Here is a 72,089-nt window from a genome sequence, read left to right on the forward strand (position 1 = left end):
GAGGGTAGAACCTTTGCCCCAGAGAGGCAGGGTCCAGGTAGCACCCCAATGTTTGAGGTGGGCGGGGCTGAGAAGGTGGTCTCCTCAGGGTGTGGTATGTTGGAGCACTCACCTCAGTGTTCGGAGAGAAAAGGGATATTGCTTAAGCCTTTGGAAAGTGTGGGACTCCTGCTCTGTCAAGCCCCAAGGATAAAATGAAGTTCTAAAAATGAGTCTCAGAGTTTGAAATCTAATGGAGTTTGCCCTGTGGGTTTTAGGAACTGTTTTGGTCCCGTTAACCCAATTTTCCTTTTTGTTTCTCCTTATGAGAATGGAAATGTTTATCCTATGACTGTCCTTCCTTTGTATATTGGAAGCAGATAACTTATTCTAAATTTCACTGGTCCACAGCCAGCAGGGAATTTTACTTTAGGATAGACCATGCCTATAACTGATTTTGATGAGATCTTGTACTTATGTATCGTTATTGAAATGATTTAAGTTTTTGTGATATTGTGATGGGATGCATGTATTATGTATATGGAAAGATCATGTCCTTGTGGGGTCCAAGGGGTGGAATGTGCCAGTTTGAATGTATTATGTCCCCCAAAATGCCCTTATCTTTGAGGCAGTCTTGTATGGGCAGAAGTATTAGTGTTGATTAGATTGTAATTCTTTGACTGTTTCCATGGAGATATGACCCACCCAATTCTAGGTGATAACTCTGATTAGATAATTTCCATGGAGGTGGCCCTGCCAATTCAGCTTGGGTCTTGATTAATTTGCTAGAGTACCATATAAACTCAGACAGAAGGACTGAGCTTGCTACAGCCAAGAGGGACACTTTGAAGAACATGCTGGAGCTGAGAGGGGCTGCAGCTTATAGAGATTTTGGAGATGGCCTTTGAAAGCAGACTTTGCTCCGGAGAAGCTAAGAGATGACAAATGCCCCAAGAGCAACTAAGAATGACATTTTTGGGGAGCTGCAGCCTAGAGAGAAATGTAACCTGGGAACAAGTGGATGCTAGCCACGAGCCTTCCGAGGTAACAGAGGTTTTCCAGACACTAATGGCCATCCTTTCTCCAGTGAAGGTATGCCCTTAACCTTGGACATTTCATGGCCTTCAGACTGTAACTTTGTAAACAAATAAACCCCCTTTATAAAAGCCAGTCCATTTCTGGTAGTTTGCATAATGGGCAGCATTAGCAAACCAGAACAGACAGGATGATTTCAGTTGTGGTGTTTTCAAATTCACTGATTCCTTCTTTTCCCAGCTCCAATCTGCTGATGAAACCCTCTAGGGAATTTTTAATTTCTGTTTCTCTAGTCTTCAGCTGTTTTTGTTCTTTTCATAATTGCCAGTTTTCTATTAATATTCTGTGTCCATCTCTCATTTCCTGGTTTCCTTTAGTTCTTTGTCCATGTATTCCTTTAACTCTGAACATACTTAAGGTCATTTATTTAAAGTCTTTTTCTGATATGTTCTAGGTCTGGTGTCTTTATTGATGGTTTCAAATGCTTTAATCTCCTCCTTTGCATGGACCATCACTCCTGTTTCTTTGCATGTTTTGTAATTTTTGTTGAAACCTGGACATTTTGATATTTTAATGTTATCACTGGAATTTAGATTCTGAAGCATCTATTCCTTAAGCTTGTATCCAGCTATTATTATGACAGAACTTCCCTTGAATGCCAGGAGCTAGAAAGAAAAAACAAAAGGATAAAAGGAAAACACCTGTCCCAGTCTTTCCATATTACTTGTGCCAATGTTCTTCATAACTTATCCGTACAATAAGTATTGAAAATAGCTCCAGGTCAAAGTGTAGGGGCCCCCTTGATCCTTTCCAGGGAAGTGTCTTTGTCTTAGGCATTCATGCTTAGCTCTAGAAGTTTCTCCATTTACACAGATACAAATATCCCTTCTTGTCTGAGAAAGAAACAGTTTCTTTACGGTCCCAAGCACTGCAGTGTATGTCCTATAGCCAGCACTCACTTGCCCCAAGCAGCCATGACTTGACTGCCCTCCTCCAGCATTCTGTAAGAGAGCTCAGTGAGCTGCTTTCTATACACGGGGCAGTTCTGGGACAGCAAGTCCCTCAGACCACCATCAGACAGATTGGGCCAGGCATATATGCTCCCAATGTGTACCTGGTGGTTACTGGGACCAGGAACCTGCCCTTGGACAGTTCTGTGTTGAGCCAGTGAGGGGATGGGGGATTCACCAGCCAGGGTGCTACAAGATCCTATGGCTTTTGAGTTTCCCTTTTCTTGATTTGATGCTCACAGTTACTGCAAGCCTTTAAGTGCTTTCTGGAACTTTGAGAAATGTTTCTGCCAGTTCTTGCTGTTTTTCAAATCCTCTGAGGGGCTTAGAGTCCTGGAGCTTTACACTCTCCCATCTTCATTAGAGCAAGGCATACAGCCTTATTCCCAAGCTCCTTTTAAAATATTTTCAGTAAAAAAAATTAAAGAAATAATAAATGAAAAGTATGAATTCATGAGAGTGGTTTTATCTGGAGGAGGAGGAGAATGGGATGAGCAAGGGCACTCAAGAGGCCTACAATTTAACTGTAATGTTTTAATTACATCTTCAAAACGCAATTTTATTGATATGCTGACACACCATATAATCCATCCAAAGTATACAGTCAGTGCACACAATATCATTATATAGTTGTGCATTCATTGCCACAGCCAATTTTTTAGCATTTTCATTACTCCAAAATAAAAAATATAAAAATACTAAAAAAGATAAAAAAGGACACCCAAACCATTCTATACCCCTCCCCACCATTATTTATATATATTTTTTGTCATTTCATTACTCATCTGCCCATACACTGGTTAAAGGGAGTGTCCATCACCACATTTTACTATCACTCAGTCACATTCTAAAAGCTATATAGTTATACAGTTATCCTCAAGAATCAGTTCTACTGGATTACTGTTCAACAGATTCAGGTATTTCCTTCTAGCTTTTCTAATACACAAGAAACTAAAAAGGAATATTTATATAATGCATTAGAAAAACCACCAGATTGAACTCACAGCTCAATTTGAGATCTCTCAGCCACTGATACTTCATTTTTTTTCATATCTTTTCCCTCTTTTTGGTCAAGTGGCATTCTCAATGCCATGATTGAGATTCATCCCTGGGAGTCCTGTCCCATGAAGGGGATTGGGTTGTGAGTTTATTTGCAGAGTTAGATGAGAGAAAGAGGCCACATCTGAGCCACAAGAGGTTTTCTGGGGATGAATCTTAGGCATAATTTTAAGTATTTAGCTTCTCCTTTGCAAAAATAAGTTTCATAAGGGCAAGCTCCAAGATCAAGGGCTTGACTTATTATATTGGGATTCCCTAATGTTTCTGGGAATATTGGGAGTTCTCCAGGTGAGGAAGTTTAATATTTCCTCATTTTTCCCCAGTCCAAGAGGACTTTGCAAATACTTTATTAGTTTTCTGCCCAAAGTACTCTGAGGTGCATCAAGGTATCGTATTAACCTGTACAGAATAACAAAGTCTCATTCCCCATTCTAGGTTCCATGAAACCATGTTGTTTAAATAGACTGACCATACAGGTGATGTTAGAAAGCATGCTACAGAGAATATAAATTTTGTACCAAATAAATATCTCAAATAACAGTCAAAACTCAGAAATAGATGTAACTGCTGTAAGCTTGTGGCCTGTGAACCTTTACAATAAGCCTCGTTGAACACTCTGAACTCTTGCATAAATTGCCCAATCTCTGTCCACATTCTATGCCCTGATATATATATTCTCGAATTCAGTTCTCAGCATTTCCTCATTATAGTATATATTAGTGAGGACTTACAATATTGGTCCTTTCATTTCTGGCTTATTTCACTCAGCGTAATGTTCTCAAGTTTCATTCACCTAGTTGCATGCTTCGTGACTTCATAACTTCTTGTAGCCATTCAATATTCTGTTGTATGTATACATCACATTTGCCCTTCTGTTCACCTATCGACATACCCTTAGGTCATCTCCATCCATTACCCAAATTGTGAGTACTACAGCCATAAGCGCCAGTGTGTAAATGTCTATTCATGTCCCTACTTTCAATTCTTCCAAGCATATACCAAGTAACAGGGTTGCAGGAACATATGGCAACCCTATACTTAGCCTCGTGTAGAACAACCACATTACCCTCCAGAGGGGTTGCACCATTCTACTTCCCTACTAACAGTGAATAGGTATATCTCTCTCTCCACCTCTTCAGCACTTGTGCCTTTCTGTTTATTTTAAACAGTTTTATTTGCTCACCATGCAATCCATCCTAAATGAACAATCAATAGCGCCCTGTATAATCACATAAGTGTGCTTTCATTACCACAATTTATGTTAGAATGTTTCCATTTCTTATGCAAAAAAAATTATGAGGAAGAAAAAAGATAAAGAATAATGAATAAATATAAAATAAATAAAATTTAAAAACAGAAACAACAATGGCAAGAATCCTATACTCCTCCCTTATATCCCCCTCTGTTTACGTTAGCTTTGGTGCATTGCCTTTGTTACAATTAATGGAAGGATATTGCAATTCTTTTCATATGCAGCTTGATTCAATTTGCAAGTATTTTGTTGACTATTTTGCATCTATATTAATTAGAGATATTGGTCTGTAATTTTGTATCACTGTGGTATCTTTGTCTGGCTTTGGTATTAGGGTGATGTTGGCTTCATAGAATGAGTTAGCTAGCTTTCCCTCCCCTTCAATTTTTGGAGCTTGAGCAGGGTTCATACTAATTCTTCCTTGAATACTTGCTAGAATTAATATCTGAATTCTGCACTTCTGTTTTTGGAATTTTTTTGGTGATTGATTCAACCTCTTTACTTATGATTGGTTTGTTTAGGTCTTCTGTTTCTTCACAAATTAGTGTAGGTGGTTCATGTGTTTCTAGGAAGTTGTCCATTTTGTCTAAGTTGTCTAGTTGACAACAGTTGCTCATAGTATCCTCTCATCTCTTATTTCTGCAGGGTCAGTAGTAATGTCAGCTGTTCCATTTCTGATTTTATTTGCATTCTCTTTTTTCTTTGTCTGTCTAAGGGTCCATCAATTTTATTGACTTTCTCAATGACCCAACAACTAGTTTTGTTGACTCTATTTTTTATGTTCTCAATTTCATTTATTTCTGCTCCAATTTTATTTCTTTCCTTCTGTTTGCTTTCAGATTAGTTTGCTTTTCTTTTTATGGTTCCTGCAGATGTGCAGTTAAGTCTTCAATTTATACCTTTTCTTCTTTTTTTTATAGGTGTAAGGGCAACAAATTTTCCTCTCAGCACTGCCTTCACTGCATCCTGTAAGTTTTGATATGTTGTGTTCTCACTTTTATTCCTCAATATATCTACAGACTTCTCTTGTAATTTCTCCCTTGATCCACTGGATGTTTAAGACTGTATTGTTTAGCATTCATGTATTTGTGAATTTTACAGCCCTCCTCCTCTTGTTGATTTGCAGCTTCATTCCATTATTTTTGGAGAAAATGTTTTGTATAATTCAATCTTTTTAAATTTATTGAGATATGCTTTGGGACCCAACATATGCTCAATCCTGGAGAATGATCCATGAGCACTTGAAGGGAATGTATATCTTGCTTTTGTTTATTGCAATGTTCTGTGACTGTTAAGTTTAGTTCATTTATCACATTATTCAAGGTATTGGTTTCCTTATTGACCCTCCATCTGGATATTCTATCCATTGATAATAGTGGTGTATTGAAGTCTCCAACTTTTATTGTAGAGGTGTCTATTTCTCCCTTCATTGTTGCCAGTGTTTGCCTCCTGTATTTTGGGACACTCTGCTAGGTGCATAAATATTTATGGTTGTTATTTCTTCTTGATGAATTGTCACTTTATTAGTACATAGTATCCTTCTTTGTCTCTTTTGATTGTTTAATGTTTAAAGCCTAATTTGTCTGATATTATAGCTACCCCAACTCTTTTCTGGTTGCAGTTTGCCTGGAATATCTTATCCAGACTTCCAATTTTCAATCTATTTTTGTTCTTGGGTCTAAAGTGAGTCTCTTGTAGACAGCCTATGGATGGATCCTGCTTTTTTAAATCCATTCTGCTTGTCTATGTCTTTTCTCTGGAGAGTTTAATCCATTAACATTAAATGTTATTATCGTAAAGGCAGTACTTTCTTCAACCATTTTCTGCTTTGCATTTTATGTCTCTCTTTTTACCCTTTTAGTTACTCTTACTGATAATCTTCATTTATGTACTTTCCTGCAATCTTCTCTCTTCTTTCTTTTCGGATCAGCCTGCATTTGTTCCCTTTAATATTTCCTGTAGAGCAGGTTTCTTGTTCATGAACTCTCTGTGTCTATCTGTAAGTATTTAAAACTATCCCTCATTTTTGAAGGACAAATTTGCCAGATACAGAATTCTTGGCAGGGGCAATTTTTCTCTTTCAGTATCTTCAATATATCACACCACTGCCTTCTTGCCTCCATGGTTTCTGCTGAGAAATCTGCACTTATTATCATAGAGCTTCCCTTGTATGTGATGGAGTGCTTTTCTCTTTCTGCATTAAGAATTCTCTCTTTGTCTTTGGCATTTGACAACCTGATTAGTAAGTGTGCATTATGTCTATTTGGATCTATTCTGTTTGGCATATGTTTGCTTCTTTGACCTGCAATTTGACATCTTTCATAGGAGTTGAGAAATTTTCAGTGATTATTTCCTCCATTATTCTTTCTGCCCCTTTCCCCTTCTCTTCTCCTTCTGGGATACCCATACCATGTATAGTCATGTGCCTCATATTTTCATTCAATTCCCTGAGACCCTGCTCTAATTTTCTCATTCTTTTTCCTATCTATTCTTTTGTGTGCAGGATTTCAAATGTCTTGTTCCTTAGTTCATTAATCCATTTTTCTGCCTCTTCAAATCTGTTGTATGATTACATTGTATTTTTCATCTTTTCTATTGTGCCTTTCATTTCTGTAAGCTCTTTATTTGCAAGCTTCTGAGTTCTTTTTGGCCACCCAATTTCTTCTTTATATCCTTCATCTCTGTTGCCATATTTTCCATCAACTCATTTAATTGATTTAGAAGATTCTTTGAATGTCCTTATTTAGTTGTTTCAACTTCTGTCTCATCTGAAGTTTTAGTCTGTGTCATAGTTTTGTGCTTCCTAGTGTGACTCGTGACTTTCTTTTTTAAACTAGTGGCTAGGCATCTGGTTTTCTTGATTATTTTATTCTTTTATTCTTGATTATTTTATTCTGGATATGAAATTGTATCTCATCATAGTTTGGATTTGCATTTCCCTTATGGCTAATGATGTTGATCATCTTTTCATATGCTTTCTGGCCATTTTTAAATCTTTGGAGATATGTCTGTTGAAGTCTTTTGCCCATTTTTTAAATTGGGTTGTTTGTCTTTCTGTTGTAAAGTTGAAATATTTCTGTATATATTTTGCATATTAAATCATTATCAGATATGTGGTTTCCAAATATTTTCTCTAATTATGTAGGTGGTCATTTTACTTTCATGATAAAGTCCTTTGAGGAAAAACAGTTTTTAATTTGGGTGGGGATGCATTTATGTATTTTTTTCTTTTGCTGTTTGTGTTTTGGATGTAAAGTCTAAGAAACCATTGCCTAACACATGGTCCTGAAGTTGCTTCCCTACATTTTCTCCTTGGAGTTTGATAATTCTGGTACTTATATTAAGATATTTCATCCATTTTTTGCTGTTTTTTTGTATGGTGTGAAGTAGGGGACCTTCTATTTTTTGCAAATGGAGATCCAGTTTTCTCAACACTATTCATTGAAGAGGCTTTTCTTTTCTAATTGAGTGGTCTTTGCCAGTTTGTCAAAAATCAGTTGGCCATAAATGTGAAGGGTGATTTCTGAGCTCTCAGTACAATTCCACTAGTTTGTATGTCTGTCCTTGTGCCAGTAACTTGTTTTGATTACCTTGTCTTTGTAATTAGTTCTAAGATCAGGAAGTGTGAGTCCTCCAACTTCATTCTTGTTTTTCAAGGTGGCTTTAGCTATTCAGGGCCCCTTACCCTTTCATATAAATTTGATTGTTAGTTTCTCCATTTCTTCGAAGAAGGTTGTTGGAGTTTTGATTCAGATTGCATTGAATCTATAAATTGCTTTAAGTAATACTGATAATTTAACAGTGCATACTCTTCTAATCCATGAACACAGAATTCCATTTATTTAGATCTGCTTTAAATTATTTTAGCAGTGTTGTGTAATTTTCTGTGTACAAGTGCTTTACATCCTTAGTTTATATATTCATAGATACTTGATTGGTTTAGTTGCTATTGTGAATGGAATTTTTTATTGATATCTTTTTCCCTACCTTCATTGCTTATATATAGAAACAATTCTGATTTGTTGGTGTTAATCTTGTACCTGGCCACTTTGCTGAGTTCATTTATTTTCACTAGGAGCTTTCTTGTGGATTGTTCAGCATTTTCTGCCTATAGGATCATATCATCTGCAAACACTGTAAGTTTTGCTTCTTTTTTTCCAATTTTGATGCCTTTCATTTCTTTTTCTTGTCTAGTTGCTGTTGGAGGAACTTCTGCTTACAATGTTGAATAACAGTGGTGACAGTGGGCATCCTTGTCCTTTTAGAGGAAAAGCTTTCAGTCTTTCACTGTTAAGTAGGATGTTGGCTGTGGGTTTTTCATATATACCCTTCATCATGTTGAAGAAATTTCCTTCTATTCCTAGTTTTCTTAGTATTTCTGTCAAGAAAATGTGCTGTAAATTTTGCCAAATGACTTTTCTACATCATGAGATGATCATGTGTTTTTTCCTTCATTCTGTTAATGTGCTGTATTACATAAATTGATTTTATGTTGAACCAACCATATACAACAATGATAAATTGTACTTGTTCATGGTATATAATTCTTTTAGTATGCTGTTGGATTCAGTTTGCTTGTATTTTATTGAAGATTTTTGCATCTATATTAATATGATATTGGTCTGTAGCTTTTTTTCCTTTTGGTATTTTTTTCAGTTTTGCTATGAGGATGATGTTCGCCTCCTTGAATGAGTTAGATACATATCTCATCCAGGCAGACACAGAGATACCTGACCTTCCCTGTGCATACCTTATCTCTGTAATAGGACACAGACCACCTTAGTCCCATTTTCATGCAGCAAAGTCCCAAGACCCTGGTCTTTTCTTTCTGTTAGGGCTGCATGGGGTACCCCATAGTAAGATATGAAGAGGTTTTGAGAGTTGTCACTGGAATTCATGACAATGGAGAACATGAGATATTGTTTCCACACACCTGAAGAAGATGGTGAAAGCATTATTCATTAAATAGGGCATTTTAAGATGTATTGATAAAACTGTAGATAGAAAGGGAGATCAGCATATCTTATTGTCTTGACTTGATTCTATTATTACAGAAGTATCTGTATCTATCACTTGCCTTACAAATCCTCACTCAACTCCTCCCCAGGTAAAATTAATGAAAATCATGCAAGATAATTACAGAAATGCCACTGTTACTCATTTGCTATCAGGTGTGGCTCAACTACATTGCGTAGCCAAGACATGGTGGAGCTAGGACTCATGCAAGCAGTCTGATTGTAGAGAACACCTTCTTTTTTTAAATTCAAATTTATTGAGGTATATTCACATACCATACAGTCATCCATGGCATACAATCAACTGTTCACAGTGCCATCATACAGTTGTGCATTCATCACCCCAATCCATTTTTGTACATTTTCCTTACACCAGAAAGAATCAGAACAATAAAAAATAGAAGTAAAAAAGAACACCCAAATCATCTCCCCCATCTCACCCTAATTTTCATTTAGTTTTTGTCCCATTTTTCTATTCATCCATCCATACACTGGATAAAGGAAGTGCTATCCACAAGGTTTTCACAATTACACTGTCACCCATTGTAAGCTACATTGTTATACAGTCATCTTCAAGAGTCAAGGCTACTGGGTTGGAGTTTGGTAGTTTTAGGTGTTTACTTCTAGCTATTCCAATACATTAAAATCTAAAATGTGTTATCTATATACTGCGTAAGAATGTCCACCAGAGTGACCTCTCGACTCTATTTGAAATGTCTCAGCCACTGAAGCTTTATTTTGTTTCATTTCGCATCCCCCTTTTGGTCAAGAAGATGTTCTTGATCCCACGATGCTGGGTCCAGATTCATCCCCAGAAGTCATACCCTGCGTTGCCAGGGAGATTTACACCCCTGGGAGTCAAGACCCTTCAAGAGAGGAGGCCAGTGAGATCACATGCCAAGGTGGCTTAGTTAGAGACAGAGAGGACCACATCTGAGCAACAGAGAGGCACTCAGGGGGAGACTCTTAGACACAATTATAAGCAGGTTTAGCCTCTCCTATGCAGTAACAAGCTTCAATGGGGCCAGCTCCAAGACAGAGGGCTCTGCCTGTCAAGCTGTCAGTCCCCAGTGTTTGTGAGAACATCAGCAACAAACCAGGTGAGGAGATCCAACACCTCCGCATCCTCCTTCAGTTCCTCAGGGGAGCCCCAAATATATATTTTTATTCTCCACACAAATTACATTGGGATGTGTTGCTATTTCAGTCTAACCTGTTCAGACCTACCATATCTCACTTCCTATTCAAAGTTCCATGTAATTTTGGTGTTTGAACAAACTGAAAGTAGAAGTTATATTGTTTAGAAAATATAGATCCTATACCAAAAAACAACTCTTCCCTTGGTCTCACATGGAAGTTGAACTTTTAACACACCAATTCAACCTTTACCCTTTGGCCCAAATTGTCCTAGTCTCAACCAGATCTGCTTCATTGCTATCTCTAACTGAAGTCTGGGCTCTTTTTCAGCTTTTTTTTTTTTTAACACTTGCTGTATGCGTTAATACTGACATTCATATCTGCCGAGCTCTACCTCTGAGCCTCAGGAGTCACACAGATACCCAGTGTTCCAGAGACCAATCAGGTTATACACCAAGGGATCAACATCTCAGAGTCTGCAGACAGCCGTTGCAATTCAGGAATAGATTTGACCGCTGTAAGAGCTTACCATCTAGGGACCATTACAATAAGCGCTCCCCTAATAAGCTGTGCTCTAAGATTCAATTCTGAGTTTACACATTGTAGTTAGTCCATATTGGCAAGGCATTATAGTGTTTGCCTTTGTTTCTGGAGTACTTCATTAAACATGCTGTCTACAGGATCCATTCATCTCATTGGGAATCTCACAACTTCACTCCTTGTAGTTGCTCAATATTCCATTGTATGCACACACCATAGTTCACCATTCTTTTCCTCAGGCAGCATACCCTTAGGCCACCTCCACCCACTGCAAATCTTGAACACTACCTCCATAAACACCCATGTGCAAATGTCCATTCATGTCTCTGCTCTCACATCTTCCAAGTACATACCCCATAATGAGGTTGCAGGACCTTACGGCCCCCAAATACTTAGCTTCTTGTGGAGCCACCACAGTGACCTCCAGAAAGGCTACACCATTCTGCCTCCTCATCAACAGTAAATAGGTACATGCCTTTCTTCATGTTTTCTGAAGCACTTTTACCCATATTTATATTTTTCTTACAATTTTATAGAGATGTATTTACATAACATGCAGTTATCCACAGTGTACAATCAGTTGTTCACGGTATCATCATATAGTTGTACATTTATCACCACAGTCAGCACTTGAACATCTTGATTACTATGAAAAAGTGTTTTTCTGGTGAACTAAAAAATAATAATAGAACGAAAAATAAAGTGTCATACAATACAATATAGTAAGGACAGAAAAGAACACCACTACCAGGAATCCCGTATACCTCCCTTATATCCCCCTGTCATACACATTTAACTTTGGTGTATTGCCTTTGTTATATTTAATGGAAGCATATTACAATGTTACAGTTGACCATAGACTCCAGTTTGCTTTGATTATGTTTTTTTCCCAAACACCATCCCTTTATCAACACTCTGCATGGTTGACATTCATTTATTGTCCCACATGTGAGAACATTTTTATATTTTTACATTTAGGAACAGTCATTGGCCACTCCAGTTTTTGCCAAGTTATACAGTCCCAGTCTTCATCATCTGTCTTTACCTCTGATGTCATACATTCTCCTATCCCACCTCTTTCAGCTTTACTCACAGACATCTTTGTTCAGTGTACTTACAATATTGTGCTACAATCACACAGTATTATGCTATCTATTTCTGGATCTATACAAGCAATCCTGAGGAACATTCTGTAGTCCTTCAGGATCAAATGCCTGATCTCTACCCTTTTTCTATTTCCTGGTAGCCTGTGTTATCACCTTTTAACTCCCAAAGTTAACTCATTAATGTTAGTTCATATTAGTGAGACCATACAATATTTGTCCTTTCGTTTCTGGCTAACTTTACTCAGCAAAGTGAAAGGGGCCATGCTCTCCTTTTCTTGCATAGTTATGGTGTTTAGCGAATTTTCTCTGCCACTAGACTTACTGCTTTGTCTCTCAGAGCTATCTTAGCTCTGCTCTTGCCTGGGCTCAAATTGCAAGTCTTTGAGGCTTTCTGTAATGGGCTTCTTAGAATAATTGTTTTGGAAAAAGAGATAGAAAAAGGAAGGGCCCAGTATGGTCTATTTACAGTCCTTGCAGATCTAATGGGCTACTGAAATGCTAAAAGACAAGGAGTTGAGGGTGATTAAGGAATAATCAAGAAAGCAGAGAAATGGGCTCTTCCGGCAAGGGCCCTCACCCCCCTGGATTTGCATTATGTGCCTGGTTCTGTTTGAGCCCGTTCCTTCTCCATGTTACGTTCACCAGAACTCCAAAATGTCTGTTTTTATTTATTTATTTATTTATTTATTTATTTATTTATTTTTATTTTTTGCTGTTTTTGCTAGCCCTATCTCCTCTCCGCTGGGCTGACTGCTCCCAGATTCTCTGGTGTCTGGTCTCAGTTTGACTATGGTTATAGTTTTTGTTCCGGAGTCTGGTAATCAGTGGTGCAACTGCAGTTCTCCCTCCTGGTTCCCAGCACCAATGGCCCCTCCTCCCATGGGATTGTGCCTGGCAGGGAGGGGCACGGGCCCCCTGGCCTTCAGAACATACAGATTCCGCTGATCTCAGCTGTTCCACGTGTTCGTGAGTGTTGTATGAAATATGTCCAACCTCAGATTCCTCTGCTCTGCAGTGTCTGGTCCATGCAGTTCCTGGCTTTCTACCAATTGCCCTGGAAGAATAACTGAGAACACATTCTTAACTGCTACTCACAACAGCTCCCTGATTCACTGCATAATCCAGTGAAAAATAGGGCAATAATTTATTTTGCTTTGGTTGGTTTCCAAAATGGGGCAATGCCTCATAAATTTAGCTGCTCAATTTTAGAGTTCTAATGGGGCTATAGCTCACATATATGTACCTTGGGAACTAGTATGGCATACTGCAAAACATGTGACCTTTACAGTCCAAAAGACCTAGATTTAAATCCTCATTTCAAGAAATATTTGTGATGTGCCTTGGAGAAATTTCCCTACTATGTTTGATTCTCAGCATTACAATAAAAACTATATGCAAAAACATTTCCGTTAACTATCACATAAGGTGGTGAAGAAGTTGGGGAATGAATCAAATGCATTTTGAAATCAGAGCTAAATAAGACTTTCTTGGTACCTATCCATAAAACTGAATTCAAAAAACATATTGAATCAGGTGTGCTATGTTGGGCACTCAAATACCAAAAGGTGCAGCTGTTCCCAGTGACATGATTTTCTGGAAGGGTGAACAATTCTTGGTAAAACTCTGAACAAAAGAATCAAAATTCAGTATTCCCTGGATTTACATGATCATTCCGTAACTACAAAGTCAGTCTATATTAAAAATGTTGCAAAATGTATAGCTGCATTTTTTTGTAAAATGGAGTTCGTTTATACAATAAGAAGGAAAAAGGTAAATGGCTTTTTCACCACAAGGAATATCCAGTGTGATTATTATGCTATCTGGTACCTCCTTCATTGTGTGGTCAATCCTTGACTTGGCCCTATTAGATGCCATTAGTGCCCCCAATCCTTTTTTCACTTTAAAATACTTTTAGTAAAATAATCCACACCATGTCAAAACTTCTCTAGCATACAGTGAAGAACAAAATTAAAAAGTAGATTCACTTTAGTAAAAGCCACAATTTAAACGACAGCCCAATTTAGAAGGTACATAATAGGAAATCATAACATCTTCCAGCAACTTTCAGGATAGCAATTAAAAGATAATTCTGATAATTTTCCAGTGACGTTTTAACTCTTCAGGATGCCAATATTCAACCAGACTCCTACATATATTTCAATAAAACAATCAAAATACTAAATTCTAAATGGTTTGTGTTCAGAGAGCAGCTGAAATATACAGTAAGATATAGACTTTTTAAGATACAGGATGAATCTTTCTTGCTTTTACTTAAAAATAATTTTTATGCATTCTAATGGCTATATGAAAAACACATTTACTTTAACATCTCTAACCCCAAGGAAGGAAGAACAAGTATGGAATAGGATACACAGTGTACTAGGAACTAAATTTAACACTTTTCACAATTGAGAATGGCAAATAAATGGGAGAAGTCCAGGATACCACACTTATTTAGGCTTCTGCACACATCAGTTTAAGCCACTGAAAACAGATACAACATTGTGGAAGCTGGCACAGTGGCATTTCTCTGCCACAACTGAAAACCATTTTAAAATTCAGTAACTTTTAGTGCCTACTCTGTTAAACAAATAAAACAAAACTTTTATCTACCATGTAGGAATTTTCAGTTCCAGGAGGGGAACAATATAGCTTCATTGCTCAAGAAGCTCCATCCATCAAAAGAAAGATATGTGTAAATTCTGTGCACTCTTCTCTTTCACTAGGAAGATGTTAGCTGTTACAAGGGAGATGAGAAAAAAATTGTAGAATTCCATCATAATGGATCCTGGGAGCAGCTGGTATTTCTACTTATGTGATTAAAATTATTCTTACGATGGAACTTGGAATTGCAAATTGAGCTGAACTCAACAGTTTCAATCTATGGAAATGACATAAGGTTTACTCCCTGGGCCAAAAACCCCAAGCAGCTCTTGGGATCAAGAGGGCAATAAGGATAGAAGAAAACAGATTGCCTTGTTATTAAGAAAGGGTTTCCCTGCCAAGTACTTTGCTTCATCATTGGACTGTTGACCACCATGCCAGTGCTTCATCCAAGCCAGTGAACTGCATTGTAGCTACTAAATATAAATCCAGAATTGATCCTAATAATCCAGCCAGACCTCCAAATGCAATAATTGGCCACTGGGGAACAGAAATGTCTGAATCATTCACAGAAACCAATGGTACCACCAAGGAGACTATAGAGGCAAGGCCCACAAGTGTTATGCCTCCATTAGTTCCAACTGGAACTTTCTTCCAGGTTGTTATCAACCCTGGTGAATTTTTACTCAGAAAAGTGCCAACTTCCAAAGCAGAGCATGCCAGTGCAGCCAACAGAGACAAACACATCCAAGAAGCAGTGAACTGCTTAGAAACATCTATTGGATTTCCCCGGAGCCATTTTCTATCATGTACAGCAGGCTAGCCCCGTGGGTACAGCTCCATTACAGAAGTTCTGAACCCAACTCCTCTGCCAACCTTCCTTATATTCTGAATCTAGATGCTTCTTTGTATCTCCCTTCATTTAGTGAGTTTCAAAGAAAGGAAAAACATTAGCAAAGAGGTTTAAAAAAAAGCCGAAATTTGCAATGGTTAAGATAAATCCAACCACTAGCCCTCCCAAAGCCCCACTGTGATCTAGACGCTTCTCTTTAAAGCCATTTGAGACTATCAAAACAGGCACAACAACAGAAAATAGCCAACGCCAAGGAGAAATAGGCTGTAAAATTCCATAATAGGTACTTGCAATTATTGACAGAATCCAGAAAACTAAAGAAATGCAAATGATCAAGCTCAATATAAACTATATTAGTTATCATTTGTATATATCGTCAAGATCTGTCATGGAAAACAAGGATAGCATCACCTGGGGGAGAAAACAATGTAGAATTTCTGAGAAAAAGTCATTTAAGTTGTCAGCACAACAATCACTTAGAGGCAATCATAGATATCAACATGTTCCATCGAGGAGAAAAAAGGAAAAAAAAAAAAAAAACCTATTTCAGGAAACTGCTGCTGAAGAGTTCAAACTCACTGGCAAGTAAAGCACATCATCTGGGAACTTCCAGGGTAGAGACCCAGCTGCCAGGCACTTCACAGCTGAATTCAGAGGGCAGCAAGGTAAAAGGGAAAATGGAGGCAGCCAAGCGGTGGGCCCAGAGAAGGCAAGCTCTGCCCCCAGACACCCGTCGGCACCGATCAAGCTTTTCCATATGCCAACAGGGGTGTGTCTACAGCAGCGAAGACGCATGGTGAAGGGCCTGAACCTGGGAGAGTCTGGACAGCAAGCCTTTCACGGCAGAGTGCAGTCTTGTCCCAACCCCTGGCAGCGTCGCCCCGAAGTCCAGGGGCGAGACTCTGAGAGCTCATAAAATGCACCATACTGCGCTCCGACTCCACCCTCTGCACGCATGCCCCCTCAATCCTTTTGAAGACCAAAAATTCCCCCACAAGATTCCAAAACAAGCCCTAGGGCTTGGAAAGTTATCTGTCTATTGAGAATTATTGCCCTAGACTTTGCCATCAACAATAACTGAAAACCTTCCATTGATTCAATTTCAAGCATTCCACTCTCCCAACAGACATTTTCAATCTCCAGACCATTTGCACAAGTATCCTGATACTAAGACTCCTTCAACTCCACCAGCAACTACAGTCCAATGACCCTACAACCTTTTCGCTGTCCCTCAACCTTCTCATGTCCTCACTTTCCTCCACACATATTTTAATTCCATGACCAATTATGATACCTGCCCCCCCCCCCCCTTTACATACACCTTCAAATTCCTTTCTCCTCTCTCTTAATTTGTCATATTGTTCTGGTCAAGGCCCATTCTGATTATGTCAGCTCTCTGCCTATTTCAAACCTGAGTCTTCCAGCTGAATGTAGCTGAAGAAAGACATTCCTTAAATCCATTATCATGAACCTCAGATGAGCCTTTAATGTTGTCTGGAAGTCATACAATAATTCCCTAGCTCAGTGCTTTTAAATCTGGTATGCATATTAGAATCATCTACAGGGCTTTTAGCAGTAATAATAATGCCCTGGTTCTACCCCTCAAACATCTCCTTTAATGGATCTGTGTTAACGCTCAGGTACTCCACAGCAATCCAGGTGATTCTGATGTGACATTGGGGTTAAGGTCCTTTGTCTGTTTATTCTTCTACTTTCTTAGATGACTATTTTCTACTTTTCCTCTCTCCTAATACTTCCATCACTTTCTCTGCCATCCTCATTCACAGATGATGACCTTGCTTTCTATTTCACTAATAACAGAGGCAATTGGAGGAGAATTTCCACAAGCTTGCATTGCCATACCTCCACACCTACTTTCATCTGTGCCTATAGTAGTTTGACTTTCTTCCTGTTTTTGGATGAACTCTAAGGGTTCCTATCTGAAGTGAATCCATTCCACTTATGCACTAGATCTCACCCACCCCTAATTATTTTCTGAGAAAATTTCACCAAAAATCTTCTCTCCTCTCTCTCATACCATCAGTTTTCCTTTTATACCCCTATCATGCTCATTAGTAAACAGACATGCTGTAAACTTCTGCTTTTCCTTCCAGCTACTACATTGTTAGTCTCCTCCCATATATGACAAATATCCTTCAACGACTTGTCTATACTCACTGTCTCCAAATACATTTCTCCCGTTCTCACTTAAACACACTCCATTCAGGCTTTTGTCCCCGTACTTCACTGAAACTGCTTTTGTCCAGGTCCCTAATAACATCCGTGTTGCTAAATCCAATAAGCACTTCCCTAGTACTCATCTTACTTGACCCTTCCAGCGGCATTTGGCACAATTGACTACTCCCTCCTCCTTGAAGCATTTTCTTCATTTTGCATCCAGAAAACCTCCTTTCCTGGTGTTTTTCTCCTACCTAACTGGCTTACCTTTTTCAGATTTTGCTGGTCCTCCTCTTCCTAACCATTAAAAGTGAAGGACCCAGAGCTCTGTCTTTAAATCCTCTTCAGTTCTCTACCTAATTTCAGTCTCTTGGAGAGCTCTTCCAGGATCCTGGAGCAGGGGTTTTCATCATGAAAAAATTCTTGCTAATGAATTATTATCAGAACCCCCTTCTTGAATAAAAAGACATAGCCTCATGAAAAAAAAAAGTCCATTTTTACTCCCTTTGCCCTTTCCCCATCTTCCTGCTATAATTAAGATACCCACCCCTATTATATCTTGTATTTTCCATAGTTTGGTGGTTTTGCTAAAATTATTTTTCCTATTCTGCTTATTTATAGGATACTCACTCTATTATTGGTTCTATTTCTGGTGTCTTTATGCCAGTGGTTTTCAAAGTGTGGTCCCTGGAGCAGATGTATCAGCATCACCTGGAAACTTGCTAAGAATGCAATTTCTCAATTCCTATCCCAGATTCAGTGAATCAGAAGCTCTTGGGATAGGGCCCAGCAACCTCTGTTTTAATATAGCCTTCTGAGTGATTCCGGTATATGCAAAATTTGAGGATCTCTTTTTATTTCTCTGTCAGTTCATCTTAGAAATGAAACAGTATAAATTGGCTGCCCTGTGTGAGAACTTAAAATTTAGTGTCTTTATGTTTCTCATATCCCATATCCCTCCCTCCTTTTAAATGTTTTTGATTGTTATGGTCTCAAGTCTTGTTCCAATATACTATAATATTCTATTTTACTATTAATTTAAATGAAATTCTCTGGATGCTAATTTGAGATTATGCTCCGTGTCTTTTATGGATGTTTCATGCATGATTTTGTTACATGCTTTTTTAACTCAGCAAATATGGGGCACATCTTGCCATGTTAGTATAGTTATTCCTATAGCAGTATCTTCCCTGCCCACTTCTAGACACTTCATATTGTTGGAAACTTGGGTTGCTTTTAGCCATTATTAATATTGTACTCACTTCATATTGCACAGGGGCAGAGTCCCCATCTGTAGTTTAAATTGGCCTAGTTGGATTGTGTGGTTTACTCTTCTTTACCTTTTAGCTGACCCACCTTATTGAGTCCCAGGTCTGTAATACCATAAACTAATTAACAGTAGTGTTTGTGGGCCTGTGGTCATGTTTGTGGAAGAGTCTGTCTCCTTTCTAGAGCAATTCTTTCTGTTTCTTTAAGCTTTTTCTTTTTTTCACAATGCTTTTCTTCTCTTGTGATTTTTAGTCTCTAAATATATAGTTTCACCCAAAGACTATGGTTAGGAAATTACATGCATGCAGGACATATTACCTAGGCCAACCTTACTGGCAGTTTGGGTGCTGTGGTTTTGATTCTGGAGAGGGTAACACTTTACATTTTATGAGTTCCTATGAGAGTGTATGTATTGTGACAATTAGAATATTTGGGAAATCAATGACAGTTAATGTATCCATCACCAAGAATCTCATTGCCCAGAGAAAATCACTGCAAAGATTTTAGTGTATTTCATTCACTCTTTTTTTTCCTCCATGAGTACATTTATGGACATATATAAACATATTTTTACAATACCTTTTGGCTTAAAAACAATGTAAATATTTCCCCTATCTTACAACATATTTTTAAAAACTTAATTTTATGGCTACCTAATAATTTATCAGTTTTTGAATGTAACTATTTCAATATTTTTCTACTACAATTAATGCTATAATGGATGTTGTTCCGATTTGTTAATGCTGCCATTATACAAAATACCAGAAATGGACTGGCTTTTATAAAGGGGGTTTATTTGGTAACAAATTTACAGTCTGAAGGCCATGAAAATGTTCAAATTAAAGGCGTCAACACAAGTATACCTTCACTGAAGGAAGGCCAATGGCATCTGGAAAACCTCTGTTAGATGGGAAGGCACATGGCTGGCATCTGCTGATCCCAGGCTGTGTTCCAGCTCTGCTCTTAGCTCCTGTGCATTCTTTGAAATGTTACTCTTTGGGCATTTTGCCCTCTCTTAGCTTCTCTGGGGCATTTGGCCTCTCTTAGCTTCTCCAGAGAAAACACTGGACTAACATCTCCAAAGTGTCAGCAAAAGTCTACTTTCAGTGGCCATCTCCAAAATGTCTGCCTCAGCTGCTCTCAGGTCCTTCTGTTTGTGGGCACTTTTATAGGACTCCAGCGATTAAATCAAGCCTCACCTTGAATGAGCAGGGTGCATATATCCATGGAAGTAATTTAATCAAACATTTCACCCATAGTTGATTGTGTCACATCTCCTTGGAAATACTCATAGGATGCCAGCCTAATCAACACTAATATGTCTGCCACCACAGGATTGCATTGAAGAATATGGCTTTTGGCAGGACATAGCATATCCAAACTAGCACAAAAGTCTTTATCATAAATCTGTCAGAGTATATGTTTCTTTATTGAAAATAATTTAAGCAGGGGCACTGCTGGGTTAAAGGTTTAAGGTTGGTCAAAAGAAAATAATTTAAATAGAGGGTAGAGGCATTTTAAGTTGATATACATCAGGAAGCAAATTAAGAACAGGTGACTCCCCATTTTCAACAAGGTCAGAGTTTTATAGAGTAACAGTGAATAGATGTCCTGTGGTTTAGGAAGCAATTTTCTGCTTTAACTGCAACTCACAATTGCAGGTTGTTACTGCTTTTGTGTTCCTTGCTTGGAGTCAGTGGTGCAATCCTGATAAATGTCAGAGCAGTATTTTATGAGAAATGCTTTTGCAAACCTTGTGGTTTATTTTCTAATCAAAGTTCATGGAGTAGGAAAAGTACCTAGATTAAAAAAAACAAGGAAAGGAGATTTTCAGAAGAAGGTGGCATAGAGAGGAGTGGAAGCTAGTTTGTCCCTCTGGAACAACTAATGAACAACCAGGAACAACTAGTAAATAATCTGGAATAACTGTGTTGGGGGGAAATGTGACTGTCTACTCATCATACACCAACCTGAATTAGGAGGAATGCCCAAGACTGCAGCATAAAGTCTGTAAGTAAAAACTGTGTATCCAAGCCAGGAGCCCCCTCCCCCCATGGCCTGAACTGCAAAGCCTCACAGTGCTAGAGAGCAGCACTCTCCAAGCAAACCAATATAGCTCAGCTGAGCTCCAACTGGGGTTTTAATTAACAAGTGTGGACTGCTCAATACAAGCTATGAATCCCCAACAAGCAGACAGAGGCTTTTGGTGACGACTGACCTTGGAGAGCTAGAGGGTGGCCATGGACTGGCCCTAAAGGGAGCTTTCTGTTCCTTTTTTGGCTCAGTGGAGAAAGCCTCAGCCATTTTCAGTTCCCAGCACTCTGACCCAAACAAAGGTGGAGATACCACAGGCAGAGAGAGTATACAAATGTACATGACCTCTCCCTAGGGTGTGTATTTTCCATAAGAGGAAGAAGGTGGTGCAAAGCTCTACTACCTGCCTTCCATTCAGAACCAGACCCCAGAGCCTGGGGGAAAACAGCCACGGGCCACACCTCCTTACACCAATCTGGAGCTACAGGCTGACAGGTGCCACCTGCTAGGCAGAAAAGCACAGTGACTTGAGGCCTCACAGGGTGAAGCAATCTTCTAAGACACACCCTCAGGGAGATGTGATACTATTACCTCCTTCTGAGACCTGAGCCCATTCTGGTCTGGGAAAACCTGATTGGGGTAACCAAGGAAATTAGATGCCTAGACAACAGAAAACTACAACGTACACTAAGAAAAATGAAGTTATGGCCCAGTCAAAGGAACAAACTTACACTTCAACTGAGATACATGAATTTAAACAACTAATACTAAATCAATTCAAAAAGTTTAGGAAAGATATGGCAAAAGAGATGAAGCATATAATGAAAACATTGGGTGTGCATAAGGTAGAAATTGAAAGTTCAAAAAACTAATGGGCAGAATCTATGGAAATGAAAGGCACAACACAAGAGGTAAAAGACACAATGGATACAACAGCAGATCTCAAGAGGCAGAAGAAAACACTCAGGAATTGGAGAAGAAAACACTCAGGAATTGGAGAACAAGGCACCTGAAAGCCTACACACAAAAGAACAGATAGAGAAAAGAATGGAAAAATATAAGCAACATCTCTGGAAACTTAAAGACAAAATGAAATGCAGGAACGTATGTGTCATTGGTGTCCCAGAAGGAGAAGAGAAGGGAAAAGGGGCAGAAGCAATAATAGAGGAAATAATTAAAGTATCCCATTTCTTATGAAAGACATAAAATTACAGATCCAAGAGTGCAGCATACCCCAAACAGAATATATCTGAATAGGCCTGTGCCTAGACACTTAATATTCAGATTATCAAATGTCAAAGATAAAGAGAGAATCCTGAAAGCAGCAAGAGAAAAGCGATCCATCACATACAAAGGAAGCTTAATAAGACTGTGTGTGGATTTCTCAATAGAAACCATGGAGGCAAGAAGGAATGGGGTGATATATTTAAGATACTGAAAGAGAAAAACCACCAACCTAGAATCCTATATTCAGCAAAACTGTCCTTCAAGTTTGAGGGAGAATTTAAAATATTCTCTGATAAACAGACAATGACAGAGTTTGTGAACAAGATACCTGCTCTACAGGAAACACTAAAGGAAGTACTGCAGACAGAAAGGAAAAGACAGGAGTGAGAGGTTTGGAAAACAATTTGGGGAGGTAGTAGCACAGCAATGTAAGTACACTGAACAAAGATGACTGTGAGCATGGTTGAAAGAGGAAGGTTAGGACCATGTGGGAAACCAGAACAAAAGATGAAAGATAAAGACTGGGACTGTATAACTCAGTTAAACCTAGGGTGCTCAACAATTGTAGTAAAAGGCACAAATATGTTTTTACATGAGATAGAACAAATGAATATTGACATTGCAAGGTGTTAAAAATAGGCTGAGATGGGGGGAAAATACAATCAATGCAAGCTAGAAACTATAATTAACAGAAGCATTGTATTATGCTTCCTTTAATATAACAATGGCAATATACCAAAACTAAATGCATATTAGGTGGGAGGACATAGGGTAAGGGTATGGGACTCATGGCATTGGTGATGTTGTCTGACTCTTTATTCTGTTTTAATGTTATCTTTCCTTTTGTTGCTTTCTAGCTGTCATTTTTTTATTTATTTCTTTTTTTTGTCTCTCTACCTTGTTTGACTCTTCCTCCTTCTTTGTGGAAGAAATGGAGATGTCCTTAAATAGATAGTGGTGATGGTGCTGAATGGACAGAATGTATAGTGTGTGAAAAAACCCGCCTTAAAAAAAAGGGTTGGTGAAGAAACCTTGAGAGAACTATATTGAGTGAAATAAAACAGATACATAAGGACAAATATTCCAGGGTCTCATTGATATGAACTAATTATAATATGTAAACTCACAGACGTGAAATATAAGTTACCAGGATATAGAACAAGCCTAAAGAATGGGGAGCAGTTGCTCATTATGAGCAGAATGTTCAACTAGGGTGAACTTAAACATTTGGAAATGAACAGAGGTGATGGTAGTATGTTGTGAGAATAACTGACAGTGCTGAATGGTGTGTGAAGGTGGTGGAAAGGGTAAGCTCAGAGTCACGTATGTCACCAGAAGGAAAGTTGGAGGTTAAAGATGGGAATGTATAAAACAGTGAATCTTGTGGTGGACAATGTCTGTGATTAACTGTACAAATATTAGAAATCCCTCTCCTGAACTAGAACAAATTTATGACACTATAACTGGAAGTGAATAATATAGGGGCATATAGGAAGAAATTTATACCTATTGCAAACTATATACTACGGTTAGTAGTATTTTGACATTCTTTCATCAACAGTAACAAATGTTACTATACCAAAACTGTGAATCAGTAAAGGAGGGGGTGTGGTTAGGGGTATGGGAGGATTGGAGTTTGCTTTTTTTGTCTTTATTTCTTTTCTGGAGTAATGAAAATGTTCTAAAAATTGAAAAAAAATTAATTGTGTTGATGGATGCACAGCTGTATGATGGTACCATGGGCAATTGATTGTATACCTTGGATCTTTGGATAGTTGTATGGTATGTGAACAATCTCAATAAAAAAGTGCAAGAAAAGAGGAAAAGGTAAAATTAGGGACTCTCATATTTGTTTTAGTCCTTTCACAGTCTTCTTGGACAAGCTGAAGTGTCTTTCATCACTGGCCCAACTAGGAGAGGATATTTAGATTAGTAAGGCTGTTCAGGAACTAGGGTAAAACGAATTTCTTGAGTAGAGGTGGAAAAGGCTTGTTCCTTTGTCTTTTGTTTCCTGAATCATAGGTTGGATAATCTGCTTGGCTAGTACATTACCACTGCTCTTGATTAGATGTGATAGGGCGCACAACGCAGGACACAATGCAAATATCAGGAGAAAAAGAAAAATGATCACTAGCCCTCATAGTGGGGGAAAAGGTGTGCAGGCAGAACTGTAGCCCTGTTGGGAATATCCAGGAAAAGATATTCCATTCTTTGTCACCTGAAGCTGACTCCTGTGTCCCAGAGGTCAGAACGATGTTGTTCACTTATCAATGTTTTATTTAGCTTCGCAGATAAGTTAACTCACCAAAAAGACATGATAAAAATTTCAGGGACTCCACATACAGCAATTGTCACCATGCTTCTCCCTTAGTGCCAGGATGATGTCTAATGCTATGTGATAATTCATAACAGCCTACTGGAGTTTCTGCATTTCTCAAACAAGTATGTGAATATTTTTCATGGTGTCATTGGAGGCCAGGGTGATTTCATGGATGAAGGCATGGAATACTCAGGCATTATTACCTCAATCTCCTGTGTAGCCCAAACAGCACCTCTCAGGTGAGAACTGTGACAAAAATCTGTCCCAAGCAGTAGTGAGTCTCTATAAATGGAAGACTTTTAGCTGCTTCACGCAGTTCCTTTTCATCAGCAGGTGATAATGGGTATTTTGCAGAATGTGCCCCTAACACATTGTTCTTCTGGTATAGCACTGAGAGTTTTACCCTGACATAAAGAGGAAATAAATTGATTAAGTTTGGTGAGATTAAATTCCTAAAAGGGAAAAGGCTAAACAATGAAACAGAAACCTAACTGGTAGGAGAATACCAGACGACTTTTGAGCTTCAAATGAAATACAATGTGGGGATCTCCAGAGTGTATAGAAAGTTGTTAGACGGCAGGCATAGTTTTCTGCCCAAATGAAGGTGATATATTGGCTAGACCATGTGCATGTTTCTCCTGCAGAAGGGCCTTCTATCAGACAGGTTTGAATACAGTTGATTAGTCCCATACATTTGGGAATAAAGAACCAAGATACATCTCTTAAAACAAACAAAACAAAATGAGAAAACAAACCTCCATCTTCTCTAAGGGTATGATGTGTAAGGTGTGTTTATTATTGAACTGAGTTGCACTACTCATTTGTGGGATGAGTCCTAAATTGCAGCAGTGATGAGAGAGAGATTCAGCACTGAGTAAAGGAGTAAATGATAGGTATTTGCAAAGGCAGTGCACAGGAAGTAAAGAGCATTGCTTTTTCAAAGGCATCTGGTGGCACCGTGTCTAATTACAAAAGTAACCCACACCCTTGATTCCTCCCCAAGGAGAAGTCAATGCTGCTGATGCCTTTGATATCAGTTCATTTGATGAACAGGGTATCAAAGGCATTAAGCTTCTTGACTATGACCAAGAACTCTACAAGAACTCGTCTTTGGTAATCTCTGAATGCAGGAAGCAGGAAGTAGTTGAAACTGCTTTTGAAGCAGTAAATGCCCGAGAGCTCTTTTGTCTCAAACTTATTCCAAGTAAACTTTTGCACATCCTCAATTAACATTTGATTTATAGTGATATGGTTCAGAAGTACATCTAGATGTAATTTATTAAGAGTAAAATGTGATATTGAGGTGAGCTGCTTACTCAGGCAGTAGTAAGTTGTGTTGGGGTCTTGTTTGGGGGTCCTGGACCCATCCCCGCACCTGTTCTAATGGGACTAAGTGTTTCTGCTGGGAGAACCAAAAAGCTCCTTTGCCAGCACCTGGTGCTCATGTGGTCAAAGGAAAATCAGTCTGTTTAGAAATCTTTGTATACATGGTTGTTTTAGGTTTTAAGACTATTATTCCTAGATGTTTGACCCTTCTTATGTTTGGTCCATTAAAAAGGACAAAATTCACCACAAGCTTTTTAATTGTTTTAGACTTATATGGTTGGGGTATTTTAAACTTGTCAATGAAGATCATTGAGATGTATATTATATTTATGAAATTATAATACATCTTGATTTCATAATTCAAAGGAGTCAATTAAACAAAGCCTAAAATAATAGATTACTTTAAGCTGCTATGTAACATATGTGGAATAAATTAAAAACTTTTGTGAATAGGAAAAGATTAAATCAGAAGTCATTGCTACTAACTTTGCAGGTGCAGCTCCTGTCCTTAGGCAAGGGAAATATGACTTAACTACTAGGTTGAGAGAGGTCATAATACACAATGGGCAACTGATTTGCAAGTTTTTGAAATGTGCCAAATATCCAAAGTCACAGGAGTCTGAATCGTTGCTCCCCTCCTGCACCCTGACAGACAACCTATGTATGGTGAGTGATTCACTCTCAGTCCAAGAAAAGAAGATTCATCTGGCCTGTCTTCTAAAATTCTCTCCAGCTTTGTAATTACCATAATATAAAATGGGGTCTCTGCTTTCCATGTGCCAACTACCATACATACAATAGCCCATTTATTCCTCACGTCCACCTTCTAGGAAGACATTATTCACTTATTTTTGAGATAGGTGGGCTCAGAGGGGCAGGCAGCAGCTGGAGAGCATTCGGAGCCTCTGAACACTGAAACTGATCTGAATGTTTCTTTTTTATGCAATAATATTGAGACATATCCACATACCATAAAATCATCCAAAGTGTACAATCAGTTGTTCACAGTATCATCATATAGTTGTGCATTCATCACCACAATTTTTTAACATTTTAATCACTCCAGGAAATAAAAATAAAAATAAGAATAAAAATAAAAGTAAAAAAGAACACCCAAAACATCTCATATTCCTTTTCTCACCTATTATTCATTTATTTTTTGTCCCCCATTTTTCTACTCATCTGTCCATACACTGGATAAAGGGTGTGTGGGCCACAAGGTTTTCACAATCACATAGTCAGCCAGTATAAGCTACATAGTTATACGATTGTCTTCAAGAATCAAGGATACTGGATTGCAGTTCAACAGTTTTAGGTATTTCCATCTAGCTAGTCTAATACACTAAAAACTAAAAAGGGATATCTATATAATGCATAAGAATAACCTCCAGAATGACCTCTTGACTCCATTTGAAATCTCTCAGTGATTGCCCAACTGCTGCCAGTTCTTATCCCTGGATCAAGGGCTCTTAGCTACGGGTATGTGAAGGGTATCATCCATGCCAGATACTGAGGGCATTGGAAGGGACTCCCCACTGCGTTCGACTGTGACTCCCACAGCCGGCTCCTTAGCTGCTTCTGAACACAGTTTCTCTGTTTCTCTGCACCACAGCATGGCTCTGGCTGCTGTTTTGCCAGCGGCTTCCGGATCAAAGACTCATAGGATTCTGAACTCAGTTTCTTGTATCTCCAAGTGCACAGCCACTGTGGGTGAAGAAGTCCCTGCCTAGCTGGTGGAACCCTGGAACTGCTATTCTGGAGCACTTTGTGTCTTTTATCTAATGTTTTCCTTGAAGGAGAATTTTGCTCTGTCTCTCCTAATCTGCCATCTTGTCTCTCCCGACATTATATATTAAACAAACATAACATGACTCCAAAAGGTGTTGAGAAGGCAGACAAACTAGGGAACTTGGGACTTGGGTGAACACAGAGTCTTTAAAATAGTGGGCCTTGGGAGAACGGAGTGCTAAGATTTTCTGATTTTCTTTATTCCTCATATATCCTTCACAGGGTCCTGGAGAAGGCAGGCACCAAAGGAGAAAAAAAAGACTACTCCACCTGCTAGCCTTGCTCTTGCATGTTATTGGTATTTAGTGGATTTCTCATTAGAAACTGTGGAGGACAGAAGGAAATGGTACAATATTGACCACATGCTGAAAGAAAAGAACTGCCAATCCCAAGCCTTATAAATGGTGGAACTATCCTTCAGGAATGATAGACCTTCTCAGACGTAGGAAAACCAATGGAATTGTTCACCAGCAACTCTACCTACAGAATATCTAAAGAATGTTCTTGAAACAGAAAGGAGTGGTAAATGAAAGAAAATCGGGACATCGGGAAGGAAAAAGAACAATGGAAAGTGTAAAAATACATGTAAATACAATAGACTTCTTGAGCTTCCAAATTCTGTTCGATTTTTGAAGGAAAAGTGGAAATATTTTTCTTGGTCTCAATGTAGAAAAACTATATGGAAATGCAATATTTTAATTAATCATTTTTATGATAATAAAGATTAATAAAGTATCAATGTATTGAGTACCTACCACATATTAAGAACATTTTCTGTTATCTCTAATTTTCTTTACCTCATGCACTGGTTGGGGGAGACCTACTTTGCAGATACGAAACCTGAGGCTTTGGTTAGTTCAATATTTGGTTTAGTTCAATATTTATGTATTTAGTTCAATATTTGGTTTAGTTCAATATTTATGTATTTAGTTCAATATTTATGTATCTACTGCTTATATTTGTACAGATGGTCATCACTGGAGACCCTCTCTCTGTCCTTTTATGAAAAGCAAGAGTTCACAGGTAGTCTGTAAGGATGGATCAAGTGATGACACATGAACCACGAAAGGTGCAAAACATGGTTTTTCTTCTTCCATAAAATTCCATGGAGGATGGATTGTCTGCAGTTGTGATGCAATTGTGTCTCATATAGGTCAGAAAAAGAGGCCAAATTTTCACTTTGCTGCAGTTGGATTTCCCTTGTTAAAGAACATGACCCAGGCCTCAAAAATTTATCTGCTCAGTGTGAGAGGCCACAATGATGGCAGTTTATGTATCTTCTGTGGAAGACAATATGGAATAGTAGAAAACCTCTTAAATTTATGGCCAAAGGGACCTATATGTAAATTCTCACTCCAGAAATTAACTTTCATAATAGAAAAGTTACATAACTTTCCTGAGTCTGATTTTTTCCCATTTCAAATGAGGATATAAGAATACATAGCTGGTATATTGTTTGTGAGTATCAAATGTGAAAAATGCTTATAAAGTGCTTAGCTTATTGAAGCTGCTTACAAAAACACTTCCATCTCCATGTCAAAAGCAGAAAATTTAAATCTAGACTTTCAGGGTCAATATCTAACATTGAGAAAGTCATTAGTCTTTTCATGCAGACGTTTCCTCAACTGTAAAACAAGTTTGCTTATAACACCCATCACTCAGGATTAGTGGGAGAATGAAAGAAATGACAAACCATTGCACCTTTTCAATAGATTTCATTTCTGCCCTCATCTCTTCCTTTTTTGTTATTTCTTCATTCCTTCAAATTTTCCTATGAATTTTGAAACAACAGATCCTAATCATCATAACTGGAATCCTGATAAGGAAGACTTCCACACATTAGTGGATGGCCAGTTCTAGGCAATTCTTACTTGGGAAAATTCCAAAAAAGTGTTTGCCCCAAGGCTTTAGCATGGGAATGATGATTCATGTACGGGTTCCCACTGTACAACCTATTAAAGATATGTCATGGAAGCTTTAATCATTTATCTCCAGCTTGAATCCTCACACATCACTGTTCCTAAATCCCTCTGGCCTTCCTGTATTTGTAAATAATATCTCATGATATTATAGGGAACTGAGACTGGCCATAAACACCATCCACTTTTGCTAGCAGTAAAGAATAATTCTTCATATTTAATTTAATGGAATGTATAACTGTTCTTTAACATGTGGTTATTGTTTTTCAGAGTGCTGTCTATGTTTCATCTAAATTTTCTTCTTGGATGCTTGGCTCAGAGTTTTCTTTTTGAGTAAATAGTGTTTTCTTCATTACTCATCGAGACCTAGTAGAATTACAGATTCCCTTACTTATCTCCAGTGCAGAGCATGTCAGGAATGACCCTTAATCTTCCTAGGTGCTGATCAGCTTTTGTGACTGAGACCTTAAAGTGCTAAACTTTCCTTTCTCTCCACTCATTTTGGTATACTGTTAATGTGGTATCCTATGTGGCATTTGTTTAGACCCTCTTAACCAGCACTTTTGTAAAGTCCCATAATAGAGAATATTTTAAATATAACATAATGCTATACTGTGATATACACTTTGAGGAACATTCCGTTTAAGCCAGGGCTAAATGACCAACAAGACTTCTCTGTACCCATTTCTTGGAGGTCTTCTTAGATTTGTCTCTCCTCAAATCATATGTGACCGGTTCAGAGAAATGCATTTTTTCCTCAGCACTGCACTTTCATCAAGAGCATCCAGATCCCCTCTGTAGCATGCCGTTTGCTTAGAATATTACATATGTCCCCACTGTATCTAATATTCCTCATTTCTTCAAAAATGGAAAATTATTTCTTCCATTTTTCTCTTTTTTTTTTCATTTCATGTTTTACGTACTATGCTACTGATCCAGAGTTAGGTAAGATAAAGTCCTTGCTTCAAAGCACTCAAAGTCTAGTGGGCAGGGTCGGGTGGGGATGATACACAAAGAAATAACTGCAGACATATGTGGAGAAAGTTTTGATAAAGGCTTAACGGGAGTACAGTTCACAAAGGACACAATGCCAACATGGTGTGACAAAAGGCAGTCTTTTGTAGCCAGATTTCAGATCTTGGGAAATGCATGGAAGTTTGGTAAGCCACATAATAGGGACAGTTTCAACAGGTAGAGGATGCAAAACATACAAAGAGGTAGAGAAAAAATGAAAACAAATACAACAACGTAAATAAAGCTAAAGAGTATTCTGGGAACTTAAAAATTTCCCCAAAGCTAAAGAGTAAGGTGCTTGGAGAGAAAGACGGCATGAGACTAAACGCAGCTGATGTGGACACACATACACACACAGTTGAAAACAGCTCTGTAACTGGAAACATTAAAGACAAATAGTTAAAAATCAAAGCAAAGAATGAGGCAAAAATGACCACATCTATCACAGAAAATGGCCTTGCAGCATCAATATAAGGCAGTCTTACAAATCAAGAGCGGAAAAGAAGGTGTCTAGAAGACAAAGTTGGGACCAAGATATAATTCTCCGGAAAGGAATGATCCCGAAATATTTTCGAGTGGGAAGGGTGAGTTGTGTTCTTGAAAGTAGAAGAGAAATTCCCTATAAAATGTCTGTTTCCCCATCAGCCTTTTTGAGTAAATAGTGTTTTCTTCGTTACTCAAAGAGTAATGTGGTAGGCTGGGGCAGGGCGGGGCGGGGCATGTTGGGGCACGGCGTAACGTGGCGCAGCGTCCTTGATGACGTCTGGAAGGCGTCGGCTATTCCCAGCAGCACTCTGGACTGAGCCAGTGCATGCGGCAGGCGCGCCTATTGGGGAAGTGTGTCTGGCGCCCTTGAGGTAAGGGCCATGGGCGCACTGAGCAGTCGGATGCTGTGGCGCAGAAGGCGGAGTGACCCAGAGGAGTCACGCGTTGCAGGGGAGGAGGTGCTGGCAGCAGCAGCAATTGTAGAGGAGAGGGAGGAGGAGGGGGAAGAAGCAGGACCCACCACCAGTCAGGGTGGCCGCAAGCGGAAGACGAGCCCAAAAGGGCCACTGGTGAAAGCTCCCCACCGGAAACGCGCCAAAGACAGGTCTGGGTTGGTTTATGAGGCCCTCTTCTTGAGGGGGGAGGATAGCGATGTGCAGATCCGCGCACTGGGGGACGAATGGAACTTGCACAGAGCCTACCTGTGTCAGTCAGGCTACTTCGCTAGCATGTTCAGCGGTGCCTGGCGGGAGACAACTATGAATACAATTGAACTGCAGATGCCTGACAAGAACATCGATCGTGAGGCCCTGCACGAGGCTTTTGGCTCGCTGTATGGAGACGCAGTGCTCATCCCACCTAGCAGAGTCATTTCCATTCTGGCCACCGCCAGCATGCTGCAGCTGGAAGAGCTTATCCAACAGTGCGGGGAGGTCATGAAGGAGACAGTCAGCGCCCAGACCGTATGCGGCTACTACTATTCTGCTGAGAACTATGGGCTCGAGAGCGTCAGAACCATGTGCCTTGAGTGGCTCCTGGACAATCTGATGACACAGCGTAATGAGGAGCTGTTGCGAGAGGTCAGCCAGGATCTCATGAAAGAGCTCATCGCCTCTTCAGAACTCTTGGTGATTGAGGTGGAAATGGACGTGTACACCACACTGAAAAAGTGGATGTTCTTGCAGCTGCAACCAGCGTGGAGGGGGCCCCGCAGAGCCTTATTGCCAGATGCTGATGCTTGGTTCGCCAGGCACAGGAGGGAATTGGAGGGTGCCCCTTTCTTGGATACCGAGCAGGGAAGAGCCTTTGTGCCTGTGTTTCAGCAGCTGCGGCTTGCGTACATCATCTGCGACCTGCCATCAGCACGTATCATTGACCAGGACTCACTGATTCCTGCCACGTGGCTGACCCCGGTTTACAAAGAACAGTGGCTTGCCCTGCTCCGAGCTGAGCAGACCAGGGAGCTCGGACCTGCGGAAGTGTGCGTGTCCAGCTTCCAGGGAAGCAGCATGCGTTGCGGTGGCCAGCTCCGCAGGGATGAGCAGTGCAGCTGGCGGTGGGCCGGCTTCAACTTTGGTTGGGATCTGGTGGTGTGCTACACGAACCGGCGCATCATATTCCGGCGCAGTGCATTGAACAAGTCCTGTGGCCTCGGGGTCAGCTTACTCTGGCAGAGAAAGGTTGCATTCCGCCTGCGTCTGGCCTCTTTGGACAAGGCTGGAAGAGCTGTTTTCAGGAAGGACACAGAATACCAGATGCTTTCTCTAAGAAAAGATCAAGAGCTAGAGATAGTGAACCTGGAGGGCCAAGATGTGGTATTCCCGATGTATATCACCTGTAACTTTCTGTACCTTCCTCCAGAGGGGCACTGCCAAGAGTGAAGATTTGCACAAAAGTCCAGAGAGCTGAGTAGCTCTTCCCTGGAAGACAGGGAGGGGCATTGGGCTTGAGTTATCAGCTCCCCTTGCAGAATCAACCAGCCTTGCCCATCTCAGCTGACCATCTTCATTAGATGCTTTGTTGAACTGTAGCCCACAACACTTGAGACTGTTTACAGGCAAATATATGAGCCACCCTCCCCCCCAAAATCTGCGGAACTCATTTGTGCTGCCCTCCTGGTTTACCACCCATCAACCCCCACCTTCCCACCTACTTCATTTCTGTGAAGAGAAATTGACTGTGAAGACCAGTTAACTTCAGAGAGAAACTGTGAGCCTACCTGCTCTACTAATCTTAGTGAACCTCCTTTAGTTTGATTAAATGAATGTTTAAGGAATATTTTGAATTATCTTTCAGTTTGCCTGCTTAGAGCTGCCGTGCCCCACTCATTTCCACCACCGCCAGTTTCATTTCCACCACTCACCCTTCTCCATTCCCTTCCACTGAGTGTAGTACTTGGTTTCCATGGTATCTCACCATGTAAACACACCCAGAACTATCCTGAGGATCTTTTGGTAGTTGGTCTTCAACCTACGAACATCTTACTGTTGCTTAGATTTACTTAAACTTTCCTAGCATTTTAAACCTGGGAAGATATCACCCTATATATTGGGGATGTGGTGGAAAGAAGCAGTTTGATTCTAGTAGGATGTTCCTTTACTAAATGTAATTTTTTTCCTGTGGCATACTATCATGCATTAGTTATGTACCTGAAAGCACTCTTTAAGCACATTGATGGCCTTTGCTCTTCAGTACTGTTTGATGTTCCGAATTGTATTTGGAAAGACTGCTTTGTGCTTAAGCAGAGGAGCTCTGAATGGAATGCCTTTGAATTATAATGGAAGTTTTTAGCATCTGTAAACAGGGTCAAAGGATGGGAATCCCAAGCTAGCAATTGAAAGGAAAGATAAAAAACGCCTTTTGTCAAATGGGAGAGGTATGCTAGTCATGATGTGCATATGTTGGTTTCTCATTACTTCTAATATTAACTTTACTTCTAATATTAACATCATGACCCCTGCCACCCTTTCCCAAAATTTCTACTTCTTTTCATGTCATTGAGTGATTTTTTTGGATAATATTAACATGTCAAAGAATTGAGAACACTCTTTCAGAACCCATATAAATAATAAATACATACCTGGAAAAAGTGTAAATGTACAAATACAAATAAATTCAGTGGTCAACAGAAATGTTTTACTTAGGAGAAACCAGAATTTTCCTTACCAACTTATGTTTCTCTTCCCAATTAGATTTTATTCTTTGTCATCTAATGAAGTCTTAACACATTTAAAAATCATTTTTGATCCTTTGTTTTTCTTCCTTAAGGAATGTTTTAAAGGCTTTGCCATTCCAAATTTGCATTCTAGAGTTAGAGTAATAATGGTATAACATTAATATGAAATTGCTCAACCAGGAAGCTACTGCTGCACCCTTCAATGTTTGCCTTTATTTGTGTATTTTTCTTTCCATCTTCTCATAGCTTCTGCATTCTTTTATACTCTGTATATCTAACCAACTACAAACCTCAAACATCATTTCATTTTAATTTTTAAATAACTACATTTGGAGAAAGAGTAAGTAAAGTTTCAGTAGATGGGTAAACATTTTCTTCAGCAATTTCACTTCCTTTCTAGGTAATTTGGAATTACTGATGCCAGGATGACACTTAATCACAAAAGAAGTATCCTCACTTAGGAAATTCAGAGACTTCTTAGCCAAAGGTAAATATTGACTGAGAGATTAGATTTTGCTTTCCTACCTAAAGATAAATTGCTTTTTGTTGTTTACAATAAAAAGATTTTCAATAATGTACAAATGGTGACAGGGGATATATACTTTATTCAAATGCTCACAAAACTAGGCTGTTGCCATTTGCCAGCTTGGGCCATGTATCCAATACCAGTCTTTATTTCTTCATTATTTTTTTTTTCCTGCTAAGGCTGAGGGGGAAAACTTCCCACATTAATTCTCACTGTGTTTTACAGCGTCTCAGTAAAGGAACAGGAAAGTAGGACAAGATGTATAGTCATGGTAATGCTACACAAAACAATAAAAATGGGAGCAAACTGAAAATGCTACACAGAAGGAGATGCACCTCTTTATGATTCAATACAGTCCTTAACAACAATAAGGATATATCACTGTCTCTGTCTGTGTCTTTCCCTCTCCATATGTCTGTATTTGTCTCCCTGCCTCTGTCTTTTGCTCCGTTTCTGTTTGTCTCTACTGTCTCTGTTTGTCACTGTCTCTGTCACTGTCTATCTCTGTATCTTTGCCTGCCTCTACCTATGTCTGTCTTTGTCTTCTTTTTCTGTCTCTGTCTCTGTTTCAGTCTATTTTTATCAGTCTCTGATTCTTACTATTTCCCTGTTTCTAGCTCTCTGTCACTTTTCATCTGTCTGTCTCTCTATCTTATCTCTATCTTTGTCTCTCTCTGTTGCTTCTATCTATGTCTGTATTTATCCCTCTCTCTGTTTGTCCTTTGTGTATCTTTCTCTATTTATCTGTCTCTCTTTCCCTATCTGTCTCTGCATCTCTCTGGTCGGTATTTCCCCCATCTCTGTCTCTGCCTCAGTCTATCTTTAACTCCTTCCTCCCCCTCTTCCTCCTCTCCCTCTCCTTCTCTCTCTCCCTTTCTCTCTCCCTCTCTTGATTTGTCTGTCTTTCTCTGTCTCTGTATCTTGTCTTAGTCTGTCTTTTTCTATCAGTCTGTCTATAAATCTATGCCTGTCCCTGTCTCTTTTGGTCACTGTATCTGTCCTTGTCTCTGTACTAGTCTATCTCTCTTTGTACCTGTCTTTTTCTGTCCCTTTCTTTCTCTATTTTATCTGTCTCTTTATGTCCCTTTCTGTGTATCCCTGTTTACCTGTCCTTTTCTCCATTTATCAGTCTCTGTTTTTCTATTAGGCTGTCCTATCTCTGTCTGCTTCTGTCTCTGTCTGTATTAGATCTTTTGTTATGGTCTGTCTCTCTGTTTCAAGGAGTCAAGAATTAAATGGGAGTGCAGTTCAGTACACAAACCCTCTTCTGTTATATTCCTTCCCATTGTGTCTATGAGACAGCTTCAGTAGTCTACAAGAAAACAAGATGTCAGCAGGCCTAGGGCTCATGTTCATAGATGTAAAGTATGTAGAAACAATGGGTCATGAGGAAGGGTAGCGGTGTCATAAGGATGTAAGAGGGATGGACAGAGATAGCAGACAAGTGCAAAGGGCACTATTGTGTGAAGTGTCTCTACATAAACAACACAAAGATAACATTGGACTTTGATGAGAAATTCATCAATGTGCTGAAAAAGAAAACAACCATTTTAAGAGGAAAGAAAAAAAAGGGAGGGAATGTATACCCATAGTGTCTATGAAAGATTCTCTGCTCCCCCCCCCCCTCAAATCTCACTAAAGAATTCAGAAATAAAGCTGCCTGCTGAGAGTTAAAATAGTAAAAATACATCCATTCTGTAAGAACCTAACCCAAACCTTGAGGTTAAGTGTAAAAGTTTGGATTGGGGTCCATTGAAATAAATTGATGGAAATGAAAACCAAGATTTCAATGTTATCACCTGTTCAGTTAGTATTATGACTCCTAATACATTTGTATTTTATTAGCCCACTTGATATTCCATCCTTTCTTTTCCACTTAGCTACCTGGGCCTTGATGCTCTTTCCTTTATTCAGGCTGATATTTTGAAAGGGCTGTACTATATGCCCCATGTTCTAAGTTTTACTGTTTGTCTTCTAAAATTCATAACCCATGCATAGACCTCTCCTTTGATCCCAGACCTCCATATCTAGCACTCTCCACAACCACACTTGGAAATCTGAAAAGTGCTGCAATCTCAAAAGGAACAAATAGAACTTATGGTCCAGTCAATAAATGTTAACCTAATTATGGCTTCCTGTCCCATTTCAGTAAATGTATAGAGACATTAACAGTGGTAAGGAGGTAATAAGTAACATGTTTCTTTGAAAATAATATTTCCTCAAGTTTTTGAGTTTCAGGAAAAAAAATTGTGTCAATAGATTTTCTGATCATCTTATGTTTTTTAGGATGTAGAAATATGTCCTAGGTGGGGAACTATTTGTTCATGATGTGCTGAACATAGCATTTTTCTAGTATGCTAGAGAACTGAAATATACCTTATAAACAAACAGCAAATAAGTAATTAATAGATGAACAGTCTTCATGAATGATGTGCTCAAAAAATGTTTGTGAAAGTTTGATTTATACCATCAACATATTTTCTACAATTATATCCCCAGGCTACAATTATATCCCCAGGCTAAACTCCAAAGGATTACTTCACTCCATAATGTAGCAAAATTCAACTACAAAACTTAGTCTGTGGTCCAGCAGCAAGGTAAAACAAGATAGTGCAAAAGCTAAAAGCAATCTGAAAAACATATGTTAATATTTGAATACCTGAAAGTCTCTTTATTCTCCCAGCAGTAACTGTCACTTAAACATGAACACTTAAACATTGGTGATATCAAAAAGGTAATAGTAAAAATAGGAAGCTAAAAGCAACTTATGATTTTGATGAGTGTTCCAGTTTGCTGAAGCTGCCATTATGCAAAATACCAGAAATGGATTGGCTTTTATAAGGGGGTCTATTTGGTTACAAATTTACAGTCCTAAGGCCATAAAAGTTTCCAAATTGAGGCACCAACAAGAGGATACCTTCACTGAAGAATGTCCAATGGCGTCTGGAACAACTTTGTCAGCTGGGAAGGCACATGGCTGGCATCTGCTGGTCCAGGGTTGTGTTTCAGTTCTTCTCTCTCAGCTCCTGTGCGTCCTTGCTTCTTTCTTCCAGGGCTTTTCTCTAATCATCTGGGAGTCCTTTCTTAGCTTCTCCTGGGCAAACTCTCAGTTTCATATCTTAGCTTAGCATCTCCAACTTCCTTCTGCCTGCAAGAAGGCATCTTCCAAGCATCTCTAAGCATCTGTGTTGGCTCTGACTCCTCTTTCTTTGCTTGAGCCTCTTAAAGGACTCCAGTGATCTAATTAAGATCCACCTTGAATGGGCATAGCCACCATCTAAGCAAATGGTTTCACCCACAGTTGGGTGAGTCACATCTCCTTGGAAACAATGTAATCCAAATATCCTACAAGATTGGATTAAAAGAACGTATCTTTTGTGGGGAATATAATATATCCAAACTGGCACAGTTAGCATGTTTGAAATATATGGGATTTAATGAAAGAAAGTGGTTAAGTGAATTAAAATTTTTCACGTGGTAAGGAAGATCATATTTTGGGAGAAGGTAAAGAGGATTAAGAATGGGGCTCCAGTAAGAAAGTAGAATTCTTCTGGAGCAGCATTCTCCAATATGGTGTCCACTAGCCACATGTAAATATTAAAATTGATCAAAATTAAATGAAATATCAAATTCAGGTTCTCAGTCCCACTGGCCACATTTCAAGTGTTCACAATAGGCACATGTGGCTAGTGGCTACCATACTGTACACACTACAGATATAGAACATTTCTACCTGTTCAGAGAGTTCTGTTAGACAGTTCTGCTCTATAATCAGTCACCATAAGTGATTTTCTTTTACTTTTTTTAAAAGAGATGTTGTAGGTTAACAGAATAATCATGCAGAAAATGCAAGGAGGTCAGATCATCACTCAAATCCATTGTCCAAAACTCAATTTTGCTTCCCTTCTTCTTTTCTAACATGAAAATCAATTTTCAATGTATTTTGAGTCTGATTTATTACTGTTATTATTATTAATATCTCCACCATTGTCCCAGCCCTCCTCTCAGGCTAGATGCCTTGCAGTTGTCAATTGAGCGGATGCAAAGGAGAAGCCTTTGTAAACTGAAAAGTATGTCAGAAATATTACTGTATGGGATTACTGTAAGTCATATTTGATTCTTTAATTTTCTTTGTCACCATTTTTAAACTATTACAAGATGTCACTGTGCTCCAGGCATAGGCCACCAGGAACATGCTTGTAGTTGTACAGAAAAAGCCTTATTAAAGGATTGAGGCTTATATTAGGAGATTTGAGGTTCAAGAATCAGTGATTTTATCTGGATTTAATAATGTCAGGAAGTGAAAAGAATCTTATGATTAGGGATATTAATCTCATGTTTAGGGAGGGCAGACTAGAATGAGATTGAAGATATAATTGATAAAAAATATTTATCTGTGACTCATTTACTGGAGAGAGAGAGAGAGAGAGAGAAAGAGATTTTGGGTTGTGAAGTGATCTTGTTTTTGTCTGTGCTTAGAAAACAATATGAAGTGGCCTTGTTTGTCTAGCTGTGAGTGCAATGCCAGTTTCCAGATGTCGAATTTTGTTTTCTTTTTCAGTATCCTGTTTTGACCAAGGGTAGATGAAGTTGGGCCAAAAGACATTAATCCATGATATCCAGATTTTCAGCAGTGTTAGCCAGATTTCATTGATCAGGATTTTGTTTGGTGAATGTAATCTGTATTGGACATGGGCTAGTCTCTCTTGCTCCTTGTTGGAAGCATTGTTAAAATTCTCAGATATGACAATGACTGTGCAATAGTATTTAAAACTGTGGACAGGATACAGTGGCCAACTGCAATATAAGTACAATAAGTATAAGAGATAAAATGATTACCATTCCTTGAAAGGAGTCTTAAAGTCAGGGGCCTAGATTATCAGATGAATCCAAGTGGTTCTGTTTTAGAGAGCCAGGTGACTTTTGTTAAGATCAAAGACAAGTTTTGGACCATATATTATCCCTAATGTAGGAATTTCAGCTCATGTAGCATATGTAAATAGGGAAACAATAATTCCTTCTGTAATTATTTAAAAGAAATTAGTTTGCCGTTTCCTGGATAAAATTTTTCAAGGGAAATATGATCCACCAGAGGGTTTAGTTTTAAATATCTTAAAGTCTCTAATAATTGTGCTGAAAACAGAATATGTTAGCATGTGGCATGTGGGTGTAAGCTTGTTGTTTCTATAAGAAGTAGTAACCTAGTGAAGCATAGGCTGTATTGAGAGCATAAAAATCATTTCTCTGTAACAACAAAAGAAAGCCAATTTTGCATTCCACTAGTTGGAAAAAGTACTCAGTGGAATTAACTAGTTTCAGAAAGCAGGCTATCATGAACAAATTGAATATCAGGAAAAAACTTACTATCAGGGCCAGGATAACTCCAATATTGGTGCCTACTAATGCTTGACCTTCTTTCTGGTGGGATTTTAATGATATCAGCAAAAGTATTTTGCTGACATGAGGACAAGATTCAATTTTTATGAGACTGAAGGTTGGGATTAATGATGAAAGGAAATCTGTTTGTTTGCTAGGGTGCTGATAGTTGATACCAAGAAGTGTTGCTTTAACAATGGTGGTTTATTAGTTTACAAGATTACAGTTTTGAGGCCATGAGAATGTCCAAATTAAGGCATTGTCAAGGTGATGCTTTCTTCCTGAAAGACCAGTTGCTGGCGATTCTTGGGTCATCTGCCACAGAGCACTGTCTCCGGGTCTCTCCCTTCTCATCTAGGTTTCCTTCTTTCAGTTTCTTGTGTTTGTGACTTTCTTTTTCTCTGTGTATTCATTCCCTTTATGAAAGACTCAAGTAAGAGGATTCTAAGATTAAGACCCACCCTGAGCCACAACTTAAATGAAATAATGCAGCCCCAAAGTCCTACTTACAATAGGGTTACAACCACAGGAATGGAATAACTTTAAGAACATGATTTTCTGGAGGTACATATAGTTCCTAACCACCACAGAAACTTAAGCCACAGAGTGGGCCTCAAAAAATTCTACCATCAAAACTGGTTAAAGAAACAGCATTTTGTCATCAGCAGGATCAGTTAGGGAATTCCAGACTTTGTTTTTTTCTTAAATGGGAGAAAGTGACCTTAGGGAGATAAAATAATAGGATTAAGAGAAGGGAAGTCATGTTGGTGTTCTAGAAGGTTACAATATAATATTATATAAGATTAGGAGTAAAGGGGAAGAAAAAAGGTGTTATAGAATCAGAAAATAAGTTTTGTTCCAAAATATTTAGAGGTATCTCTCCACTATTTTTATGACAGAAGTTTTTGTTTTAAATAAAAATCCTGCATAAAATACAAGTCTCCCATATACCACCTGTTCTGGTTTGCTAATGTTGCCATTATGCAAAATACCAGATATGGATTGGCTTTTATAATAGAGGCTTATTAAGTTACAAATTTAAATTTCTGAGGCCATAAAAGTGTTCAAACTAAGGCATCAATAAGATGATACCTTCACTGAAGAATGGCTGATGGTGTCCGTAACACCTCTGTCAGCTGGGAAGGCACGTGGCTGGTGTCTGCTGTTCCTTTGCTCCCAGGTTGCGTTTCAAAATGGATTTCTGCAAAATGTCTCTGAATCTCTCTTAGCTTTTTCAGCTCCCGTGCATCTAAACATCTGTGTTGTCTCTTAGCTTCTCCAGAGCAAATTCTTGGCTAGCATCTGCAAATGTCTCCAAGCATCTCCAAGTGTCAGTTTCAGTGTCAGCTCTTACTGTCTCTCCAAAATGTCCCTCTTCGCTGCTCTGGGCTGCTCCTGTTTATGAGCTCTTTTATAGGACTCCAGTGATTAAATCAAGACCTACTCTGAATGCCCAGAGTCCATATCTCCATGGAAATCATTCGATCAAATATTTCACCCACAGTTGATTGAGTCACATCTCCATGGAAACACTCAATCAAAAGATTCAACCTAATCAACACTAATACATCTGGCCCCACAAGACTGCATTAAAGAATATGGCTTTTGGGGGGACATAATATATGTAACTGGTACACCACTGTATTATTAATATCTTGCACAGTAGTAGGACATTTGTTAAATTGATGAAAGCATATTTTTATAATTCTACTATTATCTATAGTCCATGATTCAACTTGAGTTTCACAGTTTCTGTTATTCTAGTAACATATTACTAATATGCAACCTAAAATTTACCCTTTTAATCACATTCAAATATATAATTCAGTGATATTAATTGCATTCAGAATGTTGTGCTACCATTACCACCACCCATTACCAAAACATTTCCATTATTCCAAATAGAAACTGTATACGCCTTAAGAATTAACTCCCTATTCCCTACCCCCAATGCATCCCATGGTATCCTATATTCTAGATTATGACTCTATGAGTTTGCTTGTTCTAGTTATTTCATGTCAGTGACATGATACAATATTTGTCCTTTTGTGTCTGGCTTATTTCACTCAGCAAGATATCTTCAAGATTTATCCATGTTGTTTCATGTATCAGAAATTCATTCTTTTTTATGACAATAATATTCTATTGTGTGTATATAACACATTTTGTTTATAAATTCATCAGTTGATGGACACTTGGGTTGCTTCCATATTTTAACAACTGTGAACAATGCCACTATGAACATTTGTGTGCAAATATCTGTTGAAGTCTCTGCTTTCAATTCATTTGGCTATACACCTAGAAGTGGGACTGCCAGATCATATAGTACTTCTATACTTGACTTTCTGAGGAAGACAAACTGATTCCCACAGCAGCTGCACCATTTTACATTCTACCAATAATGAATATTACTTTTTCTCCACATCCTTTCCAAAACTTGTAATGTTCCGTTTTTTAAGTAGTAGCCATTCTAATGGGTGTGAAGTGGTATCTCATTGTAGTTTTTGATATACATTTTCCTAATAGCTAATGATGCTGAGCACCTTTTCATGTGCTTTCTGAACATTTTTTGGAAAACTATATATCAAAGATTTTTGCCAAATTTTTATTGGTTTGTCTTTTGGTTGTTGAGTTGTGGAATTTCTTTATACATACTGGATAGCAAACCCATATCAGATATGTGGCTTCCAAATATTTTTTCCCATTCTGCAGGTTGTATTTTCATTTCCTCGATAATGTCCTTCAATGCATACTTTTCATTTTGAAAAGGTTCCATTTGTCTATTTTTTTTCTTTTGTTGCTTGTGCTTTGGGTGTAAAGTCTAAGAAACCATTGCCCGACACAAGATCCTGAAGAAGCATCCCAATATTTTCTTCTAGGAGTTTTATAGTTTTGGTTCTAATAGTTAGCTCTTTGTTCCATGTTGAGTTTATGTTTTTATATGGGGTGAGACAAGGGGCCTCCTCCATTCTTTTGCAGATACTGATCCAGTTTTCCCAGCATTATTTGTTAAAGAGACTATTATTTCCCAATTGAATGATTTTTGCTCCTTGTCAAAAATCAGATGGTCATAAATGTAAGGTTAATTCCTGAAACCTTATATTGATTCCATTGGTCTATATGCCTGTCCTTGTGCCAGGACCAGGCTGTTTTGATTACTGTGGCTTTGCAATAAGTTTTAAAATTAGGAAGTGTGAGTCCTCAAAACACATGCTTCTTTCTCCAAGAGAACTTTGGCTATTTGGTTTACCTTACCCTTCCATATAAATTTGATGTTTGGCTTCGCCGTTTCTGCAAGGAAGGCTTTTGGGCATTCCATTTGGGTTTCTATTGAATCTGTAAATCACTTTCGGTAGAATTGACATCTTAACAATATTTCATCTTCCAACCAATGAACACGGAATATTCTTCCATTCATTTAGGTTTTATTTGATTTCTTTTAGCAACATTTTGTAGTTTTCTGTATACATGTACTTTGCCTTCTTGGTTAGATTTATTCCTTGATATTTCATTCTTTAGATTGCTATTTAAAATGTTTTTTTCCTTGATTTCTTCCTTCGCTTGTCCATTACTAGTGCATAGATACACTACTGGTTTTGGTGTTTTGGTCATGTACACAACCACTCTGCTGAATTCATTAATTAGCTAGTGAATGCCCCAGTGAATGAGTTTGGGTTTTATAAAGACAAACCGAATTCAAATGAATTGGGTAACTGGTGCTGAGATGCAAAGTTCAAGTCTCCTCTTTCCTTGTGTCTATTTCATTCATAAAGGGGCAAATCACAACATATGAAAACATGCACTACTTTAAATGTGGCACCATCATTTCAAAAGCTGGCCCAATTAATTTAAAATATTTAATTATAATGTAGAATCTCAAGTTATGTTTACAGCCAGTACTTTCATTGAGCCCTTGGTGGGACTAATGTCAACAAAGTTTACCATGGCAGTCTTGTATTTTATATTCACACTTTGGGGATACATTCTCAGGCCTTCTTTAACATGAGAACTGCAAATATAACTGCTATTACATAGCAATGGCAGTTAAAAGACTTGTAGAGTCCTCATGTAAAGATTAGAATATACCTTCCTATTAGTCCTTTCAAGGACAGACTTACAGAGTGTTTGAATAATACTCCCATCCTGTGAACAGATTGGTTAGTCTTTACCTTGTAAACGTGGTAACTGGGCTATGCAAAGTTTGATTTCAGCTGATCTAGATTTCTGAGTTTCAGCCCTGGATGAAAACTGTCATAAATCGATTTTATTACCCCCATAACAAGTGTGCAGATGAAAGCTTATCAGTGAGCTATATGGAAAAGATGAATAGTCATAATATCATGTGATTCAAAATGGGCAAAAGCAAAAGACTAGTTTCCCCTCAAAAAGAATCATTTCAGACCTATGAACAGGGCAACAATACCAATAAAAATTGTATTTACTTAGAAGCATTCAGAATGTCAAAACAGCTGCAACATTTTTTTGGTGATTACAGAGTGGTATTCAGTTAACAGAATGACAATTATTTCAGATAAGCTGCATCAAAGACAACTGAAGATGAAAAAAACTACCATCCACATATATAACTAATTTGTGCCTTGCACCAGCAAGAACCTGCTTTAAATTTCCATGCCAATTTACAACCCCCATACTGTACCAGGCAAGGTTAGTGACTATTGAAAAGACCTCCAGGACAGGGCTATCTAAAGACACATTTGGTAGTGTGTTAACGGTACAAAAAAAGACACTGTACAGTTTAAAAACAATTCTTACACAGCCTTACATTTCAGTTGTTTCTTTAGGAGTGAGATGTGTACGGAGGGGTTAAATGCTTTATGGACAAGAAAAAACTGCCCTAGAACGGACTTATTCATCATCATCATCTTCTTCTTCATCTTCATCTTCCTCTTCCTCCTCATCTTCCTCATCTTCTTCATTTTCCTCTTCCTCCTCCTTTTTCTTGCTTTTCTCAGCCTTGATGACTCCTTTTTTCGCAGCATAAGGCTTTCCTTTAGCTCGGTATGCAGCAATATCCTTTTCGTATTTCTCCTTCAGCTTAGCAGCCTTCTTTTCATAAGGCTGCTTGTCATCTGCAGCAGTATTATTCCACATCTCTCCCAGTTTCTTTGCAACATCACCAAAAGATAGGCCAGGATGTTCACCTTTGATTTTTGGGCAATACTCAGAACAAAACAAGAAAAAGGCCGAAGGAGGCCTCTTGGATACATTGGGATACTTGAACTTCTTTTTTGTTTCCCCTATAGAAGGGATATAGGTTTTCATTTCTCTTTCATAATGGGTCTTGTCTGCCTTGGCCATGTCTTCAAATTTCCCTTTCTCTTTAGCAGACCTAGTCTTCCACCTCTCTAAGCACTTCTTAGAAATCTCTGAAAAGTTGATGGAAGCGTCAGATGCTTCTTCTTGTGCTCCTCCTGGCAGGTTTGCATGAAGAAGACATACAATGACATTTTGCCTCTTGGCTTCTTAGGGTCCCCTTTGCCCATGTCTAGTTATCTTTGGTCCATGAGGCACAGAGTCGCCCAGTGCCCACCTGGCTCACACTTGCACCAACACTGTCTCTGTGGAGCTCAATGTACTGCAATGTCTGTCTCTCCCTCATTTTTGAAAGAAAGTCTTGCCAGATATAAAATTCTTAGTTGGCGATTATTTTCTCACAGAATATTAAGTATTTCAACGAATTGCCTCTTTGCCTCCATGTCTTATCCCATTTTTTCCATAGCCATTTTTATAAATTCAGTTTTATTTAAATATTTCACATACCATACAATTATCCACAGTGTAGAATCAGTTGTTCACAGTACCATCATATAATTGTGCATTTGTCACCACAATCAATTTCTAAAAATTTTCATTGTTCAAAAAAAGATAAAAATAAATAATAAGCATGAAAATGAATAAAAACCATAGAGATACTTTATAGACAAGTGAATCACAGCATTTTAAAGATCTGTATCATCATGTACTCTGAACCCCTCTGTTACAAAGAATAGAGAAGAGACTTACCTCAGGACAATCAAAGATCAAACAACCAAGACTCAAGCCTCCTCATTCCCACAGAGGGCAGTCTTTCTTTCACTTTACCTCTTTCTTTTCCTTACGTCTTCAGCTGGCTCCTTTTTTATGACTCTAGTTAAACTTTGTTCCCCTCACACACAAAAAAATCATACCTACATGCATAAATAGAGTGGTGTTATGGTCAATATTTTAAAACTAGCTCTGGGGGTGGGAGTGGGGTTGTGTGGCTAATTTATAACACCTACTGATTTCTGTGGTGTTATTTCTCACACTGTGGCCAATTTCAAGCTACTAACATGATGTCATTGAATGTGGAATTGAGAAGACGTGTGGCTACATGCTGTTTATCGAGTTTTCATCATATATCTTCAAGAGACCTCAATAGGTCAACAGTGAAATGTAATAACCCAATTAAAAAATTCAAAAAGCTCTCAAATAGATATTTCTCCAAAGCAGATGTACAGATGGCCAATAAATTCTCAATATCATTAGTTATCAAGGAAATGCAAATGAAAACTGTAATAAGATGCCATTTCATAACCATTAGGATAACTATTATTTGACGAAGAGAAAGTAATAAGTATTCAAGGGTACAGAGAAATAAAAACACTTATACACTGCTGGTGGCATGTAAAATGGTCCAGCCACTGTGGAAATCAGTTGGCTGCCCCTCAGAATGTGCACACTAGAATGACAATATAACCAAACAATCTCACTTCTAGGATAAACATCCCAAATATTGAAAGCAGGAACTTGAACAGATGTTTTCACACCAATGTTTACAGCAGCAATTTTCACAACTGCAAAAATATGGAGGCAACGCATGTCATTTAACTGATGATATGGTGAACAATATGTGGTATATACATACATTGGAATGTTATTCATCTGAAAAAAGAATGAAGTTCTGATGCATGCTATAACATGGATGTTCCTTGAAGATATCACACTGAATGAAATAAGCCTGATACAAAAACAAAAATATTGTATGATCTCACTGATATGAAACACCTAGAGGAAGCAAATTTCAAAGGGACAGATTGTGGATTATTTCAGGGGCTGAGAAGCAGGGGAGAGGGATTTATTTTTTGATGACTACAGAAGTTCTTTTTGAGGAGACAAAAATTTGGGGTAGGGGATGTTATGATGGTAGCATAATATTGTGAATTTAATTAATACTGGATTGTACACTTGACAACAGTTAAAAGGGGAAATTTTAAGTTGTATATATGTTACTACAATAAAATTTTTAAAAAATTTTAATTAGGAAATGGTTAATTTTGAGTATTTATTACCTCTGATTTTAATACAGTTTACTCATTTGTAAGTTTATATAATTTAATATTTGATAATACATATTTCATACATTAACTCTTATTGGCCAGTTCAGACCAGCTCCAGCATACCACTACTGCATAAATAAATGCAAAGTTTGCTGTCCCTTCCAAAATTGCCTTGGAGGATTTCTTCCCCATTCTAAAGCACAGATAGAATTTTATTTAAGATACTCATAGCTTTAATCTGTATTCAATATTCCTAAATTCCTTTGCACAAACTAAACAATTTCCATAGCTATTTACGGTTCTTAATACCTTTTACACTTAAATTATTCTATTTAATTGCAGTAACAACAATATGAAGTAGGTAAGACAGGTATTACTTTTTCCTTTCTGCACACCAGAAGATTACCTCTCAGAGAGTTGAGGTGATTGCTCAAGGCTACACAGCCATCACTAGGCAGACCTAAAATACAATCCCAGGCCTTCTGATTTCAGGTCCCTGGTTCTTTCTAATCTTTGGTCTCCAAAGCCTCAGCTGAGAGTAATTTGGATTTGGTGATGCTTATTAAAAGTATGACACTGAAACACAAACAAGAAAAGAAAAAATAAATTGGAGCTCTTCCAAATTATAAAAAAAACAAAACTTGCAGTGTACCAAGGGAAGATATCAACATACTGAAAACACAACTCTATGAATGGGAGAAAATATTTGCAAATTTGAGTATATCTGATGAGGTTCTAAGTGTCCAGAATACACAAAGTACACTTACAACTCAACACCATAACTTTAACCTCTCTAGGCCTCAATTTTCTTATGACCTTAGGTATTTCTAATCAGTGTTGCATGTTTCAAAGGAGGTAATGCATTTAAAACATGTTTGAAAAATTTAAAGGGCTGTTGAAATATAAAGAATCTCGCTCTCTCTCTGTCTCTCTCTCTCTCTCTATATATATATATACATATTCCCTAGAGCATGAACATTATCAATGTATTAAAAAAGGTTAAATTAAAATCATGTATTATTCATGTTTCTAAGCCATAAAACCATATAAATGTACATACACCAATATAGTTAATACAGTAAAAGCATGCATATGAATTAATGGATTTAAAAAATTAACAGTCATATTTTGCTGTATATCATCATTTTAAGCAATGTGCAATATGCTGTAACTAACAACTGCTGTTTGAGGTATTCAACAGTATAATAAAATTCCTCTACCTAAAAAAAGTCCTAATTACAAATGGGTTCAGAGCCACAGGACCAAAGGTTGGAGCAGAACATGCCTTTTGTGGGGTATATGATTCAATCCAGATACACATAATGAAAAATAGCTCCTGGATTTTCTCAGAATCAGTACAAATGTTAAATTCCCCAAACTAGGGTAGAACTATGTGTAAAACATCTTCTTCGGAAAGTCCCTCCAGAATACTCAACACCAGCAACCAATTAAGCTTCTAGTTAAACACACTAAGCCCAAATGAAAATAAAACCCCATTTACACTTAACCCACCCCTGTAGGGTATCAGGTCCATGCTTCAATGAACAAAACCTAACCAATATCCTTTCTGCATATGAAACTGCCCACAACCTCCCCGGTCTCGAAGCCATCTTCACTTTTGCAAGCTAACAGTTCCATTGACACTTCAGCAATCTTGGTGTTCTGAATAAAATGCTGTAAACTGCAACCCAACTCTGATTTGTCATTTGACAATCCCCAACAGCATCCATAGTATCCCCATAATCACCCTTGCTTTTGTGATGTGTTCTTTGAAGGTTGTGTGTGAGGGTGAACATTCTCACTGTCATTTTATAGATTCCTTTTATTATTTCTGCATGCATTTTATCTACATTCTGTTGTATTGACAGTTAAGCAGCTCTCTAGAAACACTGGAAATGATGGGTTGGAGGAGCAAAATGGATAAGGTTCTCCCTTCCATTCAGCACAAAAGCCTTTCAAACTGGGTCTGCCTGTAAATCAGTCAGAAAAGGGGGCTGGGTTTTCTCTACCCTTATAAGGCTGCCAGCTTGTTTACTCCTTATAATAGACATAATAATTCTTTTTTTGGGGGGGGCATGGATGGACTCTGATTTCTTTGGTTCAGCACTGTTTTCTGGCTGAAGCAGCAGGCAAAAATTTTATTCCATCAGACTGTATACCTAAAAACTGGATTAAAACTCTATTTCACTAACAGCTTTTAAGTAATAAGAATGAAACAATATGCTTAGGAGGATTGTATGGAGAGAAATGCAAAAGAAAGCAAAGAGGTAGATAGAGCCCAAGGGTTTCAGTACGAATACTACAGGGGCCCAAGCAAAATAAACCTTAAATTTGAACTGGTAGTGCATATCATGTTAAAGTTAAAAGGAATTTTTCACAGATCATTTTCCAAGTTTAATAGAGCTCCATGATGGTTCCTAAGCACTTCCCTGTGTACCATGAAAACAACAAGAGATTGCAGAAAATGCATTCAGTTCAACTCACAGAATCTTGACATCTTTCTTGTGCAGGGATTGTGTGAGAGACTATAAGGAATGCAAGGATGTAGTCACCTTGAGAGGGGAAAAAAAGTCATAGATTTATTGACAAGCATTCAGCGGTACCCTTTAATATGCCCAGCACTGTTCCAGGCACTGTGATCCTCAGAGAAGTAACTGAAAGCATGTGCCAGTTTGTATATATTATGTCCCCCAGAAAAAAACCATGTTATTAGATGCAATCTTGTGGGGGCAGATTGATTAATCTTTTTGATTAGTGTGTGACCTTTTGACTGGATGTTTCCATAGAGATGTGACCCACCCAATTCTTGGTGATAACTCTGATTAGATAATTTTCCGGGAGGTGTGGCCTTGTCCATTCAGCTTGGGCCTTGATTAGTTCACTGGAGCCCTATAAAGCTTAGACAGAAGGAGCTAACTGCTAGCTAGCTGCTGCAACTTACAGAGACATTTTTAAGACGGCTGTTGAAAGAAGAGTTTTTGCTGACACTTTGGAGGTACTAGCCTAGAGTTTGCCCCAAGAAGCTGATATAGAGACATTTTGGAGAATGCCATTTTGAAACACAGCCTGGGAATAAGCAGATGCCAGCCACATGACTTCCCAGCTAACAGAGGTTTTCCAGATGCCAACGGCCTTTCTCCAGGTACACTATTGTTGATGCCTTACCTAGGACACTTTATGGCCTTAAGACTGTAACTTTGTAACCAAATAAACCCACTTTATAAAAGCCAATCCATTTCTGGTGTTTTGCAAAATGGCAGCATTGGCAAACCGGAACAACTCTTAAGCTCTAGTGAGATTACAATCTAGTTAGGAATTACAGTGAAACAAAATTGTATACAAAGGAAAGAACAAAATTAGTAAATCTTTCATCAGTGGGCTGTAAATGCAACCAGATTTCTGAGAAGAAAGTGATCAGTGTGGACTGGCACATTTGGAAAGGGATTTGGAGAGTACTGCAAAACTGGGCTGAAAAGGGCAGGGAGGATTAACTGAGAAGAAGGGGAGGAGAAAAGTTATCCCAAGGAAAATGGAAAGGTGAACAAAGATACAGAGATGGGAATGTGGATGACATATGTGGGAAATAGCAAAGAGAGCTATCTAGAGTGGAAGAAAGAACCACTGAAGACATCATAGGAGTGGTCTCATGGGGTGGGGGGAGGGCAGGAGAGAGCACTGTGGACAAGGAACAAAAGGAATGGAAAGCCAGAGGAATTATCTTGGCTCTTTACTTCCTAAGTGGGTGGATTTAGTTAGGTCACTTAGCTGGTTTGTGCCCTGACTTACAGCTGCTTTCTCATACTTGTAACACCTACCAGAGATGATTCCTGAAGAAGTGTGTTATAAATGGTAAAATAAAAGTCAAGAACATTTCTTCCCTTTTGTACTGCACCAACACAGAGAAGAGAATGTTCTTAAGTCTGCAAGTGGGTGTGTTTTCTACTCTTCTGCAGACAGTAAGTTCCTTATTGGAGGCCGGGCAGAAATGGGAGTGTGTGTTGCTTATTAGTTGATGCAAAAGTGATTTTTGCTAATGGAGTATGCCATGCCTTGGATTCTGGACCCAGTGATAGGTACTTCTTGTGTTTTCAGATGGAAAGCAGAATTTGAAAGTGACAATCTGGGATAATTAGCTGAAGAGATTTTGAAACTAAATATTAAAATGCAGCTTGGCTTCTCCAGGCAGCTTATAGTAAAATGTGAAAGGAAAGAGATAAGCTGAGAATTGAACTCTTGGATTCAAATAAACCAGAAATTGATGGTCTGGAAAACTCTGGGATTCCAGAAAGTGAAACCCCAGAGGCAACAGCCCCATGTGAGGATTTAGTGAAACTTGGAAGTGGCCAGCCATTTCAGTACAAGCCAGGATTGGAGAACGAGTTACACAGAAAGGATTTGTGGAAAGTCTTATTGTTTAACAGTTTTGACCTGTATGCTTCATGCCAAGCCAACAAATTTTGTTTTGTGAGATCTGCATAAACGGAACCACTGCCATTCTGGACTGAAGGGGATGAAGAAAGAAAAAATTGAAAGAGAAATGTATTCAAAGACAGAACCATGGAAGTTGAGGTCTAGATTCAAGAAATCTGAGACAAAGAGAGCAGACTAACCCATGCACATGGAAAGGGTGAGTTTGTCCCAGAGGTAAAGGGTGGGCCTTCTGCCTAGATGCTTTGGAAGAGTGCTTCCACCCAGGCCTCAGAGAGGGGGGAGCACATTCTTGGGGATTGGGTAGAGCCTGGCCACAACTCTGCTGTTCAGAGAGGTGAGAGCATTTGCCCTGGAGAGGCAGAGTCTGAGTGACACCCTGATGTGTGAAGACAGTGAGGTCAAGATAAAGGTGGTCTCCCCAATACATAGATATGTTGGAGCACTCACCCCAACGTTTGGAGAGAAAAGGGCTGCTGCAGAGGCACTTGGAAAGGGTTGGACTCTGCCCCCTGAAGCCCCAAGGAAAAAGCATCATTTGATAATGACTCAGACTTTGAAATCTAATGAAGTATGTGCTATGAGTTTTAGGAAATGTTTTGGTCCTGTGAACCGTGTTCCTTTCCATTTCTCCTTATGGCAGTCGGAAAGTTTATCCTATGACTGTCCCTACTTTGCATATTGAAAGCAGATAACTTGTTCTAAGTTTCACAGGTCCACAGCTAGAAGAGAATTTTGCCTTAGGACAGACCATGGCTATAACTGATTTTGATAGGATTTTGTACTTACTTATTGTTACTGAAATGATTTAAGCTTTAAGTTTTTGTGATATTGTGGTGGGATGAATATATTTTATATTTGGAAAGAACATGTCTTTTGGGGGTCCAGGGGGTGGAATGTGGCAGTTTGGATATTTTATGTCCCCCCAAAAGCCATATTCTTCATTGTAGTCTTGTGGGGGCATATTGATTAATCATTCTGATTAGAGTTTGACCTCTTAATTGAGTATTTCCATGGATATTTGACCCCACCCATTCAGGCTGGGTCTTAACTAAATCACTGGAGTCCTGTAAAAAAGCCCACAGAGAAGAGGAGACAGCAGCTGAGAAGGACATTTTGGAGAGAAGCTAAGAGCTGACACTGATACTGACACTTGGAGATGCTTGGAGACATTTGGAGATGGTAGACCAGAGTTTGCTCCAGAAGAACTTAGAGGACCCCCAGTTGGTTAGATGCACAGGAGCTGAAGAAGCTATGAGAGACAAGCCCAGAGGCATTTTGGAGAAATCCATTTTGAAACCAGAACCCAGGAGCAAAGGATCAGCAGGCTCCAACCACATGCCTTCCCAGCTAACAGGTGTTTTAGACTCCATCAGCCATTCTTCAGTGAAGGTATCCTCTTGCTGATACCTTAGTTCAGACACTCTTACAAAAGGGGTTTATTTGTAGCTAAATAAACCCCCTTTATAAAAGCCATTCCGTTTCTGGTGTTTTATGTAATGGCAGCATTAGCAAACTGGAACATACTTAATGGTGAAAGACTGAAAGCCTTTCGTGTAAGATTGGGAATGAGCCAAGGATGCCCACTGTTACCACTGTTATTCCACATTGTGCTAGAAGTTCTAGCTAGAACAAGGTCTAGCTAAGCAAGGAAAAGAAACACAAAACTGCAAAAAATAAATGTTAAACCCTCATTATTTGCAGATGACATGATCCTAAACTTGGATAATTCCAAGAAATCTATGAAAAAGCTACTTGAACTGATAAACAAATTCAGCACAATGGCAGGATACAAATTAATGCACAAAAATCAGTAGTGTACATATACAATAGTAATGACCTAACTGAGGGAGAAACTAAGGAAAGAAATCCAATCAAAATAGTAAGTGAAAACTGAGGTATTTAGAAATAAACTTAACCAAGGATGTAAAGGACCTGTACAGAGAAAACTGCAAACATTTCTAAAAGAAATCAAAGAATACATAAATAGGTGGCGTGAAATTCTGTGTTCCGGGATAGGAAGGCTAAATGTCTTTAAGATGTCAATTCTACCCAAATTGATCAACAGATTCAATGAATTACCAATTAAAATTCAAACAGCCTTCTTTGTGAACCTGGAAAAGGTAGTTATCAATATATTTGGAAGTGAAATGGGACTGGAATATCCAAAATTATCCTGAAAAAGAAGAAGGAAGTGGGAGGACTCTTTGATTTCTTTTAGTAAAGTTTTGTTATATTCTATGTAGAAGTCTTTTACATCCTTGCTCAAGTTTATTCCTATGTATTTGATTTTTTCATTTGCTATTATGAATGGAATTTTTTTCTTGAGTTTTACTTTAGTTAGGTTATCTGTACTGATGGGAACATTACCAACTTTTGCACATTAATCTTATAGCCTGCTGCTTTGCTGAATTTATTATCTCAAGAAGGTTTTTCATTGATTTCTCAGGATTTTCCAAATATGATGTCATATCATCTGCAAATAATGACTGTTTTACCTCTTCCTTTGCAATTTGGATGACTTTTCTTTGTCTTGCTGGATTGTTCTGGATATACCTTCTAGCACAATGTTTAATAATAGTGGTGACATTTAGCATCTTTGTCTCATTCCTGATCTTAGGGGGAAGGCTTTCAATCTCTCACTGTTGAGTACTATGCTGGCTGTGGGTTTTTCATATATGCCCTTTATCATATTGAGGAAGTTTCCTTTGAAGTGACTTTAACAAATGAGAATGCTGAATTTTGTTGAATGTGTTCTCAGCATCTATGGAGATGATCATTTGATTTTTCCCTTTCAATTTATTATTGTGTTATATTACATTGCATTTTCTTATGTTGAATCACCCTTGCTTTCCTGGAATGAACCTCACTTGTTCATGGCGTATGATTCTTCTAATGTGTCTTTGGATTCCATTTGCAGGTATTTTGTTGAAATATTTTGGGTCTATATTTATCAGGGAGATTAACCTGTAGTTTTCCTTTCTCATAGTATCTTTAAATGATTTTGGTATTTAAGTGATGTTAGCTTCATACAATGAGTTAGGTAGTGTTCTGGTTTGCCAAAGCCACTGGAAAGCAAATCACCAGAAATGGATTGGCTTTTATAAATTAGATTTATTAGGCTGCAAATTTATAGTTCTGAGGCCATAAAAGTGTCAAAACTAAGGCATCACCAAGAATATTCCTCCACTGAGGAAAGACCAATGGCAACCAGAACACCTCTGTTAGCTGGGAAGGCTCCTGGCTGGCATCTGCTGGTCCTTTGCTCCTGGGTTGCATTGATTTCAGCTTCTGATTACAGTGGCTTTATCCTTAAGCATCTGTGGGTTCTCATTTAGCTTCTCTGAGGCAAACTCTAGGCTACATCTCTTAGCTTAACATCTCCAAATATCAGGATCTGTGTTAGCTCTGGGAGTTATCTTGCTAAGTGGCTCTCTGAGCTCTCATCAAAATGTCTCTGCCTTTTATCCTCTCATGGAGGAAGTCAGCAGACTAATTAAGACTCCCTTTAATTGGTGGGATCATATCTCTATGGACATAATATAATCAAAAGTTCCACCCAAATTGTGTGGGTCATATCTCCATGGAAACATCCTACACAAAAGATCTGACCCACAATAGGTCTGCCTCACAAGATTGAATTAAAGAGCATGGCTTTTCATGGGGTACATAATAAATTTAAAAGAGCACATACCATGGTCTGGAACCCAAAAGACATTTTTGTCCATATGCAAAACACATTCATTCTGTCACAATATTACAAAATCGAAATCATTTCAGTAACAATAGATAAGTACACAGCCTTATCAAAATCAGTTATAGGCATGGCTTATCCTAAGGCAAAATCCCCCCTGGCTATGGATCTGTGAAACTTAGAGCAAGTTGTCTGCTTCCAATATACAAAGGAGGGACATCCATAGGATAAACATTTCCATTGCCAGAGGGAGATATTGAAAGGAAAACAGGGACCATGGGATGTAAGCACTTCCTAAAACCCGCAGGGCAAACTGCATTAAAGTTCAAAGTCTGACAGTCATTTATAGAATGACATTTAATTCTTGGAGCTTGGGAGTCACATTCCCATTCCTTCCAAACACTGGGGTGATTGCTCTAGCATGTCTAAGTTTTGGGGAGACCAACGTGTTCTCGGCTCCAACTCCTCAAACATCTAGGTGGCACCTGGATTCTCTGCAATCTCTTGGGTGCATGTTCAACCCCTTTGGAACAGTGGGGAGGGGCAGCCTCTCACCAGTCTCTGGGGGAATGTGCTCCAGCCTCTTTGAAGTCACCCACTCCATATGCATATGTAGGTCCACTCTCCTGGCCTGAGGTTTCTTGACTCCAGACCTCAGCTTCTGTGGTCCTGCTTTTGAAGATATTTTTCCTTCAGTCTGCCACTTTTCTGTCCCTTTTAGTCCAGACTGGCAGTGGTTCCATTTATACAGAACTCACAAAAAATTTGTTGTCTTGGCATGCAGCATATAGGAATTAAAACCAACAGATAACAGGACTTTCCATAAATCCTTCCTGGATAACTCATCTCCAATCCTGGTTTGTACTGAAATTACTGGCTGTTTCCAGGTTTCATTGAATCTTCACATGGCACACTGTCCTATGGGGTCTTACTGGAAGACCAGAATCTTCGAGACCATCAATTTCTGGTTTCTTTGTACCCAAGAGTTCAGTCCTCAGCTTAATTCTTTCCTCATGCATTTTACTATAAGCTGCAAGGAGAAGCCAGGCTACATTTTCCACATTTACTATGTAAATCTCAACTAATTAACCCAGATTGTCACTTTCATATTCTGTTTTCCATCCAACACCAGGACTCAATATTTTGCCACATTCTCTGCCACTTTAAAAGAAGGATCACCTTTCTCTCAGTTGACGATGACACATTCATTATTTTTCTCTAAGTCCTCATCAGAAATCTCTTTAAGTCCATATTTCTACCAACAGTGTCTTCAAAGCAGTCTAAGCTTTTCTTTCAAGTACCTCACAATTCTTACAGAATGTTCCTTTTATCCATGTAAAAAGCCATTCCAACATGTTTGGTATTTGAGAATTCAGCAACACCCCATTCTTCTGGTACCAAAATTTATTCCAGTTTGCTAAAGCTGCTGTTATGCAAAATATGAGAACTGGATTGGCTTTTATAAAGGTGATTTATTAGGTTAAAAATTTACTGTTCTAAGGCCATAAAAGTCTCCAAACTAAGGAATCAACAAGAAGATACCTTCACTGGAGAAAAGGGGTGGTGTCTGGAACACCTCTGTCAGCTGAGAAGACATGTAGCTTGCATCTGTTGGTCTTTTGCTGCTGGGTTGTGGTTTCAAAATGGCATACACAAAAATGTCTGTGGGCTTCTGTCTCTCTTATCTTCTCTCTCTCTGCTCCAGTGCATCCTTGCTTATTCTCCCAGGGTGATTCTCTTTAATCACCTGGGGTCCTCTCTTAAACTATCTAGAGTAAACTCTGGGTTTCACCTCTTAGCTTAGCATCTCCAAGCATCTTTCTATCCATGTATCCAAGTGTCTGGATCTGGGTCAACCCCTGTGCATTCTTAAGGACTCCAGTAAGCTAATCAAGACCCACTTTGAATTGGCTGGGTCACACCTCCATGGTGTAATCAAAATGTCTCACCAACTGTTTGGTGGGTCACTTCTCCATGGAAACAACCTAATCAAAACATATCACCCATAATAAGTCTGCACCCACAAAATTGGATTAAAAGAACATGGCTTTTGTGGGAGACATAATAGATTCAAACAAGAACAGTTAATGTTCCATTTTACTCAATTTTTTGAAAGAACTTGAGAAGTAATGTCAGGCTTTTTGGAAAGTTGTGTAAAATTCCCCTGTGAAGCCATCTGGCCCTGGGCTTTAAATTGTAGGAAGCTTTTTGATGACTTATTGTATTTCTTTACTTGTGATTGATTTGTTGAGGTCTTCTATTGCTCCTAGGGTTAGACTATGTTGTTTATGTGTTTCCAGGAAATTATCCATTTCTTCTAAATTGTCTAGTCTGTTGGATATTTTTAATTTCTTCAGGATCCACAATAATGTGCCCCCTCTTATTTCTGATTTTGTTCATGTGGGCTTTCTCTCTTTTTGACTTTGTCATTGTACCTAACAGTCTGTCAATATTGTTGATCTTCTCAAGGAACAAACTATTGGTTTTATTTATTATCTCTATTGTTTGTTTTTTCTCCAGATCCTTCATTTCTGCTTTGATCCTTTTTATTTCTTTTCTTCTACTTGCTTTAGGTTTAGTTTGCTGATCATTCTCCAGATTCTTCAGTTCTTCAGTTAGGTATTTGATTTTAGCTCTTTCTTTCTTTTTTGTTGTATCCATTTAGATCTATAAAATTTCCCCTCAGCACTGCCTTCACTTCATTCCATAGGTTTGGTTATATTGTATTCTCATTTTCATTCATCTCTAGATATTTTCTTGAGATAATTTCTATCACAATATCTTCTTTGACCCACTGATTGTTTACTAGTGCATTTAACTTCCACATATTTGTTAATATTCCAGTTCTTGGCAGATATTGATTTCTGGTTGCATTCTATTATTATCAGAGAATATTCTGTGAATAATTGCAGTCTTTGTAACTTTACAGAGACTAGTTTTGTGCCCCACTATATGATGAGTCTTGTAGAACATTCCATGAATGCTAGAGAAGAAGGAGGAGCAGTCATAGGCTAAACTTTCTGCCTGAGCTCCTATATAGGGCTCTAATAATCTAATCAAGGCCCACACTGAATGGGCAGGGCCATGCCTCCATGGAAATTATCTAATCAGAGTTATCACCTACAGTTGGATGGGTCACATCTCCATGGAAACAACCTAATCCAAAGGTTCCAACTTAATCAACAGTAATATGTCTGCCCCCACAAGATTGCATCAAAGAACATGGCTTTTTCTGGGGGACATAATATATTCAAACTGGTACATTCTACCCCCTGGACCCCAGAAAAACATGTTCTTTCCTTATACAAAATACAAACATCCCATTACAATATCACAAACACTTAAATCATAACAGTAACAATAAGAAAGTACAAGATCCCATGAAAACCAGTCACATGTGTGGTCTGTCCAAAGGCAAAATTCCCTGTAGCTGTGGGCCTGTGATATTCAGAACAAGTTCTATATACTGCCAATATACAAAGGAAGAACAATCACCAGAAAAACATTCTCATTGCCATAGGGAGAAACTGAAAGGAACATAGGTTTCAAGGGACCAAAACAATTCCTAAAACCTGCAGGGCAAACTCCATTAGATTTCAAAGTCTAAGAGTCATTTATAGAATGATGTTTTATCCTTGGGGCTTGATAGTGAAGGCATCCAACCCTTTCCAAAGGATTACATGCCAGTCTTTTTCCCTCCAAAGGCTGGGGTGAGTGCTCCAAAATATCCTTGTACTGAGGAGACCACCTTCTTCTCGGCCCAACCCTCTTCAAACACTGGGGCACCACACAGACTCTGCTTTCCAGGGCAAAGGCTCTCACCTCTCTGAACTTTGGGGTGGTGGCCAGGCTCTCCCCAATCCCAGGGAATGTGCTCCACCCTCTCTGAGGCCTGGTGTGATAGCACTCTTCCTGAGCATTGAGGCAGAAGGCCCACCCTCTGCCTCGGGGCAAACTCACTCTTTTCACATGCATGGGCTGCTCAGGTCTCCTTGCCCAAGACCTCTTGACTCCAAACCTCAATCTACATGGCTCTGTCTTTGAAGAAATTTTTTCTTTCAATTTGTTCCTTCAGTGTCCCCTCTAGTTCAGACTTGTAGTGGCTCCCTCTATACAGACCACAAAAATTCTGTAGGCTTGGCATGCAGTTTACAGGGGTCAAAACCATCAGCCAATAGGAGTTTCCACAAATACTTTCTGGATAACTCCATTTCCAATCCTGGCTTGGACTGAAACAGCAATTGGGACCCATGTGTGGTTAACTCCTCACATGGGGCTACAGCTTCTGAGATCTCACTTTTTGGAAGCCCAGAATTTTCCAAACCATCAGTTTCTGGCTTCTTTGAACCCAAGAGTTCAGTTCTAAGTTTATCTCCCTCTTCTCACATTTTACTATAAACTGCAAGGAGAAGCCAAGCTGCATTTTCCATATTTAGTGTAGAAATCTCTTCAGCTAAGTATCCCAGCTTGTTGTTTTCAAGTTCTGCCTATCATACATCAACAGGACTCAATTTTGTCAAATTCTCTGCTAATTTAAAACAAGGATTGCCTTTCTTCCAGTTGGCAATAATACATTCATCATTTCTGATTAAGTCCTCATCAGAAGCATCTTTAGAGTCCATATTTCTACTAATGGTATCTTCAGAGCAGTCTAGGCCTTTGCTATCAAACTTCTCAAAATTATTTTGGAATCTTCCCATTATCCGTTTAAAAAGCCATCCAAACAAGTTTGGTATTTGTGAACTCAGCAGCACCCCACCTCTCTGGTACAAAAATTTGTTCTGGTTTGCTAATGCTGCTGTTATGCAAAATACCAGAAATGGATTGGCTTTTATAAAGGGGGTTTATTTGGTTACACATTTACAGACTTAAGGCCATAAAGTGTCCAAGATAAGGCATCAGCAATAGGGTGCTGTTAGGTTTTTTGACTGGGAAGAGAAGAGATCAAAGTTCAATTGCAGAAAGTTTTATTATAGCCATGCACAGGCAGACTTAAGCCTAAGAGTGGCAACAGCCCCCAAAAAAGGTGGGAGTACAGTTTTATAGCTTTTGGAGAGAGGGTATGGGGGAATAATTGTTGGTGGGTAAGATAGAAAAGTAAGGAGTTGACATCAGGGGATTGGTTTGCTCAGGGTGAGAAAAGGAGTTGATGTCAGGGGTGTTCAGGGTAAGAGTTGATGTCAGGGAGGTTGTTACATTATGGAAAATTTTTGTTTATGTTCTTGCTCAGACTGCTATGTTAGCTAAGAATGGGTTTTATGTAAAGTCATGTCCATTGTGGGAGAGCTTCTAAGGGTGTGTTTTGTATGTGTTGGGGGTAGATAAGGAGTTGATATTAGGGTAAGATAAGAAGTTGGTCTTTTTCTTTTCCCAGTCAGAAAACCTAACAGGTACCTTCCTTGAAGAAAGGCCATTGGTTTCTGGAAAACCTCCACTAGCTGAGAAGTCATGTGGTTGGTGTCTGCTTGCTCCCAGGTTGTGTTACAAAATGTCATTCTCCAAAATGTCTCTGTATCAGCCTCTTGGGGAAAACTCTGGGCTAGTACCTCTAAAGCATCAGCAAAACTCTGCTTTCAATGGCCATCTTCAAAATGTCTCTGTAAGTTACAGCAGCAGCAAACTCCTTCTCTCTGAGCTCCTATATAGGGCTCTAGTAAACTAATCAAGGCCCACACTGAATGGGTGAGACCATGCCTCCATGGAAATTATCTAATCAGAGTTATCACCTGATGATGTGGGTCACGTCTCCATGGAAACAACCTAATCCAAAGGTTATAACTTAATCAACACTAATAAGTCTGCCCTCACAAGATTGCATCAAAGAACATGGCTTTTTCTGGGGGACATAATATATACCAATTGGTACAGCTTAGAATGCAGCAAAAAGGGGTCAAAACCATCAGACAATAGGACTTTCCACAAATCCTTCCTTGATAACTCCATCTCCAATCCTGGCTTGTACTGAAATGGCTGGCTGGATCCAGGTTTCATTAAACCCTCACTAGGTGCATTATCCTCTGGGGTCTCACTTTCAGGAAACCCAGAATTTTCCAGACCATCATTTTCTGGTTTCTTTGTACCCAATAGTTAAGTTCTCTGCTACTCTCTTTCCTCTCACATGTTACTATGAGTTTTAATGAGAAGCCAGGCTGGATCTTCAACATTTAGTTTGGAAATCTCTTCAGCTGAGTATCCTAGCTCATTGTTTTCAAATTCAGCCTTTCATCAAACACCAGGAATCAATTTTGCCAAATTCTCTGCCACTTTAAAACAAGAATAACCCTTCTTGCAGTTTGCAACTACACATTCATCATTTCTGTCTAAAGCCTCATCAGAAGTATCTTTAGAGTCCATATTTCTACCAAGAGTCTCTTCAAGGAAATCTAGACCTTTTCTTCCAAGCTCCTCACAGTTATTCCAGAATCTTCCTCTTATCCTTCTAAAAAGCCATTCCAATATGTTTGGCATTTGCAAAATAAGCAGCACCCCACTTCTCTGATATGAAAATCTCTTCCAGTTTTCTAAAGCTGCCAGAATGCAAAATACTAGAATTTGATTGGCTTTTAAAATGGTTTTTATTAGCTCACATATTTTTAGTTCTAAGACCATGAAAATGCTCCAATTAAAGCATCAGTAGGATAAATACGTTCTCTGAAGAAAGACTGATGGCACCTGGGTTTCCTCTGTCAAGTGGAATTGTACATGGCCATACTCTGCTGGGCCTCTCCCAGGGTTAGCTTCTGGTTTCTGCTGCTTACTCAGAAATGTCTCTGGGTTTCTGCATGGCTTCTCTCTCTCAGCTCCTGTACATCCTTTTCTACCCCTGGACATTTCTCTCTAACCATCTGGAGGTCCTTTTTTAGCTTCTCTGAGACAAACTCTGGATTTTTTCTCTCCCTTCTCTCCTGATTATGGTTTCAATGGCTGTCTCCAAAATATCTCTGTTCATTTTCTATCTAAGCACCTCAGTCTCTGTTGGCTCTGAGCAATCACTCTCGCTCACTGAGCTCTCTTAAGAAATCACATAATCTAATTAAGAACTACCTTGATGGGTGGGGTCACATCTCTATGGAGATAATCCATTCCAAAGGTCCCACATGACTTCCAGGAAGATGGAAGAATGGGAGAGTCCAAGCAAATTTCTCCCCCATGAAATAATTAGAAAAAAATGCAGAAAACAACCAGGACTTTGCATCCAGGGTACAGGTGGGCAGAGAAAGACCTCTACAATAAATAGTAGGGTCTTGGTTGAAAGAACAGAGAAATTATGTCTGAAAATATTGGGGTGAGTTTATTCAATTGGGACTGCCACCAGGCCTAGCAGCTTCAAACAAGTTGGTGAAGCAAGAAGGGTTGAGCTCTTCACTCCCAAACACCCATCTCAGCATTTAGCTTGGGAGATAACCCTTCTCATTCCTGTGGCCATGAGCTCCCTTGAGTATATTTGGGAACCAGCAGACCTGTGTTGACTGCACAATGGAAAACTTTGTGGATTTACTATTCCTCAACAGAATCCTTTGGTGTGCATGTTTGACATGTGGGGATAAGCAAAGGTGTCAAATGGAAGCACCATGCACCCTTTCCCCACCCTAGAGGCTCACTGCTGCAGTGCACACAGGGACAGGAATATTGAGGGCTGAATAAATGAGGGTGAGACTCACAGCCCCACAGTCTGAGAGGGATCAACTCAGAGGCCTGTGAATCACCAGGCAAACTGTGCCCTTAAGCAGAATTTCTAAACTGTATGAGGTCCAAAATCCATATCCTAGGGCTGGCAGTCCCTATTGCACAAGGAGAATTTGTGCACTGATTGGATTTCCGCCTGGTTTGGTCATGGCCCAGTGTACCACCACAGTAAGGGAAAAGTGGGCTTGAGGGAAAGAGGTGGCTCAAGAGCATCATATACTGAGAAGACATGGAAAGTGAACTCCAGCAAGCTGTGGTTCTGCCACATCTCATATAAATGTCCAAGTAATCTGACATTTCCCAAAATAACCTTATAAAGATAAGACTATGCCCCAGAGTCAACAGAAAATCATGAAGCATATGATGAGCCAAGAAGATATGGACAAGCCAAATGACCAAGTAACAAAGCCAGAGGAGAAAGAGAGCTTGGAGCTATTAATAAATGCCATACACACAAATTTTCAGAAGAATTTCAATGGGTAGGCTAAAGTCATAAAGGACATCAAGAATACTCCAGAAGAGCATAAAGAATACTTTGAAAAACTTAATGGACAAATATACCAGAGCTTATGGAAAAAAAATAATGTAGATAAAAATAAAAATATATTAGACACACAACAGCAGATTTCAATAGGCAGAAGAAAGAACATGTGAACTAGAGGAAGAGCAATTGAATGTGAGTGTATAAAAGAACAAATGGTAAAAAATGGGAAAATTTGAAATGGATCTCAGGGAAATGATGGAAACATGAAGCACATAAAATAAGAATCATTGGTGTTCCAGAATGAGAAAAGAGCTAGAAAAAGTATTTGAAGACCTAGTTGGGGAAAACTTCCCAAAACTTCTAAATGATATAAATAAGCAGATCAAAGATGCCCAACAAACTGCAAATAGAACAAATCCAAAGAAACTCACTCTGAGACATACACTAATCAGATTGTTAAATGCTGAAGAGGAGAAAGGTCTGAGAGCAGCAAGAGAAGCAATACAACACAAACAAGGGAAACCACAGAAGTCTAAGTAATGACTACTTAACAGGCAACATGAAGGTGAGAAGGCAGTGATATGACATACTTAAGATTCTGGAAGAGAAATATTGCCAGCAAAGATTCTTTATCCAGCAAAGCTGTCCTTCAAAAGTTAGGGAGACTTTAAAATATTTACAGACAAACAAATGCTGAGGGAGTTTGGTAACTAGAGACCTGACTGCAAGAATATTAAATAGAGTTCTAACAGCTAAGAATAAGAAAGAAGATGGATAAGTAGAGAAGGGCACAGAACTGAAGAATATTAGTAAGGGTAACTAAAAGGAAAAAATAGAGGGGAAAATAGATCTCACAAATGAAACCACAGGATAAGATGTTTGGCTCAAGAACTACTTTTACAGTAATAACACTGAATGTGAATGGATTAATCTCCCCTATTAAATGATACAGGTTGGCAGAATGGATTTAAAGTATGATCCATTGATATGCTATTTACAAGAAACTCATCTTAGATGCAGCAACAAAAAGAGATTGAAACTGAAAAGATGAAAAAACTTCCATGCAAACTGTAGCCAAGAGAAAGCAAGGTAGCAATACTTATATCAGACAAAATAGAATTTAAATGCTATAATGTCATAAAAGACGAAGACACCATGTATTAATTAAAGTGACAATTCACCAAGAAGAAATAACAATCATGAAGTTTATGCACCCAATCAAGGTGCTCCAAAATACATGAAGAAAACATTCACAAAACTGAATGGAGAAATAGACATTTCTACAATAATAGTGGGAGACTTTAATAAACCACTCACTTTTACAGATAGAACCACCATACAGAGGACCAGTAAGGAAATTAAGGACTTAAACAATATGATAGATGAATTAGACTTAACAGACATAAATAGTGTGTTACTATACAGATTATCAGGATATACATTCTTCTCTAGCACTCAAGGAACATTCTTCAGGATAGATCATATGCTGGTGTACAAAACAAGCCACAATAAAATTTTAAAAGATTGAAATTATTCAAAGCACATTCTCTTGCCATAATGGAATGCAACTAGAAATCTATATTCACCAAAGAGTCAGAACATTCACAAATATGTGGAGGTTATGCAACACATCCTAAGCAATCAGTACATCAAAGAAGAAATTGCAATATAAATTGGTATATTCACTGTGTAATTTAGTGAAACCTAGGATGGTCAGTGATGATGACCAAATATTCAAATGTAAAAATGCTTTCACATATGGGAGAACAAATGAACGTTAACATTGCAAGGTGTTGAAAAGGGATGGTATTGGGGAAAATATAATCAGTGCAACTGGAGTCTTGTGTAAACAGTAACATTGTAATATGCTCCCATTAAATGTAACAAAGGCAATATACCAAAGCTAAATGTCTGTGAGACGGGGTATAGGGGAGGAGTATGGGATTCTTGGTAGTGGTGTAGTTGACTGACCTTATTGCTGCATTTTATCTTATTTTTACTTTTCCTTTTACCCTTTTTATTATTTTTGTTTCAATTCTTTTTTGAGTAATGAATATATGTAACTGCTAATTGTGGTGATGAATGCACACCTATGATGATACTGTTAAACAATTGATTGTGCACTGTGGATGATTGCATTGTATTTGAATATATCCCTATAAAATTGCAGGGAAAAAACAGAGGGTCACAAGTGCTGGAGAGAACTTGGAGAGAGAGATGTATGTATTCACTGTTTGTGGGGAAGTAGAATGGTGTAGCCTGTCTGGTGGACAGTGTGGTGGTTCCACAAGAAGCTAGGTATGGGTTGTCACAAAGTCCTGAAACCTCACTATGGAGTATATACTTGGAAGATCAGAGAGCAGAGACATGAATGGACATTTACCCACTGGTGTATATGGTGGCAGTATTCACAATTTGCAATGGATGGAGGTCATCTAAGGGTACATTGATGAACAGAATGGGGAACTGTGGTTTGCATAGAATATTGAGCAGCTCCAAGAAGGAATGAAGCTGTAAGACACACAACTATGTGAATGGATCTTGAGTACAGCATTCTGAGTGAAGCACACCAGAAATGAGAGGAAAATTATAGTGCCTCACTAATATTGACTAACTACGTGTAAGCTCTGAGAACTGAATCTTAGGGCACAGCTTATCAAGGGAATGCTTATTGTAACGATTGTAATGTCTTACAGCAGACACATCTATTCTTGCATTGTAATGGTTATCTCTAAATCCTGAGACGCTGAGCTCCATGTGTATTACACGGCTGGTCTCTGGAACTTTGGGTATCTCTGTGACACCAAAGACTTGGAACTAGAGCTTGGCAGCTATGAATGACAGTATTACCCCATAAAGCAACAGTTAAAGAGCTGAAAAAGAGTTCAGATTTCAATTAGAGAAATGAACAAAGCAGATGTGGTCAGGAATAAGGCAAATCAGGCCCAAGGGTAAAGGACCATACTAACTGGGTTTTAAAACTTCAACTTTTGGGCTAGACCAAGGGAGAAGATGTTTATTTGGTACAGGATCCATATTTTATGTAGCACATTAGATAATTAAACCTGTGTGATCAGTTTGTTTGAACACCATAGGTGTATGGAGCTGTTAAAGGGAAGTGGGATTGGTGAGTTTGTACAGGCTGAGGTGAAATCCCAATACATCCCAGAGTGATATGGGCAGACAGGGAAAGAGTATTTGCAGGGCCCCCTGAGGAACTGGGGAGAAATGCAGAAATGTTGGACTTCCCCACTTGTGTTATTACTGATTTTCCCACAAATATTGAGTACTGCCAATTAAGTGGGACAAGCCCTTGATCTTGGAGCATTCCTTATGGGGCTAGTTGCTGCAAGGGAGAGGCTAAGCCTGCTTATAATTGTGCCTAGGAGGCCCCACCAGAGAGCCTCTTTTTTGCTCAGATGTGGCCACCTTTCTCTAAGCCCACTCAACAGGTGAACACACTACCCTCCTCCCTACTTGGGAAATGACACCCATGGGTGTAAATCACCATGGCAATGCAGTAGATGGCTCATGGAGAAGAACCTGGACCCAATACTGTGGTAGTGAGAGGATCTTCTTGACCAAAAGGGGGAAAAGAGGTGAAAAAAAGTAAGGTTGCAGTGTCTGAGAGATTTCAAATGGAGTCAAGAGGTCACTCTGGAGGGTATTCTTATGTGCTATATAGGCTAGAGGGAAATACCTGAATCTGTTGAAATGCAGCCCAGTGAACTTGATTCTTGAAGTTGATTGTATAACTATGTATCTTGCACAGTGTGACTGTGTGATTGTGAAAGCCTTGTGGCTCACACTCCCTTTATTCAGTGTATAGACAGATGAGTGGAAAATGGGGAAAAATTTAGGTGAAAGATGAGGTGGGATGAAGGGGATGGAAAGATTTAGGTGTTCTTTTTCTTTTATCTTTGTTTTGGAGTAAGGAAAATGTTCAAAAACTGATTCTGTTGATGAATGCATAAATGTATGATGGTGCTGTGAATAACTGTACACTCTGGATGACTGTAAGTTGTGTGAATATATCTTAAAAAATGTATTAAAATGTAAATGAACAATGTGGGGGGGGATGGGAATGGGGTGTTTTGGATGTTTTTCATTTTCATTTTCATTTTTTGGAGTAATGAAAATGTTCAAAGATTGACTGTGGTCATGAATGCACATCTATATGACAGTACTGTGAACAACTGGTTTACACTTTGAATGCATGTTCTGTGAACATATCTCAATAAAATGCATTAAAAAAGAAATAATGTTAGGGATTGTCAGTTGTGTTTTCTTCATCAATGGAGATGATCATGTGGTTTTTCCCTGTGATTTGTTAATGTGGTGTATTACATTAATTGATTTTCTTGTGTTGATCCATGCTTGCATACCTGAAAAAAAACACACATTATCATGATATATAATTGTTATAACAGGCCCTAGGATTTGATTTGCAAGACATTATTTCAATGTTTTGCCTGTATATTAGAGAAAATTGTCAGTAATTTTTTTATTGTAGAATCTTTGGCTTTGATATTAGGGTGCTGTTAGCTTCCTAGAATGAGTTAGGTAGTGTTCCCTCCTCTTCATTTTTTTGGATGAGTTTCAGCAGTATTGATACTCTTTGTTCTTGGAAAGCTTGCTAGAATTCACCTGTGAAGCCATCTGATCCTGGACATTTCTTGCTTTGGAGGATTTTGATGACTGATTCAATCTCTTTATTTGTGGTTGGTTTCTTGTAGAAATAGAGGCCTTCTATTTCTTTTAGAGTCAGTGTAGGTTGTTTATGTGTTGTCTAGGAAGTTATCTGTCTACATTTCCTAGTTGGTTGGCAAACAGTTGGTAGTTGGTCATTGTATCCTCTTATGATCTCTTTTTTTTTATTAAATTCAATTGTATTGAAATACATTCACACACCATACAATCATCCATGGTATACAATCCACTATCCACAATATTATAACATAGTTATGCATTCATCACTGCAGTCTATCTCTGAACATGTTCCTTACATCAGAAAGAACCAGAACAAGAATAAAAAATAAAAGTGAAAAAAGAACACCCAAATCATCCCCCCATCCCACCCCATTTGTCCTTTAGTTTTTATCCCCATTTTTCTACTCATCCATACACTAGATAAAGGGGGTGAGATCCACAAGGTCTTCACAATCACACTGTCACCCCTTGGAATCTACAATATTATATAATTGTCTTCAGGAGTCCAGACTGCTGGGTTGGAGTTTGGTAGTTTCAGGTATTTTCTTCTAGCTATTCCAATACATTAAAACCTAAGAGGTGATATCTATATAGTGCATAAAAATGTCCACCAGAGTGACCTCTCGACTCCATTTGAAATCTCTCAGCCACTGAAACTATTTCGTCTCATTTTGCATCCCCCTTTTGGTCAAGAAGATACTCTCAGTCCCATGATGCCAGGTCCACATTCATCCCTGGGAGTCATATTCTGCATTGCCAGGGAGATTTACACCCCTGGGAGTCGGATCCCACGTAGGGGGGAGGGCAGCGAGTTCACCTGTCGAGATGGCTCAGTTAGAGAGAGAGAGGGCCACATCGGAGCAACAAAGAGGTACTCAGGGGAGACTCTTAGGTACCATTACATGCAAGTTTAGACTCTCCATTGTGGCAATGAGCTTCATAAGGGCAGGTCCCATGCTCAAGGGCTCAGCACATCAAACTGCCAGTCCCAATGTTTGTGACAACATCAACACCATTCCAGGTGAGGATGTCCAACACATCCGCACCTTCCCCCAGATCCTCGGGGCTGGGGAGGGGGAGGCTGTAAATATATTTTTTATTATCTGCCCAAATTACTCTGAGATGTGTCACTATTTCACTCCAGCCTATACTAACCTACCGTATCTCACTTCCTATTCAAAGTTCCATGCAATTGTGGTGTTTGAACAAATCGACTGTAGAGTTTTACCGTTTAGAAAATTTAGATCCTGTACGAAATAGATATCTCTTCCCTTGGTCTCATATGGAAGTTGAAGTTTTAAAACACAATCAGTTTCAGCCTTTACTCTTTGACATGGCTTGCCCTGGTCTTAACCAGACCTGCTTCATTCATATCACTAATTGAAGTCTGGGCTCTTTTTCAGCTTTTTTTTTTTTTTTTGGTGACAGTGGCTGTATGCATTAATACTGACATTCAGATCTGCCAAGCTCTAGCTCTGAGTTTCAGGTGTCTCAGAGGTATGCATTGTTCCAGAGACCAATCAGGTTATATGCTAGGGGATCAGCATCTCAAAGTTTAGAGATAGGCATTACAATTCAGGGATAGAGTTAACTGCTGTAAGAGCTTACAATCTAGGGACTATTACAATTATTATGTCCATATTAGGCTATGCTCTAAGATTCTATTCTGAGTTTACACATTGTAGTTAGTCCATATTGGTGAGGCATCATCCCTCTCACCATGTTTTCTCCAACACTTTTACTCCTATATATATATTTTCCTACAATTTTATTGAGTTATATTCTCATACCATACATTTATCCACAGTGTACAATCAGTTGTTGATGGTATCATCATAAAGTTGTACATTTATCACCACAATCAGCACTTGAACATATTGATTACTACAAGAAAAATTGTTTTTTTTTTTTTAGCAATAAGAAAAGAATGATAAAAAGAAAAATAATGTGTCATACAATACAATATACTAGTAAGGACAGCAAATAAGACCGCTACCAAGAATCCCGTATTCCTCCCCTATATCCCCTTCTCATATACATTTAGCATTGGCGTATTGCCTTTGTTACATTTAATGGAGGTATATTACAATGTTACTGTTGACCATAGACTCCAGTTTGCTTTGATTGTTTTTTTCCTGAATACCATCCCCTTTCCAAATTTCTACATGGTTGACATTCATTTGCTTTCCCACATGCAAAACCATTTTTTATATTTGTGTATTTAGTAACAGTCATTGGCCACTCCAGTTTTTGCCACGTTATACAGTCCCAGTCTTTATCATCTATCTTTACCTCTGGTGTCATACATTCTCCTATCCCACCTCTTTCAGCTTTACTCACAGACATCTTTGTTCAGTGTACTTACAATACTGTGCTACCATCACACAGTATTATGCTATCTATTTTTGGATCTATGCAATCAATCCTAAACATTCTGTAGCCCTTCAGCATCAAATGGCTGGTCTCTGCCCTCTTTCTATCTCTTGGTCGCCTGTGTTGTCAGCTTTTAACTCCCAAAGTTTGTTCATTAATGTCTGTTCATATTAGTGAGACCATACAGAATCTGTCCTTTTGTTTCTGGCTAACTTCACTCAGCATAATGTCCTCAAGGTTCATCCACATTATTACATGATCCATGTCTTTGTTCTGTCTTACAGCTGCATAATATTCCATCATGTGCATATACCAGTTTGTTTATCCACTCGTCCTTTGATGGGCATTTGGGCTGTTTCCATCTCTTGGCAATTGTGAATAATGCTGCAATAAACATTGATTTACAAATGTCTGTTTGTGTCTTAAGTTTCAGTTCCTCTGAGTATATACCTAGCAATGGAATAGCTGGGTCATATGGCAAATCTATCTTATGATCTATTTTATTTTGTAGGATCAGTGGTAGTGTCAGCATCCCATTTCTGATTTTATTTACTTGCATTCTCTCTTTTGTTCTTTGCCATCCTAGCAAACAGTCCATCAATTTTATTGATTTTCTCAATGGAACAATTTCTGTTTTTTAATTCTCTCTATTGTTTTTTCCCCAATTTCATTTATTTCTGCTCTAATGTTTGTTATTTTATTCCTTTGTTCTCTTTGTGGTTAGTTTGCTGTTCTTCTACTTTCTTCAGGTTTGCCATTGTCTTCAATTTTAGCTCTTTCTTCTTTTTAAATATAGGTGTTTAGGGCAATAATTTTCCCTCTCAGATCTACCTTCACTGCATCCCATAAGTTTTGATACATTGTGTTCTAATTTTTCTTTGCCTTGAATTATTACTGAGTTCTTTTGTACTTTCTTTTCTAACCAACTAGTTGCTTAAGAATGTGTTGTTTAAGCCGCCATAATTTTTTTTTTAGTTGTATCAATATTTTTTTTTAATCATTTTATTGAGATATATTCACATACCACGCAGTCATACAAAACAAATTGTACTTTCGATTGTTTACAGTACCATTAGATAGTTGTACATTCATCACCTAAATCAATCCCTGACACCTTCATTAGCACACACACAAAAATAACAAGAATAATAATTAGAGTGAAAAAGA

General features: G+C 38.6%; 1 protein-coding gene and 2 pseudogenes across 1 annotated transcript; 1 reads left to right on the forward strand and 2 right to left on the reverse strand.

The window, feature by feature from the left end:
* Positions 1-15,034: 15,034 nt before the first annotated feature.
* Positions 15,035-17,935, reverse strand: LOC119519970 (annotated as a pseudogene).
* A 13,859-nt stretch (positions 17,936-31,794) lies between these two features.
* LOC119520079 (germ cell-less protein-like 1) lies at positions 31,795-33,142 on the forward strand. The gene has a single exon (XM_037817827.1). It carries the CDS (start codon positions 31,880-31,882, stop codon positions 33,029-33,031), a length of 1,152 nt encoding a protein of 383 aa, XP_037673755.1. The 5' UTR covers positions 31,795-31,879; the 3' UTR covers positions 33,032-33,142.
* Positions 33,143-45,094: 11,952 nt separating this feature from the next.
* On the reverse strand, positions 45,095-45,732 carry LOC119520124 (annotated as a pseudogene).
* Between the last annotated feature and the right edge of the window lie 26,357 nt (positions 45,733-72,089).

The sequence above is a fragment of the Choloepus didactylus genome, chromosome 24 (assembly GCF_015220235.1).
Source record: "Choloepus didactylus isolate mChoDid1 chromosome 24, mChoDid1.pri, whole genome shotgun sequence".
Taxonomy (NCBI): domain Eukaryota; kingdom Metazoa; phylum Chordata; class Mammalia; order Pilosa; family Megalonychidae; genus Choloepus; species Choloepus didactylus.

Bases quoted from the DNA above. Each gene is read 5' to 3' on its own strand.
- LOC119520079 (XM_037817827.1), top strand. From the start codon at position 31,880: ATGTTCAGCGGTGCCTGGCGGGAGACAACTATGAATACAATTGAACTG.